General features: G+C 39.6%; 4 protein-coding genes and 1 long non-coding RNA gene across 10 annotated transcripts in view; 4 read left to right on the top strand and 1 right to left on the bottom strand.

The window, feature by feature from the left end:
* LOC117478990 (zinc finger protein 883-like) overlaps positions 1-1,169 on the bottom strand; it is an 8,124-nt gene extending 6,955 nt beyond the window's left edge. The window contains exon 1 of one of the 3 annotated variants that reach the window (XM_034125983.1): positions 1-1,169. This exon is cut by the window's left edge and continues 1,340 nt beyond it. The gene's annotated coding sequence lies outside the window, so the exon portion shown is untranslated. The other 2 variants (XM_034125982.1, XM_034125984.1) reach the window with 2 other exon arrangements.
* A 6,854-nt stretch (positions 1,170-8,023) lies between these two features.
* On the top strand, positions 8,024-10,948 carry LOC117478995. Its single transcript, XM_034125993.1, has 4 exons — positions 8,024-8,474; positions 9,103-9,303; positions 9,906-10,016; positions 10,664-10,948. Exons 1-4 carry the CDS (start codon positions 8,193-8,195, stop codon positions 10,718-10,720), a joined length of 651 nt encoding a protein of 216 aa, XP_033981884.1. The 5' UTR covers positions 8,024-8,192; the 3' UTR covers positions 10,721-10,948.
* Positions 10,949-14,514: 3,566 nt separating this feature from the next.
* On the top strand, positions 14,515-30,309 carry pip5k1ba (phosphatidylinositol-4-phosphate 5-kinase, type I, beta a). 4 transcript variants are annotated; one of them, XM_034125987.1, is made up of 15 exons: positions 14,515-14,653; positions 18,395-18,603; positions 19,507-19,637; positions 20,848-20,965; positions 21,067-21,219; positions 21,810-22,106; positions 23,891-24,075; positions 24,635-24,715; positions 25,152-25,200; positions 25,515-25,599; positions 25,814-25,954; positions 26,056-26,134; positions 26,601-26,697; positions 27,428-27,458; positions 29,407-30,309. In XM_034125987.1, exons 2-14 carry the CDS (start codon positions 18,547-18,549, stop codon positions 27,455-27,457), a joined length of 1,503 nt encoding a protein of 500 aa, XP_033981878.1. In that variant the 5' UTR covers positions 14,515-14,653; positions 18,395-18,546; the 3' UTR covers position 27,458; positions 29,407-30,309. The 4 variants fall into 4 exon arrangements, with proteins under 4 accessions (XP_033981878.1, XP_033981876.1, XP_033981880.1 ...); XM_034125985.1 differs by having other exon boundaries at positions 26,598-26,697; XM_034125989.1 differs by lacking the exon at positions 27,428-27,458.
* A 1,095-nt stretch (positions 30,310-31,404) lies between these two features.
* Positions 31,405-34,542, top strand: LOC117478762 (WD repeat-containing protein on Y chromosome-like). The gene has a single exon (XM_034125666.1). It carries the CDS (start codon positions 31,405-31,407, stop codon positions 34,540-34,542), a length of 3,138 nt encoding a protein of 1,045 aa, XP_033981557.1.
* Positions 34,543-61,477: 26,935 nt separating this feature from the next.
* LOC117479000 lies at positions 61,478-68,912 on the top strand. The gene is made up of 3 exons (XR_004555518.1): positions 61,478-61,505; positions 62,502-62,567; positions 68,871-68,912. It is a non-coding gene; the product is annotated as an uncharacterized LOC117479000 (long non-coding RNA).
* The last annotated feature ends 3,177 nt before the right edge of the window (positions 68,913-72,089 follow it).

Here is a 72,089-nt window from a genome sequence, read left to right as displayed (position 1 = left end):
AAGTAAAACCATTTAAAATATAATTGCAAGTTCAATTGGCAACATTGCAAATTGTCAGTCAATCCGCACAACACAGGGAAGGAAATACAAAACTTCTGATTACATCTGTTACTGTAATGCATGCCGGTGCAAATGTTATTCTTCTCCAAGACAATCTATGTCACATGCGACAGAGGGAGACAAATACAATAGAGCCTTTGATGGCTGAGATGACAATCTGAAAGTTTATCCTGAATGTTTCTTTGTGAGAACTTCATGTATTTCAAAGATACTTTTCTTTTTGTCTTCTTTTTGTCTTCGAGAGCTTCATTGACACAAATCAATTACGTTCAATTAATGTTTCATTAATAATAAAGTAGATGTTATTCAACATGAATTATAAAAAATAATAATATTGTAGCTTGATTTTTAAATGTTCAATAATTATGGCTGTGTTAATGCATGTTGGTTATGGTGTTAATAATTACACAACTAATTGTGAATAACAATTTTGTATGTTAACAAATCCCCCGAAAAAGACCAAATCCAACTATTTATGAATCTGTACCTCCATTTTGTGTGACTATCCTTCCCTGTCAATAGCACTCAATGCCTTTCCCATTTAACCCTTCACTAATATACATGTATATAAACAGCCAGGATGTGTAGTTTTTAGAAACTACACAAACAGGTCAACTCAAACTCAAACAATCATGCATTTCTTATGGAGTATTTTCAGGCTTGCACAAATGTAAAAGTAGCAAACTGTGTATCAACACCCTACATATCTTCTTCCTCTGTGCCATGCTCATGTTACCTATCACAAAACATATAAGGGAGCTACACTGATGCTCCTTCATTACCATGAACACACACTCACTGTAGTTTATTTTGACTTACTTCTACTAACACTGTTTTGCTACAAATTCATTGTTGGTTTTGGTCTTTTTGATCAGACTTTAAATATCTACCTAATAACCTACTTTTTTTTACAGTTTGAGCACAAAATCTTCAGATTCCCTTAGTTTTTTGTGGGAGACTATTCAAAATCATTCACATTTTTGGAAAACATTATGTACATTAAAGTGAGTAATAAGCTTTTCTGTCATACATCACCTCTGCACAAGTGAAGAACTTAGCCACTGTGAACAAATTGCTGAGACTCCCTGTCCAGCAGTCGACTAAGCTCTGCACCTGATCAGAAACAGCAGATACACAGCACACAAACACACTGATCCGCTGATCTTGCCTCAAAAGATTATTGTACTCTCAGAGTTATCCACACCGTGAAGAACTCCTCTTGCAGAAATGTGATTAAAAAAGAAGAAAGTGTGACTCTCCTTGTATGAAATCCCAGGTATCCTCCTCCAGAAGCAGCTGTAGAGGACACTGCAGCAGTGTAGTAATCCCTGGCAATGTGATTTTCATTTTCTGTCCCAAATCATCATGCCAGAGACCCTCACAGCCACAGCTCTCCGTCCTCCCGGCATCCCTCTCTCTTTCTCCTGATACTTTTCCTCTCACGTTCCAGCCTCTCCCTCCCCCCTCTCGCCCCTCTCAGGCTTCCATGCTCGGTTTAACTTTGGGTATTTCCCTCATTAACTGCTACGCCTATATCAGGAACTCCGGAGAGGCCCGAGGAAGTCTGGCTCTGAGATAAAATGACAGCGTGCTCCTCTGATAGAAACTAATGATAATCACCCCCTCGCTCTGATGGGTGGGCCCGTCTCATGGCAGGTGTTAGGGAAGAACAATACACAGCCATTGATTGGACGAAAAGAGAAACAAAATGTCTGAGTCCATCTGTTGTGTTTTTGTTGAATTTACTCATACCTTTTTAACTGTTTTAATACAGAAAGGTGGGCGATTTAGAACTTTAAATTATGTTCATACGGAGTAATAATAGCTTGTGCTCAAAACTAGCTTCCCATGTGTCTCATTGAAGTTCAGTCGAGATGGTCCCTTCATAAACCCTGACTTAATGGAGGCGAGGATACAAAGCAGATTTCGTACATCGACTAAGTTGTAGCACTAAGAGGAGGAGAAGAATAATGTCATCAGGTTCATCAGGCGCAACCTCCCCACCTCCGATAAAGTGCAGCACACAGCAGTCTTCCCAAGCTTTCATTGGTAGAACTTGTCTTACATAATGACAAACAGAACAAGGTGCATTGTTATGCCAAATGATAAAGCTGCCACATACCAGAGTTTCATCATCGAGCCAAATCCATCTGTGGTTTCTCCTGCAGTGAGAACAGAGGCAGTGTGACCTGTCAGAGGCCCTGGCTCCCATCACAGCCTGTTATTGGTTCAGAAAAGGGGACTCTGTGCATTGGAGCTCAGCTCAGCTTTACGTTTTACTCGATACTTACATTTAAGATTTTCTAAACCTAACAGACCTAGCGTTGGACGTAGTTACAATAAAAGCCTGCTCAATGTGTCGATATTTTGCAGTCTAAGCTAGAAAAGGTAATGACATTGATGCTACCTACATCTTCTGAATATGTATTTCAAGTTTGCAGATGGGACTTGTCTTTCTAAAGGACAAGTTAAACAAGAAAGAGGAAAGAAAGGGAGGTGATAGAAAACTATTTCTGCTAAAAAGTTAGCAATGATTGAGAGTCAGACCTAAACATTTCAGATGTGTGTATCTCACACTGCCCTGTAACTTTTATTCATGTATCTTTGCTTTTAAATGAGTGTTTTTAAATGTCATTTTATGTTTCTTAATGCTATTAATGTCTTTCATTTTTGTAAAGCACTTTGAATTGCCTTGTGTTGAAATGTGCTATATAAATAAACTTGCCTTGCCTTGCTTTGTCTTGTCTTAATACAACAAAATCAATAATCATGTTGTCTGGTCCACAGTGATGCGTGCTAGCTAGCTCTGTGGGACTTAGTTACAGCAGTTATTTGAGCTAAATGCTAACATTACCCTCCTAACAAGCTCATAACAGCAATGCTAACATTGTCCAGTTTGGCGACAACCTCAGCCTTCTCCCTGAGATTCCACATGTTTATGAAGCATCGTTAATGATTTGGAGTCATATTTCTGACAACCTTATAAAGTCCAATATTTGGGCTGCTTTACTTTTAGCTCAGGGTTAGTATCCTCCTTCTGAGCCCATGTATCCATCATCTAAGAGAGTCAGGGAGAACAATGTAGTTGTTTTCAGGAGTTTGTTTAAATTGTGCAAGTTTTCATTGTTCTTTCGTGTCAGCTATATGGCCATGTTAATGCTTACGAATATATTTGAAGACGCAACTGATTCGAAGTAAGGGCAAGACAGAAACTGGTGATCAGTATTTAAAGTTATATGTTCACTACGTCAGAACGCATTGGGCCTTTCACATACAGCTTTTCCAATGCAATGCTTCAAACTAATGAGCTCGAAGACCGTCAAATGCAGACTCTTAATCATTTGATCAATTTTTGTATGTAAAAATTGTGATTAAACTACAGCTGCTATACTGTACCAATGCACAACACTCCTCTGATACCATAAGCTACAGACACACTGTAAATAATGTTCTCCTATAGCTTGCCCCTGGTCTTATATTGCATATGTCATGCATTCATGTCACTTTTGTAAAGGCTCATATCAAATGCATACAGAGACTAATGTACATGTCCACATGCATGGTGTTGTGCATGTTGCATGTGAGAACACGATCCTGCAGCGCTGATCGTGATCTCTTTGATCTTATCATCTTTTCAGTTTGAGCCTGGAGCTAAATATCAGAAACGTTTACATAACAACCTCCTCGGGGTAACGTTCAGATATATGTTTGGCACATTTATGTCAAGATTGCGTCTGAATGCATGCATATTAAGGGTTATTGAAATACAGTGCCAGGAGAATAAATGATCCCCTCAACCAATCAGTAATGAGTTATGGTTTGTGGCTGATCTCCACAGCACTTAAAGCTGTCAATCATCCCAGTTTCACATATCACATCAATTATTTCCATAATAAATCTCGAGTTCTTACTCAATACCTGCGACACATTGGAATCGGAGGTTAAGCGTACTCAAGCTAAAAATGAACCCGATATGTATATTTATACTTTTCCCAGTTTGGGATCAATAAAGTATATCTAATCTAATAAACTAATCTAAAATAGCAAACAAAAACGTTCTTCTTTTTATATTACCTGTATATAAATGTCTTTCCTCATTATGACCTTGCTGTATGTGGAGTGTTCTGCAGTGCGCGTGACTGCTGGAGCACACCTAATGTGAATCACACTACAATAACACGCTCCTGCTTGCTGGGGTTTCAGTTTGTACATGTTAGATCCACAGAGGCAGAAGCGTGATCTTGGCATGTGACCCCCGCCAGCTGTTCAGTCAGCGTACCTCTGCCCCACAAACCCCTGGGAGTCAGCCCCATCATGCTTGACTTGGCGGGGCCTTTGTGAAAGGTGGAGGCCCGGTGACTGGGGGGGTGGGGGGGCATTAGAGAAGCATTAGAGCAAGAACAGGTTTACATTCCTGGGATCACCACAGCACATGCCAACATTAAGAAGTAGTGTGTCAATTGATTAAACATTTTTATTACGTAGCTCACATTAATAATCTCTGACTAATCATGCTCAATCACAATTTGTTTAGATAGTACAGTAACTAGTATGTACTTGTATTTTTTAAGGGGAGAAACAAAATTACACATGAGGTGCTGTAATAAAGAACAGCATGTAAACTGGTAAGAGAAATGAGAGGGTGTTTTACTTGATTACAACTGATGGTTTATGAGTTATTGGCATGAAGTACGACAATTTTCCAACCGTTAGCTGAAGCATCGAACACACTGCTGTCAAAGAGAGCCGCTGTGATCACCCTCTGTATAATGTTCGGCTAAGAGGGATGATATGTTTTCACTAGGCCCGTCACCAACAAAAAAGCCCTCCAACATAAATCAAAGTCCATGTGAGTTAATTTATTAATACCAAGTTTGTTGCCTTGATTGTTGAAATGAAGTCTGTGGTCGTTAAGTACGTCCTGAGAAGATTGAGACTCTATACAAAGGATCTTGTCTGTTCAAAATAGATGCTTGTGGTATTGTTTTATTAATGCTTAAATATGCCTTAAATATAAGGTTCAAAGTTAGAAACCACTCCACCAACAACCTGTCCAACTCACTGGATGTAGAGTGGGTATAAGCCTAAGATTTGCCGTCTTTTCCAGCTTGCATTCTCCTGTATTTCCATTATCTTAGCTATCCTTTTTTCCAAGGGCACCATCACTGCGTCTTGTTCAAGAAGATCATGATTGGTTTTACGAAATACAAACAAGTGCAGACAGCACTGAAGACAAAGGTCTGGCAATGTGAGACTTACCATCACCTGAACTCTACAGCTACCTGCACACCTGCTTGCCAATTTAGCAACAGTTGCGTCTTTTGACTGTTGCCAAACTAATTTACGACTGACTTATCTGTGCAATCTTCCCCAGCCCTATTTCCCACAATACAGTCGCCGGAGCCATATGTAATGGTATGTGCTGAAAGGCAGTTTGATAAGTAGTAAAAGCGCTTATGAAACAATTGAGCTGTGTTTGTGGTATTCCCAGGACACCTACAACTTTCTCTCAGAGTACAGGTGTGTCACAATTAAAAATTAGGATCATAAAAAGTGCTGAAAGTATTTCGTAGGGTTTCCAAGAGGTTGGTGCCATCGACTGCAAACAACTGCAGCCAAGCTTAGCTACGAATATGAAACATAATTCTCTATTTATAGCACTAGTGTGTTTATATGCTCAATAATCCAGACATTTCAAAGAGTATAAACTACTACAACCTTATGTTGATGAGAAAGTTGCTCATTTCAGGGCCCCTAACAAATGGTAGAAGATGTTAAAGAGGCCCTATTATGCTTTTGGGGATTTTCCCTTTTGTGCATGTAAATGGTCTGCTAAAAATCCCAAAGTTTCTCTCACACACATTAAAACATGGAGACATGTCACAGTAGAGGCACAAAATGTAAATATTAACCTGAACATTTGAATAATAGGTTTCCTTTAAACATAAGCTCTTCTAAAATCCTACGAGGACAAACTTTTTGTGACTAAATGTCAGGGGATTTTTTCCCTCAGCCTGGTTAATGATTTACAACAACATTGATTGTAATCATTTGTGCAGGAAACCAGAAAAATAGTCTCAGTCGGGTGGGAAAAATATACAAGTAAGTACAATTGTAACCAGGCCTGTAGATGTAAAGCCTGATATCAAATAATGCAACGGTTTATGCTTTAATGGCCGTGGGATCAAAATAGTTTTTAATGAGTTTCAATGGGGACATTGAGCCAACCCTTAAGGCTTTGACTGTCTGTGTTTTGGCTACATAGTTTATTATATACTTATTATAGCAGGCTACACTTCCATATTTGTGAGGAAAAAAGAAAACAGGGCAAAATGACAGCAGACTGAAATTCTTTCCCCACTTATTTCTATGTGGAGCGGCGCGACACACATTCCCTTCTTGTCATGAATTGACCCGTGAATTCATCTGATTGAACTTTGACTCACAAAGTCACGGGGCTCTCCTTTATTCTCACCAGTGACAGAGGTCTTTATCTGCTCAGGTTACATTACATGTTACTTGTTAGACACTTTTATCCAAAGCGACTCACATACTCAATAATGTGGGCAAGTGAAGTGTCTTGCACAGGGACACAACGACATGCTGACTGCAGTGGGGTTTGAACCTGTGACCCCCTGAACCGAACACCAACGGACAACCCACTGCACCACACGCCTCCCTCAGTACACATAGTGTCGTTTGTGCATTAGGGCTGCTAGACTCCAAAACAATTCAAAGAACAGTTTGTTGGTCTGGCTCTCCTTGGTACAAAGCACTACATTCAGAGGCTGAGTGTAGGAAGTGAACTTCTGCCCCAAATTCTCTCTAGCTTGTATCAACCTTTTTTTCAAAGCCAAAAAAGCTCTGATACACTCAGATCAGAATGCATAAGCAAAAAACAATCGAAGCCCACTGTAATATTATATCTACGTGTCACCTCTCTTTTTTAGTGTCAAAATAAAAAATAAATAAACGTCTGTAGGCGGCATATGAGGCAGGGCCAAAAAGAGAGTGGTGGGTTAGTGACACGACAGCACATTTTCTAGCATGCAGGGCAGCCTAAATATGCGTTTTTGGATTTCAAGGTCTGCCTAGATAGAAATGTTTAACACTTTCTTTACTGTTAGGTTACCATAGAAAACACTTTATCGTGTTTTCTCCACTGCTAGGGCACCTTGATGCGCATTGAATCAACATTTTCAGGCCAATGCTTCATGTTTTCTCCCCTGGAAGGGCACTCTATAGGTCACTTTATTACAGTTTATCCAATACAAGGAACCTGTGACCCCCTGACACCCCCTACACAGGGCATATCATGAATTCTCCACTATTTTTTTGCACATTATACATAGTATTATAAGAACCTCTAAGCAAATGGTTACTGCAGCAAATTATAGGTTGACAACATAGGCCATGTGGAGTTGAAAAAGATGGATGTGTTTATTTATACTCGTAAAACAGTCCCCTCTAGGCTTCCTTAGTTACAAATACCCAAATGTCACATAGCAAATTCAAACAGCAAAAACACAAAAAAACGAATTATGTTCTCGGATTACAGTATACTTGAGACCCTTCTCAGAGCAAGAAGCTAACTCAAGTTCCTCAGACAGCCAGCAGAGGTCTCTCTTGGTGTACTAAAATGCTATAATCACACAGGCTCATTTGCCTGAGGAGCAAGGTGTCCAAAGTTCAGCAGCGTTGACTACAGTAAACCTGCAGCTTAATATTATACACTTAATTAGCATGTTTTGTTTTTTGTAAACCCTTCATAAAGGCATCCATTTGTGCTAATTCTGGATATGATTTTTTATAGAATACTCCCAGTGCAGTCCAGTTACATGTTTTTACTTTATAGTCCATGCGTGAGTCTGGGAACTCCCCCCTTGTCTGGCTGTCCTCCCTCTGCTCATCTGTACATCCCTCATCACTCTCAAAGCTCCAAACCTCCTGGGGGAAGATTTGAGGCTCATTAGGACACTTGGGCCCAGCAGCTTCTTCTCCTGAGCTTGAAGGAGCCCCTGTCTGAAGCCACATATCTGGGAAGTTAATCAGATCTGTTTTCGGACACTCAATATTAAGGACCTAGATTTTAGAAGGGGGCATAGAGGCTTCAACGGATGAAATCCTGAAATATGAGGGTCACCCGAGTGCTACAGCTGTCTGTTTTGTTGGTGGGGCTCTGCCAGGCCCAGCGAGCCCCTCCACCCTCCACCTCAGAGGAGGCAGGGGGGGTCCCCGTGTCCCAGATGAAGATGCTGGCGCTGGGCCTGGCTCACCTGCTGCAGGGCGTGGAGGAGAACGCCCGGCAGCTGGAGCAGAGGGGCGAGCAGGCGGAGGCCGAACTGGACGGGGCCACGAGGAACCTGGAGAGCCTCAGGAAGCAGAGTCTAAAGGCCGGACGGAATCACAGGCAGGTGAGGAAGGGTACCATCCTACAGAGCAAAAGAAACGCATTTTCCCTGTTCTCTGACCCACAACATTTTGTGGGACTTTTATGTTTTTTGGAAGTTGTAGGGCTCAAACTGACAACATTTTTCATGATCAAATCTGCCATTTATTCTCTTGATTGAATCATTATTCATTACGTCTCAAATGTCACATACAGGGAATGTGAGAAAGCCCAAGGTTATGTCATTATATTCCTTATGTTGTCTGACTGCAACTAAAAAAAGATAAAACAAAAATCTGTTTGTCAACCACAATATTTAAAAAAAAATCATCACAACTGAGAACCTGGAAATGAGAAATGTAAGGGTTCATTTTTCCGTTTTTTATCTTGTCTTTTTTATTTATGTATTTATTATTTTGTATTATTATAATTACACTTTATTAAGACAATTTGTTTGTCTTTTTTTAAAGAATAAAGACTTAAAAGCAATTTTGAACTTTAGTTGGACTTCAAAAGTTACGAATTCACTGTTATTTTGAGTTTGGTGTAGCTTTTAGACATGCTTCACACAGAAATTGTTGATATATTAATTTGAAACCTGCATTTTCATACAGTCACTGTCTATAAATATTGTACAATGATGTGGTTTTGAGGTGAGGAAGGACCTGCAGATCCTGAGCGCCCGGGGGGACCGGCTTTGGATGGCTGCCAGAGATCTGCAGAAGGTTCTGGAGGACGTGGAGACTGAGCAGGGAGCCATGCAGCAGCGGATCAACCGGGTCCTCCAGAGAATAAGGAGTCTGACGGAGCCCAAGTCCAGGGGGAAAACACAGCTGGACATGGGCTCTGTGAAGGTGAGCCGAAACCAAGAACTTAAAGATCACCTATTATGCAAAATCCACTTGTTCCTGTCTTTTCTACATCAACATGTGTCCCCTCTGTGTAAAGAGATTCTGAAAGTTTCAGGAAAAAAAGATTCTCTCTCTTTTTGTCCTGATCCATTTATATAAAAACCTGTCTGAAAATTAGCTGATCAGATTTTGGCCACTTTATGATGTCATAACGTTTTTTTGGCTTGTGTAACCATTAGCCAATCAGCAACCAAGGTAACCCCCCCTCCCCTCCACCTGATCACCTGAATCTCCTCCTAGAGCACCATTGTGTTCTTTTTAACCAAATATCTCTCAGAGGGGCGTGGGGAGGGGCTCCTTATTTTCATCTACAGTAACAGACAGAGAATCAGCACTTTTGAAACAGGGCTGAAACAGAGGGGATTATGGGATGCTGCAATGATCTGTTTGGTGTTTCAGACAAACTCTTCAGAGACATGTTTTGTATATATCTGACCTATAATATATTGATGAAAAACAGTATAATAGGGGACCTTTAATAAATAAACAAACACATGTGACAGATTCGATTTTTCTTGCCATTTATTATCGTTGATGTGTTGTAGGTTGTGATGGATAAACAGGCCCGAAAGCTAGCCAGTCTAAACTCAGAGTTTTCAGCCCGGGACAGAATGATTGACAGACGCCGGCGGCACATTGACCACCTGGAGATACAGGTACATCAGAGGGTTATAGTAATGTTATTCTAAATACGATGTTTGATTTGTTTTACATTTTTCTTTCAGGCTGAAAATTAGGTGTGTAACCTGTAAAAAAGTGGGAAATAATGAGGAATATGATATATGATTATGATGTAATGTCATATCACTGTTTTGGTTAATGCCAAGGATGCTCTCTAGATTCAAGATTCAAGATTCAAGGCTTTATTGTCATATGCACATGGCAATTAAAAACTTAAGTCACAGGCTCCTCCAATAGTGCAACATGTATATATAAAGGACATAAAATAGTGCAAGAGAATGTTATGAGATGTGCAAGTAAATACAAATAAAATAGAAATAGTGCAAGAGAGCAGGATGCTGACTCTAGTTTACTTCACGGCCTCTGGTGTCTTAACAACAAGGATTTTCTGAAAATTCCCTTATTGTATCATTAAGATATAAGTAAAGCACATAGCAGCGAGTGGACATATTCCATTGATTCCGTGATGGTGATATCTGTGCTACACTGTGTAAGGGTCCTCGCCGCAGTGTTTTGAGTGATGAGCCCTAATGGCCTTGTAGTACATTAGTCTTGTAGTTTACTATGGTTGAACATTAATGCATTTCATTATTTCCGACCTGTCTCTGTGTGTTTGCTCTAGATATCTGAGAGCCTCCCAGCAGCACTGAGGGCAGATTCTCTCTCCGACTGTGTGTGATGAGCCCAGCTGCATCAACACAGCCTCTCTGAGCCAATACACCTGCACACTGCCATTATGAAGCTAAGAAAATGAACTGCTCTGAAACTTACAAAAGCATGTGTCACATTTAACAAATATGTAGATAAGTACACATTTGGGTTAGTCGTCTGTGTTGTCCTCAACAAAACACGCCTACAGTATGTTCAAAAATAGTTACGAAATAAAGCTTTCCTTTTCCTGCAACCTCATTTTGTGGTTCTGACTTCAGCTAAATTGTGGTCGAAACGCCTTGTGAAGGAATACTTGTCTCACACACCCAAAAAAACATGCATAATTAAGTCACAGCTGACAGTTATGTCCTTTATTTAAGTTGTTGATTACTTTTGAAGGGTTATACACAAAAAATACAGTAGACGTATGAGAGTTTTACAATGTGTTACATAACTTTACAACCTAATGTCCTTATATATATAGTTTTTCACCTTAAAATCAAAGGTGGTCTTAGTGGTCTTAGTGGTCTTAGTGTTATAAGACAAGGATCCGGAGCAGTGCAGAAAAAAGGCAATCTTTGCAAGTCATTTCCTCTTATATTCAACTTTAAAAGGATATATTTTGTAAAAACAAGGCTGTTGTATACTGTTTTTTATCCTGTTTTCACAACAGTGGAATGAGGATTGACATCAGACAGCAGAATATTGCATTGATGCACTTGCATTATTCTTGAATTGTTTAGGTTGTATACACATGCCACTGTTCATGGCAAATACCTATTTGAACAGTAAAACTTGTAAAAGTGTTGCATTAGAGGCACCAAATACAAAAAGGAACCTCAAAATTAGCATAATATGTCCTCTTTAAAATAACTTGATTAGGATCAAGAGAAAAACGATCACACTTCCTAACTTTAAAAATCACTATTGATTCATAACAAGTGGTATACATAATGACACATTCTCTATTCACTCGGGGGGTTTTCCCTGATAATTTAGCCAAATCCAGACAGTCTTAGTCCAGTGCCCGGTGTAGTATTTGTAGAGAGGAACAGGAAATATTACCAGCAGCTCCGCAACCCTCGCAGCTGTCTCGCTGCCAAATGTGCCAAAGGTCATGTGTTGGATCTTCATATATTTGGCCTGAAGTCACGGTCTTGAGGGCCGACATGCAGGCAGAGCGTCTCCTCTGGTGTTCCCAAACAAACCTCCAACAACTCGAACTATGTCCCACTTAGAGGGGGGGAGGGGGGGGGGGGGGGGGGGGAAGAAGAAAAAGACAGAGGTTAAAGAAGATCCTTTTCTTGAATAGAAGTTAAAATTCTACAGTCAAAATAGCCAAATAAATTCCTGAATTCAAGTTGTTAAAAGTATATATATCAGTATATAATCAGGTAAATGAACTTGAAATATAAAAAGTAACAGTATTCATTATTCCGAATGGCACTGTTCACAGTATTATATAAAAATAGATAATATAATATCAAGTTTTTATCACTAACTAATGAATGTAAGACCATTTTAGTACTTTAGTTTGTCTATGTGGAGCCACTTCAAGAGACTGGTAAGATTAGCAGTACAGTACTGCATCATGTCATGTGTTTTTTAAATATAAAAAGTAACTAGTAACGGTGGTAAATAAATGTAGTTGAGTGAAAACGACATTATTTGCCCCTGAAATGTAGAAGATTATAAGTATAAAGTAGAATAAAATGGAAATAATCAAGTAAATTACAAGGATGTCATAATAGTACTTGAGTACAGTAGGCCTACTACTTTCAACAATAAGAGGGTCAGAAATAGAGAGCTGTTTACAGGGTTAAATAACAAAGGAACAAATTGAGGAAGGGACTAGCACAAAAAACTAAGTGTGGGAAGAAGAATTAAGATATGTGAATACAGGAGGATAGTAAAGATTATATAATGTTACTGTATATGTGAGAAGATGACGTTGTACATTAGGAATCGGAGGGTTTGAGCTGCGGCACCCCCTAGAGGTCAGAGGGAAACACTGACATGTTTGTTCTCAAAGTAGGCCTACTAAAACTCCTGAAGTCCTCACATATCCTACAAAAAAACACATTTGTTCTTGTCATATTCTACAAAACAAATGTTACATTCTTTTGTTCTATTGTGTAATCATTCCTGCACTTCTTAAGTTGTACCAAATACGCAGGGTCTCTCAATACGCAAAATGTCAGTGAGTATTTGAGTGTGTTCTTACATTTCTAGATGCTTTTGTATGAGACTTATGTAGGCATATTGTAAATAATAATAAGACGACATACTCTGTGGAAAAAGCACCTCCCACTCCAACCTTCCTCTACCTGCGATTTACCATCCTGAAGGGGCGGGGCTAAGTAATCGATAAGGAAGAACAGCTCACCTGTAGCCAAGCCTTTTCCTCAACAAAAGAGCTGGCTTCCCTCATGTTGTCTGCATAAATGATGCGTGAGTTTCCTTTGCTTTAAGTTGTAAATGTATAACAGCATAAGAGGTTTATATCTAGAGGCCTACTCTTCGTCTTATGTTATTAAGCTTGATTATGTTTGAATATAACTGCCTTTGCTCAAATGTTATTTGAATCATACGTATTTTGTGCAATCTAACTGTGATTTTTTATTCACTTTTCTGCCAGATCAACCAGCAAACAATCTGAATCAGATAATGAGACAATAAATAAATTATCTGAAACTCCCGCTTGTTATCTTTAAATCGATTACCTCTTGTCCTTGAACCAATCTAACCTTACCCAAAATGAATACACACAATCACTCCTTGAAATCAGTTTTTTTTCTGTTTATGACTTCAGACGGCTTGTAAACAAACCAAATGTTTGCCAGGATAATCTCGCAAAGTGTTGTCAGGTAAAGTTTGTATTTATTTGTTTTAGCTTGAACACTTATTAATGTTACATCACTTACTAGTTTAGTTTGAAGAGAGAAATTCAAATTAAACCAGAAGAAAATAAATACTTTAGTCTGTCAAATGGAGTAGTGGTGCACTTCAGCCTCTTGTGGACAACATTAGTATTACAACAGCAACAATGATTGTATTAATTGACTTTTAAATATTGGAACAAGAAAAAAAAAACATAACAAGGTTTATAAAAAACATATGAAAGAAAAGCTATAAATAGTATTGTATTATTAATGTTGTCTTTATAAAGGCTACATCTCCCTAAAAAAACTAAGTAATTGGGGTAAAAAAGTTAATAAAGTCAAGCCCTACTTAGATGTGACAAAATAAAAAATAACTAATATCTATTTAAGGAATATACTTCTATATATGTAATGGGTCTAACACAACATGTAGTTAGCATTTCACTAATAGATGTATTAGGTTACATTAATTCAAAATGTATGGTTTATTTGTTGGACAACTCCGTGTGTATTTAACAAAATTGATGTACTTACTGTAGTTTTAGTTGGAGCTACATATATTCTTTGAATTGATTTCATCCAATGAGTCTGACTCATCTTCTAGGAAATAAAACAACAGGTAGGTAGAGAGAGAGAGAGAGAGAGAGAGAGAGAGAGAGAGAGAGAGAGAGAGAGAGAGAGAGAGAGAGAGAGAGAGAGATAGAGAGAGAGAGAGAGAGAGAGAGATAGAGAGAGAGAGAGAGAGAAGAGAGAGGATAGAGAGAGAGAGAGAGAGAGAGAGAGAGAGAGGAGAGAGAGAGAGAGAGAGAGAGAGGAGAGAGAGAGAGAGAGAGAGAGAGAGAGAGCGAGAGAGAGAGAGAGAGAGAGAGAGAGAGAGAGAGAGAGAGGATGAGAGAGAGAGAGAGAGAGAGAGAGAGAGAGAGATGCAGATATACAGGAAGTGGTGAGGATGCTCTCCAGTCGCTGCAGCTCTCTGCTCTTCACCACGGTCTCCCACAGAGTTCAGATCACACAGCGCAGTATTATTTCACTGACCTGCATTCATCTCGTCATCATACAGTACGACTATGCTAATTAAGGTAAGAAGCCAAAGAGTGTTTATTCTTTCTAAATCTACCTTTTCTTCCCATCAACTTTTATTTTTAGTGAGGACTGAGCCACTTCTTTAACTTGTATGTCTGTTTAACACTAAGCTGTAACTTGATATGATTAACTGTGTAACTTGATGTTGATTAACTGAATGATAATCAAGATTAGAATAAGCTTTATTATAGTGTCACGCAGTCTGTATGTGTGTGTTATTCAAGAGGAAGATGAACTAAGTGTGTCAAGAGGAAATGTGCTAGACTTCCCCTCAGTCAGACAGAAAGTAAAATGTCGGCAGTGAGCTGGACGGGGTTGTCATCGTTTACATGTATGCAAAAGAGCTGCAGTGTGCTGGTTGCGTGAGGGTGTGCAGGGTTTAAATATTCACCTGAGTTCCCCTGCCTAATAAGTTACACCATATATACCATACAGCCTAAACTCCTAGCTTTAACTAATGCAGTCTAACACAAGAAACTTCTACATTTTTCTGTAAACTGTTTTCAAAAGTTACTTGTTATTTTGGAGGCATTATGTGGTGCTTTTAAGTGTTTTGTGTTACACTGAGAGATGTCCAACATTTTGTCTATCCACATTGATTGAAAGATCACTTTAAACAGGTGGATATCAACATTTGACTGTGGTCTCCAATGAGGATGGATCATACTCTAGGCCGATGTGATTGCAGGTTGCATAGACCTTTTTTTGCATATAACCCACACGATTATTTGTATTCGTATGGAAATCCCGGTTGATGTATTTTTAAAGTCTAAAGATCATTCAGTCATTATTTAAAAATAGGTAGAATGACACATGCTGTGCCAACCATGAAAACCATTTTGCCAAAGCTTATGGAAAGTCTAATGAATCTAGGAAAGCTATGAAAAGTAATATTAACATTTGTGGCGCCAAGAGGATGAATCCTCATGATTGTGGAAATCCCTAGATCTCTATAAACATATCTGCATAAACGCATCTTTAATTATTTGCAACATGACAAGATTTTGCCATCAGAAAGATTCTGGTGTCCTTTGTACAAGCAGTAGACCTACCAATCATCTTTTGTCAAACTTTGGTTACATGAAAGCAAACGATCTGTGTGGATATCAATAGAAGCATACAGGTACTTCATTCACAATCATCTTGCTTTTCTTGTATTGTATTTTATATGTTGTCATACCTCTGACTAATGCTCTGTTAAAGGTGCCTACTATAACATGTTTTCAGCCGTGTTTGGCTGTACATCACTCTGTGTGATTTTAATATGTAAAGTGCTGCAGAGGAAACCCTACATGAACTGCCAAACACTGTACAGTACATATAATAAAACCCATTCACTACTCCAAGCACTAATCACATCAAGTCTCTTTAAGAAAAGGAATGATCCGTAGCCATTTTGTTGATCTCTTCAGCCTCTGTAATTGACACCTATAGACATTTATGAAACAGTTTCATTCTTCCTGAGTCCGACCACAACACCACATCCTGAGGCAGTGCTTAAAATAAACAGGGGCTTGTGATAGGATCTGTGCAGGTTCGTTTAAGACACAAAAACATGTTGTGATTGGAATTTTGTTTTGTACGCTAATATTTACACTTCAAACAAGAAGAAGAGGGCCTGTCGTCACAGCTTTAAAATCAGCTGTGGTCTAGAGAGAATAATCGGTTAGGTAACACACGTACAGCAACACAATATCCGTATTAAAGGCAATAAAGATATTTTTATACTTGCAAATATGACGTCTCCTCCAAAGAGCACGTACTGTTCTGAGTGAAACAGGCTCTCTTTATAAGAGGACATCAACGCAGATTTACTTTACAACAACATTCTGGGAGGCCAGCTGATACCCCCTCTGTCACTGTATGCAAAACCATCACACCCTACAAGACAATGGGATATACAGATACCCCTCAGACACAGTATGCAAAAACCTCACCCCCTAAATACGTCTGTTGATCACACATACATTAAGGTTCACTCCCAAGAGATGGCACAAGGGAGAAACTAAGGTTAGCAATGTTAACACATTTGATCGCACAATTTCCTTAACAGGCCTAAAGTAAAACAAACAACTCCAGGATTTCAGAATGTCAGGACACTCTCTACTATCCAGGTGAACATCCCTGATTTCGTAGTTAAATGGAAAATAGCTATAAACATATAATATATAATAATACAAAGAAATTGAACGCTAATTGGGGAGTTCCTCAAGGCTCAGTGTTTGGCCCATCATGGTTTTTAACTTAATGTAACTCAAACTTTAAAATGAGAAGAAGTCAATATGATTTGAGAAGAAATACATTTGTTTGTGTTACAAAATGTTTTGAATAATGCTGACTACATGCCAATTTTGCGGCAGTGTTTGTTTTTTAATATAAGTCTTTAACTGGCTGGTCCTTAACCACACATGGTCGTTTTTATTTCATTTACCGACCAATATGACATGATATTCGTAGAAATAGACTTAGACAAATAATACAACAAATAAAAAGGTGATATTTTTAATTATTAAATGTTACAATGAAACTTGCCCAGCTGATTGCATACAGCAAGACAATTCTTTTTGTCGGATACGTTTTTTGAAATGTATTGTTCAAATATGCATATCAGTACCTTAATAAAAATGTGTTAATTTGCATTCATTTCCGGAACAGAAATCTGAACATAGGATGAAGCCAGGTTAAAAATTGTAAATATTTATTTCATTTAGTTGACATATCAGTCAAGGATTTATTTCTAAGATGAAATGGCATATCTGTTTTACTTAATAAATGTAAGCTATTGGAAAAAAAAATATTTAAGCAGTGTCATAAAGACCAGTGGTCTCCACTCTGTTAATGTCTTTATAAAGAAACAATAACAACATAGAAACATGATTTTGTGGTTTGTGTCTCTACTGTTTCTGGAAATACGTACAAGCATTTCTTTCACAACACTTTGTTGATTTGAGTCCCAGCAAACAATGATTACAGGCATCACTGGTAAATGTATAACAGTTGACAGATGCTCTTATTTAGAGTGACTTAACATAATGATCATGATATGAATACAATAAGAATACAATATATAAATAATTATAATTAAAAAAATGTTGCCATGTTTTAGGATAGGTGAACACTAAAAATAAATGTTAAGAAAAACAAACGTTTACATATACATTTCCATAAGAAAACACTACTGGTTAGAGGTAGACAATTGACTAGATGTCACTATGAAACTTCCCGAGTTATTACCTACATTAAGACAATTTTTGTATTAGAATTTTTCAGAAATATAATGTTAAAATACCCAAATGAATCATTATCTATGCTAATTTCGGGTGAAAATAGTAAATGCACTGATGAAAATAAAATATTTGTTGTTGCCGTTTCCATAATAAGCCTTTATAGGGTAAAATATACTTAAGCGACAAAGCACTGAGCCCTGTTTGCGTACAGTTATAAAACAGGGGCGTTTTCCAATCCTTCCTAATAAGGATCATGGGTTGTTGTGAGGGATTCTGGACTTTAAAGACTTTAATAAACACTGGTGGTTCCTCAGATCTCAGAAGTGCCCTGGACAGAGAGGTCTAGACGTTTCTTTGTAAGTCATATGGAAAGACTCACGTAAATCTATACCGTCAAACTTTAGAAGTTGTTATAGTCGGTGAAATTCTTATGCTACTTGTGCAACCAGCTTTGCATTGACTTTCATGCAAATGTGGCACAGTGTGTAACTCTTTTTCTTTCTACCTCAGGAGTGGTGCACCTGGAAAATGCATTTTCGGTAAAGCCCATGTGAGGTTTAATCCCTGCATTCATCATTGAGCGTAAAGAAGGAACTCAGGCAGCAACAGTTGGAGGAAGGACGGCCGAGCTTCCCTCTCATCAACTTCCATCTGCCCAAAAGATGTCAACCGCCACGGTAGACAGCGCAGGAAGTGGAACTAAACTCTACAAACACAAGGTAGGCAGGCTTCATTGTTCTTCATGTTATGCTTTCAAAAGAAGATCGCTAACATCCTCATTTTGGAAGACAGTGACACCAGGGATGTGCGTAGACATTTTGAGGGCTGTTGCTCTATCCTGAAGATAGGGCAACTCCCTACCCCAAGTGTCACCTAGCAGGATGTAGAATTAATGGTGTATACATGGGCATTTAAATAACCAAAAATAAATGTTGTATATAGTTTTAAATTTGAATGATTAACAACATTTAAAATAATAGAAATTCCAAATGTTTTGTACCATTAAACATTGATTTTTACTAGTGTTTATTATGTTTCCGTCAGTCAGCTATATGTTATGTAATAACTGTTTAGTGATGGCGGGAACAGAGCAAAGGGCAAGAAGATTAGTTTGATCAGCTTCACACAGAGCTCTCACTGCAGCTCAGTTTGTTGGAGGAAAATAAGTCGAGCTCAATGACATTTTTTAATTTGTCAAGTTATATTTTCTATATATTTAGGCTAATTAGGTGCTGGTGTGGGACTTTGTCGGTAGCCTCATCAAAGTAAAATATAATGTCTTGTTGTTTGTTGCTGTCCATCAATGTTTATGGTTTTGTATAAATCCTGGCTGCAAATCAGTTTCCTTATTAGGAACATTTAAGATTAAAGACTTAGATTTTGATTAGTTTGGTTATGGGGAAGTCAAGTTCATCGGTATAGATCCAATACTGTGGTCAAGACTAAGCAAGCAATATTCTTCATCAAATGTGATATGTGCTAATGGACATGTTGGCATGCTAACACGCAGAATTAAAAGGGTTAAATATATGGAGATTGAGAATTGTAATTTGAAAAACTGGTTGATTTATTTCTGTTTTTGAAACAAGTGTCTTTTTTTCTTCCCTGTTCTGGTGAGTTAGCCCACGGCAGCAGCTCTGAAGGGAGCCATCCAGCTGGGCATCGGTTACGCTGTGGGAAACCTCAGCTCCAAACCAGACAGAGATGTTCTCATGCAGGACTTCTCCGTGGTGGAGAGCGCTTTTCTGCCCAGGTACTCTACACTTCCTTATTTTAGTTGACATTTAGCTGATGCATATAATAAATGTGCAGATGAATTACCATAAAGGATCTTTTCTCTCAAATCACAAAGGTGATTATTTTCTTTTTGAATTAGTTAAAACCTGGTTGCTGTGTTAACCAATTTCTCTATCTTTACACTTGGATTTCCAAATCCTTTCAGGCCCCCCAAAAAAGCAAATTATAATTGTGTTGTGTACAAAGGGAATGGATAACCTTAAACTACTTCAATCTACTCAGTATTGGTATGAGTCTGATACTGGCTTGAATCACTGGATATCTGAAAAAAGTTAAATCCAGTAAAATCCATCAGTTTAAACTGTCAACAACTGTCATTCAGGTATACTGTAGGCTTCAGAGTTATACCCGGTATTATACACTGGAATTATATGTATTGATTTATTTTTGGTATTCCTAAATCTCAATTTTAAACTTTCGTACAAATCTGCACTATGGATTTATTTTTCAATGTTTGAATCGGTTCTGACCAATCAGATATGCTGCTTAAAGTTGTGTGCGTGTGGAAAAGTTTAAACAACAAGATATATTAGTTTTGAGTAACTGAGTATTGTGAGCTATGTATTTCTTCTTTAGGGAAGTAGAATATTAATTTCACAGTTTGAGCACGAGGTTTTTTAGATGGCTTCAGTAGATAAAGCAACACGCACCCATAGTTGTTTAGGATAGGGGAAAAAGACAGATATAGAGCATAAGTGTAACAGCAGATACACAAAATTGTAGTGTCAGTATCAGAGATGAAAATAACTAGACATTTCAACTGTCAAATAAATAACGGATACTGTAGCATATATTAATATTTATATATAAAGATTAAGGAAGTCACTTTTGGATGTTTACAACCTCAAACTCATTGTGGTTTGGTCGAAAACCACAGCAATATTGCTTTTTCCCAGCAGACATTTTAACATTTATCAAAGCACAAATGGTGTTACAAATGACACTAACATGGCTTTGTATTTAAGTGTCCCTTTAACCCACAATAGCGTGACACTGAACTGGCATAATCAAAACCAGGACCCTGAAATACTTCTTGTTTTTTGCACCTGTGCTTTACTTACGGTGACACAACATTTTTTTACAGCATGTTGGAATAGCTACTGTTTTATCGTTGTACATTTACTTTTTTCTTATCCTAACCTAAATGCATTTTATTTGTTCTGCAGTGAGGGCAGCAACATGACTCCAGCACATCACTACCCAGATTTCCGTCTGAAAACGTACGCACCACTGGCCTTTCGTTACTTCAGAGAGCTGTTCGGCATCAAACCAGACGACTATCTGGTCAGTGTGGAAATCCACCTCGTCATTGTGATGCAGCACGATGGTTGATTCGATTGCAACACTTTCTCACTCTAACACTGTTGCATCATTGTGAATTTCAGTACTCCATCTGCAACGAGCCTCTGATCGAGCTGAGCAACCCCGGAGCCAGCAGCTCCTGGTTCTACCTCACCAGCGACGATGAGTTCATCATTAAGACAGTGCAGCACAAAGAGGCAGAGTTCCTGCAGAAGCTGCTTCCTGGGTACTACATGGTGAGCTCCTTCATCGAAAACCAACTCTTGTTGTGCTTACATGCACACCAGATCACATATTTAGCAAAAGATTGTTCAACGTGAAATATTGGACCTAAAGGTTCCCTGCAGATTCAAATAATTCATTGCTACTCATCAAAAGAATAATTGTATATCCTTAAAGTAAAGGTCCAGTTTGGTGCAGTTCTTTCTTTATTAACTGATTTCTGAATGTTTGAAATGTTGCATCTGTCATACTGTTTTGCTCCCACACTAGAAAAACAAAAGGCTATCTCTGTAATGTTAAAAGTTTATTGTTATACCAAGATATTTTCATTTTATTTCATGAAAATTTGATGTCATTACAACAATAAATGTGTCAAGTTAAAAAAAAAAAAAACGTGTAAAATATATGCTACCTTTTTAATATAATGCTAAGTAACAGTTTCAGTTTTTGCCTGCTTCTTATCAGACCTCGGATTACTCTTCTTTTTTTTTCATGGACTCTGGTACATCTCAAAACTACGAAAACGATAACGATCAATAACAAGCCAAACATTTCTCTATATACAAATATCTTCCTGAACAAAAACTCTGCTTGTGTTTTGTAGAATCTGAATCAGAACCCGAGGACGTTGCTGCCCAAGTTCTACGGTCTTTACTGCATCCAGTGCGGCGGTGTCACCGTCCGAGTGGTGGTGATGAACAACGTGCTGCCGCGCGCCATTAAGATGCACTACAAGTACGACCTGAAGGGGTCCTCGCACAAACGCAGAGCATCACGCAAGGAGCGCGTCAAGTCCTCGCCCACGTTCAAAGACCTGGACTTCCAGGAGATGCATGAGGGCCTGCACTTTGACGCAGACACCTACAGCGCCCTGATGAAGACCCTGCAGAGGGACTGTCGGGTGGGTTCACATAAAGATATACATCTCTTAACATAAGGATGGTTGTAATCAGGGTCTATCAAAACTCAAGCAGAGTCACAGAAGATTGCAGAATATTTCCAAACAATAATCTGGGTTAATTTGTTTTTACACTTCGACTGAAGACACTTTACTCTTCTTCACTTCACTTCACTTCGTCACAATGCTAAAATAATAATTAAAGTGCAAAGTATATGGTTTAACAGAACAAACATAATGTCCAAAAGCTGTTTGATTTCTTAGAAATGTAAAGATTGACCCTCGATTACTCGTAGTGGTAGGGTCATTACAATCAGATTGGTTCATCTTCATGCGAGCAGGAATGTGATAAGAGAAATTCATGAAAATATGACCATCAAAAATTGTGAAATATCTTGCGTCAGAGTAAACATTGTGGCATGAAAGTGGCTCTAGTGAAAAGGTAATTGAGATGAAAAACAAAATGGAGATAGTTTATCCTCTGGGGACCATATATATGTTTACAGAATTATTTGGTTTTCTAGCTAAACAGATGTTTGGCTTACCCTCTCCCAATGCTAGCTAGGGGAGAAAATGTACACCTAAGTACGTTTTCGTTTGCATGCTCAAGGTACAAATCTGTGTCCAAGTACAAGATTATCACAAATAATGATGTGTAGGGCCACTGGGTGTAGGGCCTAATGGGCAGCCAATGGGCTTGGAGGTATGATGGCCTCATTAGCACCTGCTTGTTATTTTATTAGCGTGAAACAACAGTGGTCCCTTGATGGAGGATTAAACTAGCATAGCGAAGCACCTGACTCGCATAATCCGAGCACGAACTGGCCTATTTGGGTGTAACGTGCTCGTGTGGGGCCTCTTTTCATGACCTCAGTTAGTGTTGGGTAACACCATGGAAAAGTAAGGGCCTCTTTGTGTACAGGAGACTTAGTTCATGACATCAGTGTTTGGTCGGAGGGATTGAGGCTCATTTTGTACTGTACTATTGGTTTGCAGATTAAGGCTTTAGCTGGGACCCACTTGGGAGTGGAAGAGGTCACCTTAAAGCTTTACAGCAAGAACACTTTATACAGTATATTTGTGGTTCATATAAGTATAATTTTGTGTTATTTTACCATTTAAAGTCTTGTTTTATTACATGAATCAGCTATTATTTATGAAATTGATCAAATAATTGCACAAATACCCAGAATGTGGAAAATAACAACTTAATTTTGACAGTGTATGACCACATACTGCAACATAGGAAGGTTCTGTTTTGATTTACCCTGAATTTCAAATCTGATAATATATTATTTTCTCACTAAAATAGATTTCTTTATACATACTAAACACACAAGTAATGTAATATGGATGTAGATGTGGGTTGTGCAATACGTCGCAATTGTTAATAAGTTTGTAAATGTTTTAGGAACAAATTTTCCTACGGGACCAATAAAGTAAATCGTATTGTAAACAAGCTTGATGCTACTTTATTGACTCAGCTGGAGGATCTGCCCACAAGACAAAGCTTCTGTCCGAAATGTTTGTTACTGAAAGTTATCATTTCAAAAAGCTCATATCTTTCTCTTTGGTGGTTCCAATGTCGATGAGCAGTAATTGCCAATGAGTTTTGGGATCTGATATGAGTTACATACAGTGTGGACTTTCCTGGGACTGTCACCACAGATACTCATAAGTCTTCATACTACAAATACAAATCTAAGAAATCATTACTTTCCGATTTGTTTTAATTGAACTTTTAGTTTAATAGTTGGAGTTGCTCACCAGTTGTCATCTCTCTGCAGGTCCTGGAGAGCTTTAAGATCATGGACTACAGTCTCCTGCTGGGGGTTCATGTTTTGGACCGGAAGCTTCTGAGCAGAGGAAGTCGATGTGACAGCAGGAAGGGACAGAAAGTCCTCTACTCCACCGCCCTGGAGTCCATCCAGGGGAACACCAAGGCCTCCGAACCTGTGGCGGATGACGACACGTGAGTAACGTTTTTATTCTGTTCTCTTTGTGGACAACTTTCTTTGTTTTTTGAGGGGTTTCATGGCAGGTAATATAGAGAAAATACAGTTTTAAACATCACATTTCAAAGCTTGGTTTCATATTAGAGTTATTTTTGCAGCTATCTCAGAGTAGGTGATATCTTTATTGCATTGTGAAAAAGCATCAAACCTTGTAACATGACGATGTAAATACATGAAATAAAATGTAAGTTAATCATGGCATAATATACTGAAACGGCTCTCTAAACACTTTTATGCTTTAGTTTGTATGTTCTCTGTTTCTTCTACTCTGTTTCTTCTTCCGCTTTTTCAAACACAAACAACTTTCCGATGAACAGTGACCCAACAACAATACATTGTGAAATGTAGGAAGAACAGTCTAAAAAAAAGTTGATTATAATGATGATGATATCCATGCTGATGCCACCAAGAATTAGCTTTACTTTATGTAACAGCTTCAACTATTTTTCAAATAATATATAGGAACAATTTTTAAGTAAATAACTGTGTATTAATCGTTAAAAATCTTGTTTTCAGATTTGGTGGAATTCCTGCCAAAAATAAAGACGAGAACTGTCTCATCTTTTTAGGAATCATCGACATCCTTCAGTCCTACAGGTGAGATCATACAATCACATGATATCTATATCTATTATTCTCTGATGTTTACTGACATCCACATCTCACTTCTAGTTCAGACTTTTTCAGTAAATACAAATGTATTAAAAAAACAAAACAATGTAAATACATAAAAAATGATCACATGCTTTTTAATATTCTGTGTTGATTTATTAGTTAGGAATGTCATTTAAAAAAGGACTGAATTGAATATATAATCATCCTGTGTTTGTCCATCATTATCCTTTTAAAAAATGTGATTTTAATTACATTTTTTGTATTATCGATAGTTTTTTAATTTATACATTTATTAATGGATTTTTTATTCTTTATTTTTAAGTCTTTAATTATTCTGCCTCTTTGTACAGCTTACTCCGGACGAAATAGTATTTGTATGATTACTATAATCAAACAGACTTTTATTGTGTATTTTCAGGTTCATCAAGAAGGTGGAGCACTCCTGGAAAGCTCTTGTACATGATGGGGTAACTGCACATCCTCCTTCTTACTCCATGTTTTTACTATGTCCAACTACATAAATACGTATCTGCAAACGTGTGTGTGTGTGTGTGTGTGTGTGTGTGTGTGTGTGTGTGTGTGTGTGTGTGTGTGTGTGTGTGTGTGTGTGTGTGTGTGTGTGTGTGTGTGTGTGTGTGTGTGTGTGTGTGTGTGTGTGTGTGTGTGTGTGTGCGTGCGTGCGTGCGTGCGTGCGTGCGTGCGTGCGTGCGTGCGTGCGTGCGTGCGTGCGTGCGTGCGTGCGTGCGTGCGTGCGTGCTCTGACATTATTCTTTATTTTCAGGACACGGTGTCGGTTCACAGGCCCGGTTTCTACGCGGACAGATTTCTGAAGTTCATGGGCTCGACTGTATTTAAAAAAATTCACCGTAAGTAAAGATTCAAGGCTTTATTGTCATGTGCACATTAGCTACAGTGTAGATATGGCAAAGAAAAGTCACAGACTCTTCCAACAGTGCAACATGAATATATATATAGAACAAATAAAACAGATGACTCACACATCCTGCTTCCTACTTCCTGCCTCCTGCGATAACAGAAAGATTCTCGCTTTTTGAATCACTCTTTTTTTATGTCCCTCAGCTTTGAGAGGAACATCTTCAAAGAGGAAGAGGACTTCCATGAATGCAGCAAAGTCTGCCTCTCAGGAGTTTCTGTCCCCACACAGGGAGGAGAAGAAGGAGGAGAAGAAGGCCCAAAGTTTGGACAACCTGGATGGAAACTGTAAGCTTGAGAAATGCATCAAATATTATTTTAAAGCAAATGTTTATTGTACTATTGTTGGGAGATGCTTTGCTTGAATCACTGACTGTTTGCTTCAACAGTTTACAGTTCCTCCAAGCAGCCGGATCTCCTTCCGAGAGTTTCTTTCAAGGCAAATGATGAAGAGGAAATTGTTAACAGGTACTTTACTTAAGCAGCACTCATAACTGAACTCTGTGGTTTTAAAAAGTCTGCCTTCCCCAATTGATCACTTAAAACACTATGCAAATACACTTAACTGAGCAAAACCAATAGAAAAAGATGTGAAATACAAAAGAAAATCAGTTCTGTATTTATTTTACAGTATGGAGGTTTTTTTGCGACACTGTTATCAAAATGAAACATGGAGAATCTGAACATGTGTGAGCTTTAAATATTAGAAAAACTTAAGTATTCTGAAATGTACGTTTATTTAATTCCTTGTTTTAGTTTTTTAGTTGTTGAAAATCACATTGGCATCAAAACTTTTTAATTAACAAAATTACCTCTATTTACACTTTTCTGATGTCAAATGTCATCAAAAGAGGAGCTATGAGCAACATTTAGTGTGCTCACTTACATCATTACATTACACAACAACACATTATCCTGTGTTTTTCCTTAGCAGTGAAGAGCGCCGAGCCTCCAGTTCGACCATCGCTCTGGACGATCCTCTGCCGTCTCTCAGCAGGAGTCAGTCGGACTCTGAACTGGACGTCTACTTGGTATGACATTTTTATTTAGTACCTACATTTTGCGTGAAAAACATTTCAGTTATAGGGGCTTGAAAGAAATACCAAAACAAAAATACTGCTGACTTTCTGACCCTAATCTAAAAGCCTGTATTTCTGCCTAAGCAGAAGACAATGAATAATCTAAATAGAAACATAGACCAAGAGATGTTACTATTCATCACCTGCTTACATATTCTGGTCTATCGTTTGCTGCTTTTCCAACATGCAATTTCTTACATTTTCCTCAAGCTTTCTTCTCCCGTGGTGGTCGAGCCCCAGAAGCCCCTGTGACGTCTGTACAGCATGACTCAGCCAAACACTTCTCTTACATAACCACAAATCCTCGTTCAGGCTTATGAAGCTGTTCTTCAGCCCACATTAAGCAGTCTGTTAGGCTCTGTTGGAAGCCTGGAGACATTGACTTAATCGGATCTTAAATCCTCTGACAGAAGACAGAGGGATTCAACACTATAGCGAGGGACAAAAGGAAATATATAGGCTTTGGATTTCTCTGACAGCCATTTTGCCCTATTTTCTTTAACTGGTTGCTCAGAGGCATGATGTGCACTTTCCAAGATGTTCTACCTAAAAAGATCCATAATATTGTTTTTGCAGGCTTTACACATGAATTACTTCTGTACACACTTCACATTACTGCTGACCATTATCCAAAGCTGATTTAGTGTTTTAAATATTGGAATATGTGCTTCCTTCTTTGCAGGGGGCCAATGGTTTTCAGTCATTTCAGTAAGGTATGAAAATCATTATGTAGATACATCAAATTGCCTGAGCATTATAATACATACTATATTACCTTTTAAAGACAGCCTATAGGAAACATTATTTGTGAACCATGCATCACCCGAAGGGTACAAAATAAATGCATTCAAATAAATGTATGTCTTGCGCTTGTTCTGAATAATTTAGCAACAAGTCAATTTACAATTAACATGAATTTCCTACCAAAATGTCACTTTAACATTTGATCCTATCAGACATTTTTGCAAAATTGTCGTAATTAGCCCAAAAGGTGTTTTCTGAGGCCACAGTGAAACTGGCCTAACGTCCATATGTGCGAGATGTTGGTGAAAAACTTAATTTCATGAGCAGAGACAGGCCTGTGGAATATAAAGAGGAAACACTGCAGGATGTTTTGGAAAGTGGTCAGCAGTAATGTCGCACAAATTGGGAAAAGGGAGGTTTTCAACACACTGAATATAACAACCTTACAAAAGTTAAAAAAGGCAACAATTGGAAAAGGGCAATTTTGAGAAGATATCCATGTCAAGAAGAAACAGGCTCCACCGTAAATCAAAACATAATGATTCTATATACAGTATAACAAGGAATTAATTGGAAAACACCTCATTATCCCACAAGAAGGCCATATAAAAACACAAAGAAATCAATAAACTAATACAAAATAAGGGTATCCCTAATATATTGAGGTGTAAGCATACAGACATGCATACCCAGGTTTTAAGAACAGGCCAGACTAAATCTAGCTACTAAATTTAAGACCAGAACATGATCCGAGGCCCAAAGCTATATTTCTGCTTTAATTAATCTACTATATAACTGACCATTAGCATACCAGGCTAACACTATGTTTTCAGTTACACACAGACGTCTGTGGCAGTCAAGACAGAGGGGGGGGATTTCTTTTTTAATAACTAAACTTCTCATCAATAAACACAGGTGACAACATTTTTTGACAAGTGAAGGTGATTTGGGGTAGTGGGGAAGCCTCTTGTGGCCAAAGGGAGTGTTACAATGAACTAGTATGATAGTCAAACTTAGTACAACTATAATAATAATACTAATAATAATGACAATAAACAGGACACAAAAATAATTCGAACATTTTTCACCAACCCTTTTGTCTTATTTGCCTCTCAGGGCTTCCGTAGGTTTGTATGATTTCGCAGCCAAGTTAATTAATAGAATAGAATAGAATATATCTTTATTGTCTTCCAACAACATTTCTTTGGCAACTCTCACTGCAGTAAAAAATAAACACAATAAATAAATAAGAGTGGTGAAAGCAGAGGTAGTAGAGATGACAATGCAACGAGATAAAATTCAATGTCAATGTGCATATTTACACTTACAGTCTAAATATATATTAGTAAAATAGCCATAAGTATGTCTAAATAGTAGTGATGCAGTAAAGCACTGGGTTTAGGTGTGCAACCACAGTGACATGCAAATGATAAAAACGAATTGCATATAGCAAGATTACAAAAGTTAAACAGCAACATTTGGACAAGACCAAATTGGGAAAACATAAATTGAAAGAAGAAAAACCCCATTATCTCACAAGTAGGTCACTGGCATAACAACGCACAATAATCACAGCAGTGGAAGCAGATAGTGAGCAACTCAAATCCCAGTTGGGTGCAAGTGTGGAACTAGAAAAGGGATATTGATAAGTTCTCACCTGCCTCTATGGGCTTCTGTACAAAAAACAAGCAAACGGGAAGTTATAATCGTATTATTGTACATTTGGTTATGCGTACCATGAGCGGGACAAATAAAAATGAAAATGAAATGAAATAAAATAATGTAACTTTTGAACCCTAACCTTTTGCCCGGTAAGCGTGTTCAGTCGTCCTTCTATGACTAGTTTGTAAATGTTCAACTCTTACTTAGTTTCGAAAGTGACAGGGGAAAATAATCTTGTTTTTATTTTTCTTGTAGTGAGGATCAACCTGGACTTCTGAATTTTGACCTCCCAGTCCTACGATGTCACATCAGGACCTCACAACAGTGTAAATGTGTCACCAACTCTGTGCCTTTCCTTTTTCAGTCAAAGTTGATGTGCCTAATCGCTGGCTCTTTTGTAGGCATCCCCTACTTTACAGATACAGTCACTGATCCACTGTGTCACTGCTAAACACTATGAAGCTGTTTCTTCTCCTGTTATTTGCACTCTGCTGCTAATTTTACAACAGTGCTAACAAGAAAATTGACTTTGACTTCTTCTTTTGGACGTCTGAATTTCTGTGCAAATCTTTGAATATTCTCAGCGGCTGGATCCCTGAGGAAATAGATTGTCTTAAAAATCAAATGCAGGGAAAATAATGATGTTATTTTCAAATTATATTATTATAAAGAGCCGTGTTGTCTGGAATCTGAAAGAAAAATTAATCTATTGATACATTCAAATGTGTGTTATAGTGTTTATACCCTTATAAACATCATGTATATGTGATTTTAAAATCCCAATTTGCTTAGGCCAATATTAGCCTATATACTTATTAATATATTCTATATGTTGTGTGTATTTTTTTCTTCAAATATGCAGAATCTGCTGCCACGTTGACAAACAAGTATTTGCTTATTTTGTGGTTAGAACAAGATGTTTTAATTTAATATTTTATTACTACCTTTACCTTTCCCTGTGTCTTTTATTCTCTGGAGAATGTTTTCATCTCCACTGGGATTTATTCCATCCTGGAAGTGAATAAGTACTATGTTATTTGTTTTGTCATCTTTTTGCTTTTAAAAGAGTGCTTTTATGTGATTTATAGGACTACAACTGTATTATAGCAATACTTCCAAATTGTGTTTGTGAAATAAATCCAATGTCCTAAAAAAGTCACTGTCTGTTCCAAATTATAATTTAGTATTTGATTTCTTTAAAGGGGACCTATCATGCAAAATGCACTTTTGTACGTCTTTTATACATGAATAGGTGTCCCTGGTGTTCCAGGGAACTCACCAAGTGTTAGAAAACACAACCCTCTCTATTTTCCTCCATACCCAAATCTCTAAAAAAGGGGCTGCAACGGATCTGATAAAAACTGATCCAGATTTGAACACTGTCCTGACGTCAGGACGGTGGCGCTACGGCTATTGGGCCAACTCCACCAATCAGGAGGAGACAGCCACGGACATTGCCGTTCGAAAGCGCTGGAGACGCTGTAGTACATATGCCAGGCCTGTAGATGGTGCTGTTCTGCCCTTATCTGCCCTTACAAACACAGAGCTAAAAAATGTCAAATTGAGCAAAATGAGGCATGGCTAAAATGCATGATCTGTTTGGTATTTTGCAAAACAAAAAGTACAAATATGCCTTATATAGGTATGGTCCTACACTATATTATTCAAATATAGCATGATAGGTCCACTTTAAATGAACTTCCCCTCCATATTTTCCGCACTCTTGTGTTTACGGAAGTAAAGAAATATCTCGGCTGTGATTGGTTGTTCCTCGTTACATGACAAGCGGTGCAGCGCGCACGACGAGGAACAACCAATATACTCCGTTCCAAAAGTGTAATGTGGTTCAACCAGGGCCTGGCGTCCCTCTCCCGTCTCAATTGAAATGAATGGGAGGGAGCTTGCATAAAACGCTCATGAGTACGGCCCCTGTTATGCTTTCATAACCCATGCTGTTACCTAGCAACGCAATTCTGTTGAGATATTTATCAACAGAATTGCGTTGCTAGGTAACAGCATGGGTCTTTTTTTTACTTCCTGTTAGCTAATGTCATTCACTCCTTATTTGGAAGAGAACGTCCTGATGTCAAAATGATGACATCATCTTTGGCCTTGAAGTTGAATTCTGAAAATTCACCAGGTGGAAATTAACATTATAGGCTTAAAACAGATCCACATTTTACTCATTTTAACAAAACTCACCTATACACTTATCACACATTAACTGTTTCATTGGTTTGAATAGAAGTAGTAATGGCAAGTTACGCAGATTCAGCAGAGGAGGACCTAGAGGTGAATGCTACAATTTGTGAAGGAAATTCCTGCAGCAGAATGTTTTCAGCGGAACAAATACCTGAAATTGTTGCATTGTTTGAGGAGGCAGATGAAGATGGTGGTGGAGGTTTGGATATGGAAGAATTTTGTGTTTTGTTTGAAAGGAGTTACCCTTCTGTTAAGAAGGAGGAACTTAAAGTCCTACATATGCAGATAGATACCAACTGTGACGGTACAGTGGACCTGGGAGAGCTTTTAGACTTCTTAATAGCTAAGGGCAACGCATCAGCAGGGTTGGACTTTAAAAGACCATTCCCTAAACCTGTTGAATTTATACCTGTGGGTCACTATAAAGAAATTGTTCGTGTGATCTTCCGACCCTTCGAGGACATCGAACCTGATCATGGTTTCCGAGGTTTAAACGAAACCAGAACTTACCAGAGAGGCCAATATATCTCTGTCAGCTCGGATGGTGCACTCACCTTCTGGACGGACAGCTGTACAAATCCATTCACCATACCTCTATATGTGAAAGAAAATGCACTTCCTTTTTCACACCACAAGAAAATGTGTGTTAAAGACATGCTGTACATTCAAGAATTGAAACAGCTGGCTATCTCCACCTCTGACAGAGAGCTGTTATTCTATAACTGCACTGAAATACCCTCGCTTTGTTCAGTTAACCACTCTCTGATTCTAGAGGAAATCATTGTCAACACCATGAACTACTGGTCAAATGGCACTAAAGCAATGTTTTCATTTGGTGATGTAAAAGGGTTTTTGACTGTTTTCATCTCCTACAACGTAAAGAAAAATGGCCTCTTCAACCGTGACGCATTTCAAAAAATCTCTCTGCAGGATTATCCTACAGTGTACGTTTCCAACCTTCTAAACAACCATTCCCAAGACTTTCTTTGTCTTAAAGTCTCAATTTTTAGTGACATATGCAGCCAGATCCAATACTTTCCGGTTCTTAACTCATTTGCCATTTGCGGAAGTTTATCCAAGACAATGGTCCTTGCTGCCCTACCAAACCCACCCAAAACCACTTTTTCGAAAGCAATCTTTAAGAGCAGGGGAGATGAGGAGTTTTTCACCTGTGTTGAATACTCTCCTTCCGCTGAGGTATTGTTGACTGGTGGTACAGATGGCTTACTACGGTTGTGGTTACCCCACAAAAAAGATTCCTGCCAAAAGTCTTTGGTCGGACACGTCAGGCCCATTACAAACATTGTCGTAAACAGAATGGACCGAACTGTCATCACTTTATCTGATGACAAAATTGTTTGTGTTTGGTCTCTGAAGAGATTGGAGTGTAGACAAAGCATCCAGATTCAAGGCATGAGACCAGCTCGCATCTCCAGTATGTTTTACAACATACTTAACAATGATTTAGTCCTGGCTAACACAGATTTATTAAAATATTTTGGTAGGGGAACAGATGTTTTTAAAGAGACATTAACATCCCATGACAAGCCCCTGTGCAATGCTCTCTATCACAGCATTTACAAAAAGGTAGTCTCTGTTTGTCAAAAAGGTGAGGCTACAGTTTGGGATGTCTTAACAGGAATGGCTGTCATGCAGTTTGAGGTCACTCCATATGGGGGGCACACTGCCATTGCATTTGATATACCACAGCGTAGACTAATCACAGTTTCCAAGGACGGGAAATTAAAACTGTGGAACTTTATCAATGGACTTTTGCTTGAAGATTTTCCTGTTACCTTGCCAAGTGAGGTGACAGGTATTGTCTGCATGGACGATAGTGTGTTTGTGTCGGGAAGGAACTCTAACAGAATCTTTGTCTTGGATATGGAGGGTTATGACAACAGATTTTTGGAACATGATTATTTAGATGACATTTGCTCAATGGATGTGCACGAAACAACACTTCTTGCTGCCTCTTGCAATGGAAATATTGTAATGTGGGATGTCGGATCTAGGGAGGTTCTCTACTGGCTGAATGGCAGCCAGAGCCCTCGAACTTGCATGACACCAATAAGGGGCAGGACAGGGTGTTTACCTGTTGGGAAGAAACACAAAGAAGAAACTGGGAGGAAACACACTGATGTGAACACTGGTCCTATTGTTTTATGTTTAAAGACAAGGGAGGTCAATGTGCACACAGCCACACTGCTGACTTCTGCTGATGGCTTTATAAATGCCTGGTCGGTAAAAAGCAAGGGAGGTTTGTTAGGGAAGTTCAGGGCAGTGAATGATGAAGATGCAATCATTACCACGATGTCCACTGATGTCAATGAAAAAATATTGCTGACTGGGGATAGTACCGGCATGATTTGTCAATGGGACATTCAGAGATTTGGATTTAAAGAACAGGCAAAGACAGGGCCATTTGAACACATAAACGGGTGGCGCGTGTCATTGTGTCCACCTCCTCTGTTGGGCACCTGGCAATCTCACCTCTCAGGGGTGGTGAATGTACAGTTTGATTCTGACTGTCAAATAATTATTACTGCAGGGTCGGACTGCAATATCCAGCTGTGGAAAAACACAGGTGACCACATTGGATTATTTGGGAAAGACGAATGGGATGCTGATGCAAATAAAACTGCACAGAAGGAAAGAAGACCAGTGTCAGCAGGAAAGGGAAACTGTCAGTTACCATTTAAGTATTTCAGGCCAGAAAATAAATTGAAGAAAAAACAGGAAGATAACCTCTACGACAAAATTGATGAACTTCTTTTCCTACCCCGGGATGATCTAACTGATGATGAGATGGACCGTATGTATAGACGGTTAATGAAAATACAACCAAGTATTGACTCAGTAAATGAGAAGTTCAAACAACAGTCCATACGCTCTGCACAGCAATGTGCTAGTGTGGTCCAGAAAGAGGCCGAACACACGTCTAAAGTGCAGCTCCCGAATAGTAAGAGTTCATTCAAGCCACACCCGCCCCAGAGCCCGCTCATCAGAGGCGAGACAGCACACCCATGTTTGAAAAAGCCTGGGTCTAAAAATGGTCGTGTGATCAAGTATCAGAATAAACACACATTACAAGGCATGGTCCTAACACCTCGTCCACCTGACATCGTGCCAAGCAAGCAGCGGTTTGAGCTAACAAAAAAGCTACGGTTTCCTCCCGCATTCTTGTAAATAGAAAAAAAAAAACTTTTAATTACCTTCTGCAGATCACAATACATCCTCAATCATGTCATCTTATCTCAGCTTGTCGTTTTTGGTTTTCTCCGGGTGCTCCGGTTTTGTCCCACATTCTTCTAAATAGAAAAAAAAACACTTTTAATTAGTCCTACCTTCTGCAGATCACAATACATCCTCAAACATGTAGTTTTACTCTCTAAAAAACAACATTATACACATATTTATTATCAGCCAACATAAATCAATCAATCAATCAATGTTTATTTATATAGCCCAATATCACAAATGTTACATTTGTCTCAGTGGACTTCACAGTTTGTACAGAATATCAGTATGACAATATGATATAGACCCTCACATCGTACAAGGAAAAACTTCCGGAGAAAACCCACAGTTTAAAGGGAAAAATGGGAGAAACCTCAGGGAGAGCAACAGAGGAGGGATCCCTCTCCCAGGACGGACAGACGTGCAATAGATGCCGTGTGTAAATTGAAAAGATAATACATTTGCAACATAGGTAGTCCAAATGTTTGGAAATGCATGTGTCTTAAACTGTTTTCACATAGCAAAAACATGAACTGCGTTCGCTAAAGTTTGTCAAGCGTATCGTATCTTATCTCAACTTTGATTGTCATTTTGGGTTTACTCCGGGTTCTCAAGATTCAAGATTCAAAGGTTTGTTGTCATATCATTTACCCAACTACTGTGCTTCTCCAGATGGCTGAATCCAGCATTTATGTAGCAATGCACACAGTGAAGGTGAACACACTTTACCTTTTTTTCGGAATATGCTCCACTAACAAGGCTCTTCATGTTCTCCTACACTTAATACCAAGAGCTCTGGATCTTTAAAATAGGAGCCGTCATTTATAAACTTGTCAAAATGTATTACATGAATAAATAAATAAAAGCTGTTCATCAAATAGACAATTATGTTGATCTACATTTATTATTTTATGTTTCTGTATGTAACTGTAAATGAGTCTTAAGCGTTTCCTATTCATTTTTCTCTGGAGGGTTTTTATAGCATAGTGAAACAAAATACATCAATGTTTGACACTTTATTGGAGTACTAAGGTCAGTTTAAAGCTTAAAGGGGACCTATCATGCAAAATGCACTTTTGTACGTCTTTTATACATGAATGTGTGTCCCCGGTGTTCCAAGGAACTCACCAAATGTCAGAAAACACAACCCTCTCTATTTTCCTCCATACCCAAATCTCTAAAAAAGGGGCTGCAACGGATCTGATAAAAACTGATCCAGATTTGAACACTTCACTGTCACAGAAGTGGCACTACGGCTATTGGGCCAACTCACCACCTATCAGGGGAATGTGGGGTTGGGCCACGGCCGGCCATTGCCGCTCGAAAGCGCTGGAGATACTGTAGTACATATGCCAGGCCTGTAAGTGGCGCTGTAGTCTGCCACAAAAGCAGCGAAGAAGACTTCCCGCCCATAGTTACCATGGTTATCCTTCTGTTTATTCTCCGCTGTGGCTTTCTTTCTCCCTCCCTGAGGCAAGCGTTTGCTCCCGCTGCTTTAATTCAGTGCAATCCCTCCCCGTCGAGGCAAGCACTGTAATTCTCTCCGGTTAGTCCACCAGCAGATGACAAACACCCACCTCTCCGCCTCTTCCAAGGAACGAGGGGACCGTGCGGCAGAGTTTCAGTTTCAGTTTCTTTCGCCGGTCAAGATGTCCGTTAAAGTTTAAATCTTCCGGACAAAATTTTAAAAGTGCCGGTCAAAGGTCTTCTTTGTTATTTATTGAGCTTTAAAACAAATGAATAACGACTCTATAGGCCTATAATAATATAATAAAACACGGAGGACGGAGATCTTTTTTTCTCCCCCTCTTGACTTGATCAGAGCATGGCTCCCCTCTCCTGCAGGGGGGCGTGGTCAGCTGCAGCTCACAGAATCAGCCCTGTAGACAGCAAACAGCACATAGAGCGAAATGAGGCATGGCTAAAATGCATGATCTGTTTGGTATTTTGAAAACAGAAACGTATAAATATACCTTATATAGGTATGGCCCTACAATATATCATTTAAATATAGCATGATAGGTCCACTTTAATGTAGGCCGTTTTCATTGTTTTCACTGTTTAGCCATAATGGCCGTTATTTTTCTCTTATTTTCATAACTCTCATAAGCAATCGTAAGGCTTTACAGAGGGTGGTGAAAACTGCACAGCACATCACCAGGACAGAGCTGCCATCCATGGAGGACCTTTACTCCCAGCGGCTCAGGAAGAAAACACTACGGATTATCAAAGACCCCCATCACCCCAGCCACAAACTGTTCTTTCTGTTGCCGTCTGGCAGACGTTACCGCAGCATCCTGGCAAGGACAAGAAGATTCGGAGACAGTTGCTTCCCGCGGGCAGTGAGACTGTTAAACAATTGAACTGCTGAAACAACTTCAAAACATTCATCTGCTACTCAGTAATATGTATCTAATATCTAATATATATCATTCCAATAACTTGTATATAGACTCGTACTGCACTATTCCACATGCTCACTTTATTTTATAACTATTTTTCTTTTTGTATTGCTCTTGCTATCTTTATTATGTTGCATTGTTGGAGAAGCCTGTGACATAAGATTTTCAACAACATAATTACTCTGTAACTATGTCAGTTTGACAATAAAGAACCTTGAACCTTGAACCTTGAGCAGCTACATTACCGACGTAAATAGTCACTGAGTGCCTGAGTACACTTTTTTGCAATATTATTTAATGAATCGTTTAGCTTGAACTACTTTCCCTCCATCAAACTCTCAATCTGACTAGTGTTGCCAACGTGTTTCCAGCTAGCATGCTAAGCTAGCTCCTATGGTCCGAGGTAAACACTCCAGAAAAAAGAGCACACAGTCCATTCTGAGGTTTATCCAAACACACAGATGGTGGATCAGTAGTGCTGGAGCTCACACACACTTTCCCAGGAACACTCAGGGTACGTCTCACTTCGGTTATTTTTCATTTCCTCACTCCTCGGGCTCGGTATCACCGGAAGTTGATTTGTCTGCGCCATCTTGGGTACCGTCCCAGTGGCCTTATTTTTCCCGGAGGACTGAGGATCGAGGATCGAGGAGTGATAACGGAGGAGCGATAATCGAGGAACTACCAGACCATCCTCCGGTGACATCCTCAGAAACTCGCCCCGCCCCCTTACTGTGTATCGCTCACTGATTGGACGATGCAGCGCATGCACTGATCTGGCTGCTGTCAGACGATCAGCTGTGTGGCGTCATCACAAACTGACGTCGCTTCACGTGACACTCCGGAGGAAACGACGTCCCATTGCTCTTAAAACTCATTTCCCTGCTTCTCATGGTTTCCTTGCGTCTCTCCATGCTTCCCTGGTGGGAGGGACTAGTCGCACGGAAACAACGCAAGTGAGGGACGCAAGGATTTCATTTAACCGAAGTGAGATGCACCCAGAGAGTGAGAACCGTAGCGACGAGACGCCACCTGGATCCAAGCCCCCAGGAAGTGCGCCGGACTCCAAAAATTCGTAGTGTCCAAACGGCGGTACTACAATTTCAGTATCAGTCCGTGACGTTACTGGGCCCAGAAAGACTTTTTCCCATTGACTAACATGGGGAAAGAGATGTCTGCAAATCAGCGGATAATATTTTTTAAACTAAATAAACTACCCAGTATGAACTATTTTATGGCCCTTATTAGAAACATTAGGTCCTTAAAGTTGTAGAAAAGCACTAAAAGCCGAATAAAGATTTATTTTATCTCTCGATTCATTCTAGTGACCCGAGAGTGGGAGCTCGGGGGGCGGGGCTTAAGGGGAAACTCAACTGCGCATGCTCTATGAGCGCACATACGGGTACTTCTGCTCTGACGGCATGACGGGTAATCTGTGATGTTTCGCTCTCTCAAAAGTTGGGCCATTCTGCCTTCATGCGCCAATGAGCAGCTCTCATAGGAAAGAATGAGACCCCGCCTACGCTGTATAGCCGAAGTCCCTCCCTTTCCGGTGGAACTCCATGGGACCATATTTCAGAAAAATTATGTATTGAAGTCAATGGCGAGAGAAAAGTTATTTTTCGATCCCGTTTGAATTGTGCCATGAATTACACATATGTTTGTCAATCTTAAAAAATCATTTCCAAGTAAAAAAAGTCACAGTTTGTCATAAAACTGTGAAGTAACACTTATTTGTGTGTGAAACCGCTCAATAACCTACATCTCTGGTCTCGCACAATACACGTCACCAACACCAGAATGAGGTGAAAAGTATTAAATTAGGTGGAAATCATTACACATCTGGGCATGTTGATAGCTGCTATTACACAAAAGGGGAGTGTAGGAGCCATTGTATGGGTGTTGTTGGTGTGTCAGTTTACTTTATTAATATTTATACTGCAATATTATTTTTGGACACTTGGTGACGGGGGTTAGCTGCACTGGGTGTATAAAAGGGGTCATAGGTGACCGGAAAGGAGAGGACACAGGAGGAAAGAGCATACCGATTCCACCAGCCCGGCAGATGCTCACCACAACCATTGACTGTATAATTAAACCTTGGTATGTAAAACGCTAAATAAACATCATTCTAAACTGCAGCAAAGGACCGGAAAATCATTTGTTTGTGTCTGCGTCTGGATCACTCTCCAGCCCTCCTGTGAAGTAATGGCAAAAGGATATAGGACATTGGAATAATAAAATTGCCATTACAGGGAGTTAGTCGGTTCCGTAAGAGCCAGAGATGGAGTACACGAGTCCTGGATCCGGACTCGAGTGCCGATTTTCGGGACTCGTGACTCGACTCGGACTCGCGCACTGATTGACGCGACTCGGACTTGGACTCGTGAATTCTCGCGTACGCTGACTTGGACTCGGACTCGGACTCGGACTCGTGAATTTTTCCCCCCGCGATGACTCGGACTCGACTTGTACATTGACGCTCCGACTTGGACTCGGACTCGGACTCGAGCAAGTTTTCTATGGAGTCTGATGTCCTCTATCCTGGCGTGTGCACCGGCTGCGAGGCGAGTTCACGTACTGGGCCCCGCTATTCCAGTCTAAAGATGTCTAGAGACACACCCTGCATCGTGCTGTATGCTTTCACACATTCTGCTTCCACATTGGAAAAGAGCAGCGCAAAATGCTCTATGTGGAAACAATATTGAAGAGAAGGCTCTGTAACACATTACTCTAAACATCGAGTTCAGACACATAGGCTGTCTTGAACACTATCATCAGAGTAACGTGATCTAATCAATAAATAAAGATTCAGCCGATAACACGAAAGCACATGGCTACTTAACATGCAGAATTTTAGCCAGGCCGGCTAAAATGATTGGTCGTGCTTTTTACAGTATTACGGCTTCCACAGATGAAATATTTGTATGGATTTTTTGTCAAAGCACTTAAGATATTCATTGCTATCGGGATGTTAAGAGCATTCCATGGAATACAACAAGTGTATCTCGAGCCGGTTTCTCAAACTTACCTACCCCACCTTTAACATGAGACACATAAATCTAAATATTTTTAAGATAAAAGCTGTGAAACAATCTCAATAATTGGCAGCAAAAATGTAAGGTTTTTAATTTGGAATAAAAGGATACATGTTGAGATAGGAAGTTTTAATATTTTAAGAGAAGAGCTTGAATATTAAAAGATGAAAAATACAAAATACAAACTCTTTTGGCTCCTTCCTGCCTTTCTACTGCGTCTTTCTTGGCTTTATACTGGCTATCTTCTTGCTCTATTCAGGTTTTTGGGGTTTCTTTCTAGCTCTATCGCTGATCATTTTCAGAACCTGAAGGCTCTATACGGACTATCTTCTGGTTCTTTTCTGGATCCATCCACTATCTCTTGTCTCTGTCCAGTGAATTACACTTTTGTTACTGCAGGTAAAGCATACAACAGATACTTTCAGCATTATCGGAGCACGAAGTGGAAGCTTGGATGAAACACAACGGACACCCGCAACTTAGAAGAAATAAAGTTGGGTTTTATGCGTTCTAATATTGCAATCCGAACCCATGATGTAATGACAGTAATTAAGAATAATTTAGTCATTGAATAATAATTTCAGTAGATTTAATCAAACAAAACATAAACATATTGGAAATGGCCTAAACACTGTAACCTCTTAACATTCTGTTGAAATAGTCAATTACTAGCCATATCTTACACATTGCTGTTTTAAATCATTAATATGTGGATGACAGTTGAACTGGATGATGTAACATTTATGCCACCTGCTGGAAAGAAGACTTATCGCTCTGTTGGCGTCATTTGGACAACAAAAACAGAGTGAAGCTCTAATTTCATAAACAATCTTTGAGTACAGCCACCGTCCTGCAGAGAGCACACAATCCAACAGCACGTTTTTGGTCTAGCATCACTTTACAAAAAGTTGTCGAGTCAAGGGGTCAAAAAAAGGAACATTTGTGATTATTAGCGAATCGGTTGCAAGTGGGTGAAATCAGGCTTAGGGAGTAACGTATTACATGTAACGGCATTAGGTCATCAGGATACAAAAAAGGCAAATGTGTTCCCTTACAGTTACAGAAGCAAAAACAATCAGATAACAGGTACATTTATGTAAAACAGGGCTCATTAGCAGGATAGCAATGATACAAAACATTTAGAAATAAAGAACAATACATCAAATCATCCTATACATCTATATGGAGACTTGGAGCCCTCAATCCACAATAAAATGGTTCATCAACGGTCAGTGGTTAACGTATAAATCAGAAAATCAGTATGACAAAAACATTAAACATATTGTCCACTTATGTTGATAAAGATGGAGTTCATTTAAGTCTTATATGAATGTTGTGCAACAATGTTGATCCAGTCAGACAGATTTTTCTCATGTGTGAACTGTCATAAGACTTATTCATTGTCCTCTCCATCAGCTTCTGTTTCCATATGTTCAGCTGAGCTGCTTATTGGAGGCTCTGCCTCTCAGTTATCCTCAGTTTGAATTTCATTAGGCTGTGAGGACTGACGACCAACACATTTGTGTTTATTGAAAATATTACGCCATTTAAATATTTGGTCACAAACATTGCAGCTGAATATTTCCTCTCCTGTGTGGACTCTCATGTGTTCCTTTAAACTTGAACTCCTTGAAAAAGCTTTCTTACAGACTGAGCAGCTGTGTGCTTTCTCTCCTGTGTGGACTCTCATGTGTTCCTTTAAACTTGAACTCCTTGAAAAAGCTTTCTTACAGACTGAGCAGCTGTGTGCTTTCTCTCCTGTGTGGATTCTCATGTGTTCCTTTAAACTTCCACTCTGTGAAAAGGCTTTCTTACAGACTGAGCAGCTGTGTGGTTTCTCTCCTGTGTGGACTATCATGTGTCTCTTTAAATCTCTATTCTGTGAAAAAGCTTTCTTACAGACTGAGCAGCTGTGTAGTTTCTCTCCTGTGTGGACTCTCATGTGTTCCTTTAAATTTCCATTCTGTGAAAAAGCTTTCTTACAGACTGAGCAGCTGTGTGCTTTCTCTCCTGTGTGGACTCTCATGTGTCTCTTTAAACTTCCACTCTGTGAAAAGGCTTTCTTACAGACTGAGCAGCTGTGTGCTTTCTCTCCTGTGTGGACTAGCATGTGTCTCTTTAAATCTGTATTCAGTGAAAAAGCTTTCTTACAGACTGAGCAGCTGTGTAGTTTCTCTACTGTGTGGACTCTCATGTGTTCCTTTAAATGTCCACTCTGTGAAAAGGCTTTCTTACAGACTGAGCAGCTGTGTGCTTTCTCTCCTGTGTGGACTATCATGTGTTTCTTTAAATCTGTATTCTGTAAAAAAGCTTTCTCACAAACTGAGCAGCTAAAGGGTTTCTCTCCTGTGTGTACACTCATGTGTGTTATTACATTTCCACTCTGTGAAAAAGCTTTCTTACAGACTGAGCCGCTGTTTACTTTCTCTCCTGTGTGGACTCTCATGTGTTCCTTTAAATGTCCACTCTGTGAAAAGGCTTTCTTACAGACTGAGCAGCTGTGTGCTTTCTCTCCTGTGTGGACTCTCATGTGTCTCTTTATATCTGTATTCTGTGAAAAAGCTTTCTTACAGACTGAGCAGCTGTGTAGTTTCTCTCCTGTGTGGACTCTCATGTGTTCCTTTAAATGTCCATTCTGTGAAAAAGCTTTCTTACAGACTGAGCAGCTGTATGCTTTCTCTCCTGTGTGGACTATCATGTGTCTCTTTAAATCTGTATTCTTTGAAAAAGCTTTCTTACAGACTGAGCAGCTGTGTAGTTTCTCTCCTGTGTGGACTCTCATGTGTTCCTTTAAATGTCCATTCTGTGAAAAAGCTTTCTTACAGACTGAGCAGCTGTGTAGTTTCTCTCCTGTGTGGACTCTCATGTGTCTCTTTAAACTTCCACTCAGTGAAAAGGCTTTCTTACAGACTGAGCAGCTGTGTGCTTTCTCTCCTGTGTGGACTATCATGGGTCTCTTTAAATCTGTATTCTGTAAAAAAGCTTTCTCACAAACTGAGCAGCTAAAGGGTTTCTCTCCTGTGTGGACTCTCATGTGTAGCTTTAAATGTCCACTCAGTGAAAAAGCTTTCTCACAGACTGAGATGCTGAATGGTTTCTTTTCAGCACTACGTAGTGGAGCACTGACAGATTCATGTCTATTTTTCAGTGAGTTTGAGCCTGATGCAGGTTCTCTGGTCTCCTTCCAATCGGCACTGTCTTCAGTGTCAGGTTCAGAAGAGTCTTCAGTGTCCGGTTCAGAAGAGTCTCCAGTGTTGTCCTCAGTCTTTGGTTGTAAACTGCTCTCTGGATCTGAGTTCCTGGCTGGTTCTGGTCCTCGACAGTCATCTCCATCAGCTTCTGTTTCCATGTGTTCAGTTTGTCTTTGATGAGGCTGTGAGGACTGAGGTTTCTCTTCATCATCTTCACTCTTCACAGGGTCAGGAGTGAAAGTGGACTTGGTGATATCAGCCTCCTCCAGCTCCTGAAGCTGCTCTCCCTCCTGACTGATCCTGAGTTCCTCCTGTTCCTGCTTAATGTGTGGGGGGGGCTCTGGGTCCTCCTGGTCCAGACTGGTGCTCCACTCCTGCTGGTCAGGGAGAACCTCTTCTTTAACCATCACAGACTGCTGGACGTCTGCAGGAAACAGGAAACACACAGTCAGAAAAAACTGTTAAGTGTTAGCATTTATTCTATCTATTCTGGTTTAGCACTAGCTGCAATGTAAACAATGAATTGTATTTGGGATCGTTCACAGCTATACTACTATAGAATGGCAATACTACAAATATATTGTAGGTAGGGATGCTCCGATCGATCGGTCACCGATCGTGATCTGCCGATACTCACTCTCTACCGATCGATCGGTGCTCTCTAAACATGCAGATCGTGAGAGCCGATCGCATGACGTAAAATACATGACACTTTTCTCTGTGCGCGGCAAAACAAGCTCGCCAAAATGGCTTCACCGGTCTGGCATTATTTTAAGGTGTCCGAAAAAGACAGTAAAATAGCGGTATGCAACGTGTGTGTGAAGCAGAAATCCTGCAGCTCCACCCGCTGTGACGGACCGGTGAGCGGAGCGAAACACACAAGAGTTAGACCTAAAGGCCCTGACACACCAGGCAGTCACCAGAGAACTAGCCGACACCCAACACCGACAGTTCCATCGACGAGTTCTCCTGCGTCTTGGCCGTGTGTCGCACTGGAAATCACCGCAAAGACTTCAGCCGAGCACGTACGAACTGCGCATGCGTGAGTGGCAATAACTCTCCTTACCAGCAGGCGGCGGTAGTGTGCATTCGTCATTCAAAATAGGCAACAACCGGAAGACAGAGAAGAAGAACAGACTGATATAAACAAACAAATAGCGTGTGCGTTCCATTTTCACTCTCGTCCATCGAAAACATGTTTTAGAATATAAAAATACATGAATGATGAAATGAGCACATAAAGTGCAGACATACTATAAAATCACAGTTAATAGACCTGCATCTGATGATCGCAGTGTTCTGGCGGGTGTGTAGTTTATTGAGTCAGCAATGTAATAATGGCCACTTCTTGCTAAATTTACGATGAGATGAAAAACCGGACTTGACCAAACAAATCACGGAGCTCTCAGCAGAGGACAGCCGGGGACGCTCCCGCCGATATCAGAGATGTCCCTGCTATGTGTGGGAGGTAAGAGAGGACATTTAAGGGCTATGTTTGATGTCTTTAAGTATCACCTGCTGGTGTTTAGCTGCTGTCCTGTGCCTTAAATCGTTTGTTTACGTCCCTCACTTCCGTTTCGCTTCTCATTTGCTAGCTGAACAGCTGATCAGAGTGGTTTCTTGGCCCGATAGCTTGTGTCCGACACCCGGCCGATTCAACATGTTGAATCGGCCGGGTGTCGACCGTGAAAGGCCAAATAAGGCGTGTCACGGCCGAGGGTTCGGGACACACCAAATTGACTTTGGGCGACAAGGAACCCGTTGTCGCCAAACAACGCAAGACGGCCGATATCGGCCTGTTGTGTAGGGGCCTTTACACACTTAGCAATTTTATCTACCTCTGGAACAAGCTAAACTAGTTATAAATATATTTATTCTTCACTGACAGGTCACTCATTACTGGATCAGTGAGCTGCATGAGATACTGACAGGCTGTCAGGAGAGGGAGAGAGGGGGAGAGAGAGAGGGAGAGAGAGAGGGAGAGAGAGCTTCCGCTCATTTCTCCCGTGTTATTATCCAAAGTGAATGTAAACTTGAATAATGTACATCATTTGAATGTAATAATTAAGTTGATTGTTGTTTGTGGAAGCTCCAGTGAATGAGCCCCATTAACTGAGTTTTAAACATCACTTTAAATGGAAGATTTAAAGTGATGTTTAAATCTTCCATTTAGGCCCCGCCCACTCGATCGGATCGGCGATCGGTATCGGCCGATACTGATTCCGGCGATCAGCCCCAAAATTGGCAATCGGAGCATCCCTAATTGTAGGGCCATACCTATACAAAACATGTCTGAAGTTTTTTGCTTAAAATACCAAACAGATCACCCATTGTAGCCATGCCTCATACCCCTCTATTCCAGCCCTGTTCCAAAAAGACTGATTCTGTGACCATAGCTTTAAATGGAACAGCTGCTGCTAGCCACGCCCCTTTGTAGCATCACTAAGCTTTCCCCTGCTAAGAGAGTTTTCTACCGGAGAAACTCAGCTGAACGCTGCCGTGATTAAATGCCATATTATGTTCCAAACTACTTCAAGCATTATTTCTGAAACAGTATGGAGCTCAAACCTTTCTCTCTCGCAGGGTTTACCGCAAGGACATTACGTTACACATATTCTCTCCAGTACAGCGTTAGCTCTGAGTGTTAGCATGCTTGCTAATGTAAACACAGACCATATTACTCCCAAAACACGCAGCGCATTGTTTCTGATACAGCACATAGCTTGACATGTTCTTTCTTAACCTGTTAAGCCCTGAGCCGGTTTTTCAGGTCTCAGGCTCGAAAATGACATTCCCAGAACAAATGACCATATCTTCCCTTCTAAAAGGGTTAAATTAATAATCTTTTATCTCAAAGTAATGATAAACCTGTGAGTTGGATGTAGAAAAGTCAGAATCAATATAGATGTTTTTTATTTTAAAGAAAATTCAGATTTTACATAGTAAAAAACTGTAAATTATAGTGTCCGTCCAAAAATTATTTTTTACTTATAGTGAAAAATACCCTTGGATGATGGGTTAGTAGACTAAAAGCTTTAGGAATCCAAAGTACAACATATAATAAGTACCCTGTATCAAGATTGATGCAAAACAAGTGACATTTGACCTTTTTAGAGAGATTTAGCAAAATAAACTCCACCTCTGAGGTGGTACATTCTCTGTTAGCTTACGAGCTCCTCGTTTGAGCGATCAACTATTCCTTCGCAATTTAACATCACATTGGAAATGGGCTGAACTTGTCCTGGATTTCATTTTTTTGATCTTTTCCCAAGGAGGAGTTCGCAAAAATGTGCTTAAAATGCATGAAAGGCACATTTTTCCAAATGGCCAACTTTCTCGGGGGCGGGGCTAATGGAAGCCAATTACAAATATGTCCGCAATCCCATGAGGAATGTCTGTGCCAAAATTGGTGAAGTTCGGAGAAACTATATGTGACTACCACACAATAGGGGGCTCTACTGAGCTATTTTAACAAAAAATTAAGATTTAATTTTTTTACATTCTTGAAAAGGCTGTGACGCGTGTCCCAAGTTTTGCGTCCGAAGCTCATTTTATGCTATCGCAATTTAAAAAAATGTATAGGCCACGCCCATGTTCGGCATTTGTTGCAACACTTTAAATCTCAGTTCATAGTCACCCCCAGAGTATGTCAAAATGAAAATGTTTGTGTGCTTATTCGCCAAGACAGACTGAACCTGTCCACCAAAATCTGTGATATTTGGATACATTGTTTTTGCAAATGCGTTTTGATTAATGGCGGCCATATTTATCGACTGAACATGCTCATTTCCTAGGGTAATGTGTGTGACCCTCCACCGATGCTGTACATTGTAATTTAACTGTTTTGAACATTATGCTAATTTTAAAAAAAAAATCAAAGTAGGCGGAGCTTAGAGGTTCAAGAGGACCAAATGTAGAGCAGGTCCACCCAGATAAGTGTGCACAATTTCAGGTCAAACGGACAAACGGTGCGACTATTTACATTTTTCCAAGATTATTTACACATAGGTGGCGCTAGCGAGCATGTTGGACAATTTGAACCCATTGACTCCAGAATGTCAAATTTCACCGGTCCTGGCATCCGTGCAAAATTATACAACTTTTGAAGCGTCCAAAAGCCCTCAAAAACAGGAAACGCCAGCAGAATAAGAATAATTCCATCAATAACAATAGGTTCCTCGCACTTCGTGCTAGGACGCCGTTGGGTCTAGGTGCCGTGTTGGCGGGACGTTGAGGGGCTTGCTGCTCCGCCCTTTGAGGCTCGAGGAGCGGACAGTGTGAGCTGGGTTACTGGTGTCGTTTCCTGGTTGCTGCGTGGGGACTGCGAGACAGCGAGACACCGCGGAACTCAGCCTGAGCACACACATAAACTCACAGCCAGGCTGTTCACCACACACTCACAGCCTGAGAAAAGATAAGGCTGAGTGAGTGTTTCTCCGCGATCCCAACTAGTCTATTACCAACGTTCAGGGAGCTCTATGCAAGTCAATGGGACTCCCTGATAGTTGAAAATCGACACTAAAGGTCCCCCCACTGTGTTTGATAGTAGCGCCCAGTGTTGGGCAAGTTACTTCCAAAATGTAATACAATATTACTTATTACTGTCTTTTTTAAGTAATAAGTTACATTACAATATTACTGTCTCTGAAATGTAATGAGTTACACTACTTTTATATTACTTTCGAGTTACTTTACCAAAATAACCGCAAAAAAATGACTAGGTATTTTAAATGCTAAAATGTAGTTTAGTGCAGCTCATTATACATCCAGTGAAAGGCAATGTGGTATAGCATAACAACTGTGTAGGCCCTTAAGGCTACTAACAACTGTTATTACACGGCTTAGTTGAATACTCGATTCTGATTGTAAATTCTTAACATGTGACACGTTGTTAATCCAGTAGTACAGACCACTGTCAAGGACTATAAAGAAGGTTGCTAAGGAGGATCAAGAAAGAGAAAGGAAAAGAGGTTAAAAGACGGAGCGCTGGACGTCAGATAAATCTCCAGAAAAAGGCAGAGAGGAAGTAAACAATAACAGGAACACGGAATGGGCTCGGTTGTTTGTTTAGTATATGGCCGTGTAATAAACGGGATAATGTGCAGCGAGGCGGTCATTATGGGGAAAAGAACACCCGACAGGCTGATCAGGGAACCCGACACAAAGCGGAGGGATCTTGATGAGCCTGAAGGGCAGGCCCGGTTCCAGAACAAAATGACTCAGGGTGCATCTGAGATTACAGGGGGTGCAGCAGTAGTAGGTTTACGTGAGCAATAGTGGCCGGCAACAGCAATGAAAAATAGCATTGATGTGATGGTCCCCAATGAGCAGATTATGGCATGAGTTATGTTTTGAAACCAAGCAAGTGAGAACATTTGAACAAGTTAAAAGTGCAATCCTGAAATATTTCATCCATTCCAAACCGGACTATGGCAAAGAAAAGCACAAAAGCTTCAAAACTGTACTGATAAAACAAATGAGAACATATTGTAAATCAAGGCAAATATTATTTGAACCAGCTCATGGTTTGAAATGGCAAACATTGAAAGGCAAAAGTATTATTAAAACCATGTACATCATCACCTTGGTCCCATCATATACTCTGGGAAGAGAATATTTACTGTGCTTGAAAACTGGTATCACATCATCATGTGAGGTTGACTGGAGAACATTTCAGCTGCAACATCAGCTTGTTGATAAGCTTGGGATATATGAAATATTTGTGTAGCCATTCGTGGTGAAGGCATCTGTGCTATTGTATGCATTATTTTTGACCCAACATTTCTACAGACATGGCAGAATATGGCACTATTTTAACATGAATATTCTAGCTATTGTCTATTTTTAATACCACGAGCTGCAAAATGACCGCCTTTTGGGCAACGAAAACTGCAGCTCCGGGGCGAGGGCAGCGAGTCAGGCGGGAGTAAGCTAGTGTCCACGACGGCGGGTAACGTAACGTCCCCCATCTGACCATTCTCTTTTTTTAATAGGGTGCATAACATTCAGGTGCAATGCATGCATATGCACCCCCGTATAACCGGGCCGGCTGAAGGGTAAACACTAGGCTTACTAATCTACCCGCACATTTTTTCTCTGGTGTCGGAATGTCTCGCGATGTTGGTAAATTTAATTTCGGGTTAAAATGTGTTGTAACTTGTAACTGCGTTACTGAGAATTGTAACGGGTAGTATATTACCCACATTTTATTAGTAATGCGTAATATTACTTCGTTACAGCAAAAAGTAATACATTACTGTAACTTTATAAAGCTTTGTTGGGTAAACTCCCGTATTATATCTGCTCTCTGATAACACAGAGAGTTGCAAGCAGCTATTGTCTGAGATCGCATGATGTAGTATTGTTAGATGTGCCAAGAGCAAGGACTGTCTTAGGTAAGACAGCTTTTATGTGCGCAGCTCCACTTGCTTGGAACAATCTTCAGCAAGAATTGAAACTGAGCAATCTCATTCCTCTGCATGTTTTTAAAGCTAGGCTAAATGAAATGCTCGTTGATACTATGGGTACTTGTAAATGTCTATAACTATGTAAATGTATCCTGTAAATATAATGTATGATGTCCTTTATTGTTTTATGTTTCATGTGGAACCTATATGCTGCAGGTCTCCATTGAAAAAGAGATCCATGATCTCAATGGCACCATCTGGTTAAATAAAGGTTTGAAATGAAATTAACTGCGTTACTTTTGTAACGCGTTAGACCCAACACTGGTAGCGCCAAGGGAATCTGGTGTGTGAGGAGCTCCACTGATTGGTCCATTTGGGCATGGTAACGTCACCATACTCAGGAAGAAAAAAATGGAAAAAGAGAAATCTCCAACGACGCGTTCTGGGAAAGCATAGACAGGTATTTTCTGTGTTAGAGTTGTACTCGCTACAGGGTGTACTTTGAGGGTTTGTGACTTTGCAGACCGTTTACATGCATAAAAACCTACATAACACACAAGGGGATGGTTAATAACCAGAAAAGCATGTCATGGGACCTTTAAGAAGAAAAAAACAGCCTACATCACAGCTCTATATAGGGTTTCATTTATCTTGTTGGCAGCTCATCCCTTAAAAACAGAAGTCTCAGAGTGATTATAATAACATGAAATATGAAGGGTCTATTTCAAGCTTGTTATGTAAATAAGTTATTAGGCTTTTGTTATCCACTAAGATTTGTTAGAAAATGTTATCAACATGAATTGACACATGAATACTACTGTGTAATATAGTTGCACATATATATTTAAGAAGTACAATATGAGAAAAGCACAAGTTTCCTTTGTGGGTCATATTTCATTATACTTTTTTTAATTAGCGGGCCGATTCAAAATGGCCAGGGGCATTTGGCCCCCGGGCCATAGTTTGGACACCCCTGGTTTAAAGTGTTAATTAAGAGTAAAGGGAACAGACCTGCTCTGTGTATCCGAAGCTGAGGCTGTAAAACAGCGTCCAGTAGTTTCTGGAGTTTCTCGTTCTCCTCTTTTGAACGATACAGCTCCTCCTCGTACTCTGCTATTGTTTTTTCAATAGCAAATATCTCTTCAGCAGTGAGTCGCTGCTTCTTCGACGACAGCAGCATTTGGACTTTACTCTTGTTTACTAGATCACCTTATCCTGACAACTCCGTTAAACACACTGTTTCTTTCTCTCCATCAAACTCTCAATCTGAGTAGTGTTGCCAATGTGTTTCCAGCTAGCATGCTAAGCTAGCCCCTATAGACCGAGGTAAACGCTCCAGAAAAAAGAGCACACAGTCCATTCGGAGGTTTATCCAAACACACAGATGATGGATCAGTAGTGCTGGAGCTCACACACACTTTCTCAGGAACACAGAGAGATAGAACCGTAGCGACGAGACGACACTTGGACCCAGTGTGACTACCCGATCTGAATCCCTGCCCGATTTAAATTGCGCAATGCGCATGTGCGAGATGGTCCGCCATATTGGACAACTCCTGGGTTAAGTACATTCTCAGAATAAGTGAGAAATAGATTTAACTTCTGTTAGACAGCTATCATACTGAAGAAATATTTACTGTGAATGTATACAAAAAGGTATGGCATTAATAATGTATATCTAATTACATTAACTGTGAATGTCTTTCATTTTATTAATTAAATACAATTACATAAAAGATGTTCCATAAAAAAGTTGATTCAAGAACAAATCTCTGTTATTAGATCAGTACTTTTCTTATATGACTATTATAGCTACATTTGAAAGATCTTTACCAGCTTTGGAATTATATATATATATTGCAGGTCTCCCTTGAAAAAGAGATCTACTGTATGATCTCAATGGGACCACCTGGTTAAACAAAGGTTTGAAATGAAATGAAATGAATATATATACAGCAATGCAAATCGGGCAACCGTTTAAGTTTAAAACTCGTGCAAGCGCAATGCATATTGGGCAGCCGTCTAGACGTCAAGTGTCCTATTTGGGTTGCCCTACACTGAAAAAAACGGGGAGTAAGATTTTTTTTTAATTATTATTAAGTATCAATCATCAAATGCCATTCTTATTCAATAAAACTGTTTTACACTAAGGCGGCTACTACAAAACATGAAACAGTAGACACTTTTAAACAACATATTTTGTTTTCTTCTGTTACATACATACATGCCATGATTAATCTACACTCAGTTTACAATGATTTAAAAAAATACTGCACATACATCAGTTAAACTTAACAAAGCAGGTCGAAGAAGTATCAGGCCGTATTAACCCTTATGTTGTGTTCGGGTCTCCAGTGACCCGTTTCAAGTTAAAATTATATAATAACTACTCTCTAGTTTTTTTTATCGCTTCATGATATCCTCCACAACAGCTATATAAACACTACAAAACTGATTTTGACAATTTTAGCCAAGTCTGAAGGTCTCTAAAAAAAAAAAAGTATAATTTGGTGTTCGGGTCTGTGAAGACCCAGCAGAATTGTTGTGGGTGACTCGGGGTCAAATTTGTCCCAATCAAGATTCATCTTTGACTTTAGACACCCCACCCCCACCCCCTTCATCAACTGCAACAATACTTTTTTCGCAACATGCACCTGGTCTCCCATCCCCCCACAGGAACTCCACCTTTCACAAAGAATATGTAAACTAACACTTGAACCTGAACACACACATGCACGTGGGCAATATGTGGTTTAATGTGTTGTGGAACCATACAATTAAATTACAACAGGATTGTACGGTTATGAATGCATAATAAGTTAGTTATGATGTAAAACAATATTGGATGATAGTCATTATTTTTGAGTGTTTTGAACTGAGATAAATCATGGGTCAAAATTGACCCGCGATCACCATGAACGGTAACAGCTTTCGAACAAGTAAAAAATATTCATACCACACTGTAAGAATACTCTATTACAAGTGAAAGTCTGGTAATGAAAATGTTAATTAATTAAAACTATTAAGTAAAACTATAATTAGCTAAATGGTGTTTGATTATTACATTTACCCTGTAGTAAAAAATTCAATATTAACAAACAAAAACGTAATAGCTCAAGGATTTCTAACAATATTTACATTTTTTGGTAAATTAAAAAACAGAACCTTATACTTTATAAACTCTATATAAGATAGTGAAGCACAAAGTACAATATTTCCCTTTGATTTGTTGTGGAGTATAAAGTGCAACGGAAATGAAATTCTCAAGTACCTCAAAATTCCACCACTGCTTATGCAAAAATGTGGACTTTCAAGAGAAATCTTGAGGAAATTAAGTTCAAGATGGATTTTTGAAAACGACAGAAGCGTATTTCAACTTTGATGTGTTACTTAAGTTCATTGCATGGATGATGCCCGTGAGCAGAAGGCAGGCATTCACCAAACATTTACACTCATCAAGCACCTCCGATCCCTGGATGAATATGGACACGTTGGGAGGTGTGGCGTCTTCTTTTGCTGAACTTCATGGGGGACATGGATCTTCAGACACTCAGCATAGTCCTTTTTCGACGATATCTTTGCCTCCATTCTGTCAAAACATGTAAATCAGTGTTAACATACAATACTGTAAACTTTTCTGTGAATTTACTAAGACTGATTGGGTTGAGCTAGCTATTTAATTCAGTGTTTAAGTAGCCATTGATTTTACATGTTCTTTTTAAGCAGAGAGGATGGGGTAAGCTTCAAACGGTTCAAAGGGCTTTATTATCATATGCACATTAGCTACTGTGTGGATATGGGAATTTATATTAACTCTTATTTGTTATGGTCAAAGTATGACTACAAGTAAGGAAGCTCAGTTTATTAAATGTTTGCTTTGTTCCAAACAGGAAGTAAACCTGATAAAATAATTGGGTTCTAGGCTCAAACTATCAATTCTCCTGAAAAACCCATTTTGAATCAGAATATTAAACATTGAAATTGAGTAAGTTTGAAAATATAAATAAATATTACACAGTAAAATGTATGTAAAAAAATGTACTTTATCTAAATGTTAACTTAAAAACTGGAGACTGAAGAGGTTTTTCACATAATGGCAAGATGAACTTACCTTTAGAGAATAGAGATATCCATGTACAAACAGAACAGCAGACACACAAATCAAGCAGAACATTTACCTGGTACTCTTTAATCAGCTCCTCTGCAGACTCTTCCAGAAGCTCCATCAGGCGGGAGGACAGCTTCCGTCTAACTTCAACGTGGTGCTGTTGAACAGACATGTCAATGATTGTAGCGAACACACATAACTGTAAAAGATATTGGAGACAAAGATTATGCCTTAACTTCAATTTAACGTGCTACACCATATCCTAAATTTCCCCCAATCAGCTTTAGTAAAGCACCACCTGGTTAGTACACCTCCTTCCTGTATATATACATTAGTATTAATTGTAGTAGGCACTGGATAATGGTCACTTCCTACAGTGGAGTTATTCAAAACAAGCCATTCACATGTATGGACCAAACAGTTTGACACTAATGTCAGATCCAGGCATGATACTTTCCCCCTGTGCACATCTACTCTTGTGCCATGTCCATCATTAAGGCATAGCCTACTAGTGTTCTTTCCTCCTGCCTTTTTTTCCACTATATTTCCGTTACTGTCTGTATGGTCGCTGCCCCATAAACTGTTGTGTGCATTGAAATCGCCACACCATATTTCCTTCCTATGTTTATTGCCTGCTATTTCTTTAAATATGTCAGTGGTTAGATTTTGACATGGGTTGTATAAATTGATTATCCTAATGTTATCTTGTTTTCTAGGGTTGCAGATTTCCACTATAATACTCTCTATATCATCAGGAGATTGCACCTCCCTATATGCCACACCATATTTGAGAAACGTGGCAGACCCTCCACCATTTTGATTATTACAGTAGCTCTATCATGCCTTATACAGCTAAATCCCGGAATGACAAAGTCTAAGTGAGGTCGTAACCAGGTTTCTTGCACATGTATTACCTCAGGGACCACCTCTAGATCATATATTTCTTGAATTCCTGACCATTAGCTATGAGGCTTCTTGCGTTCCACTGTAGTATGTGCAGCACCATGATTAAGGATCTGACCCTCATCCTGAATTTCATTTTCCCCAACTCCATTTATAGCTAGCATTGCATGTATCTGGTCTGCTTTAATATATTTAATGTCAAGGAATTGTCCAGCTGCCTCCACAATGGCTTTGATTCTATCACTTTTCTTTTTTAGCTGTAATGCAACATTTATTCATCATCCTCTTTACTCTTGGTGGCGCTGTGGGGTTGGATTTGAAGATTACTTTTTGGTGTGTTCCTGCCATTTTGTATTGTAATTCTCTGCTCCATTCCACTAGGGGTCTTATTGATTGTTACTGTTCCCCTTACTTTCTTTATTGCTTCTGCGTATGAAACTTTGTTTGTAATCTTGACTCTCTGCACCTCTCTGGCCTCTCTCTGTACTTCACATCCTCCAAACGCAGCACTGTGATCTCCTCCGCAGTTACAACATTTAACCTTTGCATCAATTTCACATTTTCCATACTCATGTTGTCCTCCGCATCTCGCACACCTTAGCTGTCCTTTACACTGCTGCGCTGTGTGCCCCATTCGTTGACATGCGTAGCACCTGAGAGGTTTGGGGATGTACTCCCTAACAATGAAGTTCAAATATCCCATTTGTACTACATTAAGGTTCTCTCAAACTGAATTAAAACTGATAATGTTTCTTTGAGTGTGCCATCCCGTTTGCTTTTAAGCCTTGTGGCTTCCACTACTTTGCCTCCTTTTATTTAATTTTTAACATCTTCCATTGACATGTTCAATGGTACTCCTGAGATTAGTCCTCAGTTTTGCCATTGCTCCTGGGACATGCACCTTCATTTTCACCCCATTCAGTGAGTTCATTCCGAGAATCTTATCCTGCTGCTGTTTGTTACTAGCCTATGTATCAATACCCGCTTGTTGTTCATGAACTTAGCAAATTAAATTTTTCCAATATCTTTTTCAATTGCTTTGGTAAGCTTAATCGGGTGGTAATGCCCACCATCCTGATTGAATTATATTACAACTTTCCACTCGTGTTCTAGTTCTTTATTCAGTTGCTTGGCTGCCATTTTGACTGACTTTTGATTTTTTTGTATTGGCTAGCCTTGTCTGCTTCACCAGACCAATCCGACCAACTTCACGCTCTTACTGAGCTATCTCTTTCTCTCAAAGATAAAAGCTGTGAAACAATCTCAATAATTGGCAGCATGTTGAGATAGGAAGTTTTAATATCTTAAAGGTGGGGTAGGTAAGTTTGAGAAACCGGCTCGAGATACACCTTTTGTTATATTCCATGGAATGCTCTTAACATCCCGATAGCAATGAATATCTTAAGTGCTTTGACAAAAAATCCATACAAATATTTCATCTGTGGAAGCCGTGGCGCTGTAAAAAGCACGACCAATCATTTTAGCCGGCCCGGCTAAAATAACTGGATGGCCTACCTGCCTGTCAGCCTTCCATCTGGGCACAAACTTATCTCGTGCCCTCATTGGTCATGTGCGCGTTCGTGTGTGTTGGAGGGGCTCTGTAAGGAAGTGGCAGATTTTTTCCGGCTGTGTATTTTCAAATTCTAGCGCACTCAAGCTGGTTTCTCCAAAATGACCTACCCCACCTTTAAGAGAAGAGCTTGAATATTAAAAGACAACAAATAAAAAATACAAACTCTTTTGGCTCCTTCCTGTCTTTCTACTGGGTCTTTCTTGGCTTTATACTGGAGTTTTTTTTCTAGCTCTATCGCTGATAATTTTCAGAACTTGAAGGCTCTATACAGAATATCTTCTGGTTCTTTTCTGGATCCATCCACTATCTCTTGTCTCTGTCTTGTGAATTACACTTTTGTTACTGGAGCAGGTAAAGCATACAACAGATACTTTCAGCATTATCGGAGCACCAAGTGGAAGCTTGGATGAAACACAGCAGACTTCTAAACAATGAACACCTGCAACTTAGAAGAAATAAAGTTGGGTTTTAAGCGTTCTAATATTGCAATCCAAACCCATGATGTAATGACAGTAATTAAGAATAATTTAGTCATTGAATAATAATTTCAGTAGATTTAATCAAACAAAACATGAACATATTGGACATGGCCTCAAGACTGTAACCTCTTCACATTCTGTTGAAATAGTCAATTACTAGCCATATCTTACACATTGCTGTTTTGAATCATTAATATGTGGATGACAGTTGAACTGGATAATTTAATGTATGCCACCTGCTGGAAAGAAGACGTATTGCTCTGTTGGCGTCGTTTGGACAACAAAAACAGAGTTAAACTCTCATTTCATAAACAATCTTTGAGCACACAATCCAACAGCACGTTTTTGGTCTAGCATCACTTTACAAAACGTTTGCATTAAGACACTAAGACTAGCTGGTCCATTGTAAAGGTCAGTCCACCTTAAATGATCAGCAGGTGAAAGGCAGGACACGGGAACTTGGTCCTGAGGAGATGTAACGATTATTAAACAAGAAAGTTGTCGAGTCAAGGGGTCAAAGAAATGAACATTTGTGATTATTAGCGAATCGGTTGCAAGTGGGTGAAATCAGGTTTAGCTTAGCTTAACGTATTACATGTAACGGCATTAGGTCATCAGGATATAAAATAGGCAAATGTGTTCCCTTACAGTTACAGAAGCAAAAACAATCAGATAACAGGTATATTTATGTAAAACAGGGCTCATTAGCAGGATAGCAATGATACAAAACATTTAGAAATAAAGAACAATACATCAAATCATCCTATATCTCTATATGGAGACTTGGAGCCCTCAATCCACAATAAAATGGTTCATCAACAGTCAGTGGTTAAGGTATAGATCAGAAAATCAGTATAACAAAAACATTAAACATATTGTCCACTTACGTTGATAAAGATAGAGTTCATTTAAGTCTTATATGAATGTTGTGCAACAATGTTAATCGAGTCAGGCAGATTTTTCTCATGTGTGAACTGTCATAAGACTTATTCATTGTCCTCTCCATCAGCTTCTGTTTCCATGTGTTCAGCTGAGCTGCTGATTGGAAGTTCTGCCTCTTAGTTATCCTCAGTTTGAATTTCATTAGTTAGGCCCCAAGCCTGTTTTTCAGGTCTCAGGCTCGAAAATGACATTTCCAGAACAAATGACCATAACTGCACTTCTAAAAGGGGGAAATTAATAATCTTTTTTCTCAAAGCAATGATAAACCTGTGAGTTGGATGTAGAAAAGTCAGAATCAATATAGATGTTTTTTATTTTAAAGAAAATTCAGATTGAATATAGTAAAAAACTGTAAATTATAGTGTCCGTCCAAAGATTATTTTTTACTTATAGTGAAAATTACCCTTGGATGATGGTAAGGTAGACTAAAAGCTTTAGGAATCCAAAGTACAACATATAATAAGTACCCTGTATCGAAATTGATGCAAAACAAGTGACATTTGACCTTTTTAGAGAGGTTTAGCAAACAAAAACTCCACCTCTGGGGTGATTTGGGTGGAAATGTTTTTTTTTGCCGTTTCTCTGGAACCCATTGGTCGATTTTGATGATTGACATCTCTTTTTAACCGTTAGAGCCAATAGAATCGAAGTGGAATTTCCAAATACACACCCACGTTACCAAAAAAAAGGTGGGGGCTTCACGCATGGAGTTTTGCACAGAGTGAACCTATCTCACGCTCTGACATCTGAAAACGGGAAACTAGGTTTATTGCTTATGAATTATCAAAAATCATTTCAAAGTGACACAGACACATTGGATTAACCTATGGATTAACCTTCAGCAGCGTTTTTATCATTTTAATGACATTGAAGACAACTTTTGATCAGACAAGAACGAAGGTAAGAGATATTGCCGTGTTTGCTAACTAGCGCCACATGTTGTGATGTCTGTTTTTGTTGATAAGTTCGCAAGTTCTTATCATGGAGTGATGATGTAGGTACCTATCGATTCTGTGTCTCCTCGCGATGCTAATCGATGGGTTGGATGTGCAGCTACGATAAGTAATAAGGGTGTTATGAGTGAGTTTCTGTGCAACTGCCGTTAGCATTTGTTCGCTCGTTGCTAATTTAGGGGCTCAGTGTTAGCTTTGTGGTTTAAAAAAAAAAAGAAAAAGAAAAGATCAGTTAGCTGAGTTTCTTCCCGTTACATCGATATGAACAATTCATAGTTTATTACATCTTAAGAAGCCCTCAGACGCTGTTGCTTGCAGATGTTGTGGTTTCGGCCCCTTCGGCGGGTCCGTGGGGCTTAAGAGGCTTTGAGGACTGACGACCAACACACTTGTGTCTATTGAAACAATTACGCCATTTAAATCTTTTGTCACAAATATTGCAGCTGTATATTTCCTCTCCTGTGTGGACTCTCATGTGTGCCTTTAAACTTCCACTCCGTGAATAAGCTTTCTTACAGACTGAGCAGCTGTGTGATTTCTCTCCTGTGTGGACTCTCATGTGTTCCTTTAAATGTCCACTCTGTGAAAAAGCTTTCTTACAGACTGAGCAGCTGTGTGGTTTCTCTCCTGTGTGGACTCTGATGTGTTTTTTTAAACTTCCACTCCCTGAAAAAGCTTTCTTACAGACTGAGCAGCTGTGTGATTTCTCTCCTGTGTGGACTCTCATGTGTCTCTTTAAATCTATATTCTGTGAAAAAGCTTTCTTACAGACTGAGCAGCTGTGTGATTTCTCTCCTGTGTGGACTCTCATGTGTTCCTTTAAATGTCCACTCTGTGAAAAAGCTTTCTTACAGACTGAGCAGCTGTGTGGTTTCTCTCCTGTGTGGACTCTGATGTGTTTTTTTAAACTTCCACTCTCTGAAAAAGCTTTCTTACAGACTGAGCAGCTGTGTGATTTCTCTCCTGTGTGGACTCTCATGTGTTTTTTTAAACCTCCACTATCTGAAAAAGCTTTCTTACAGACTGAGCAGCTGTGTGGTTTCACTCCTGTGTGGACTCTCATGTGTTTTTTGAAATGTCCACTCTCTGAAAAAGCTTTCTCACAAACTGAGCAGCTAAAGGGTTTCTCTCCTGTGTGAACTCTCATGTGTCTTTTTAAATGTCCACTCTGAGAAAAAGCTTTCTTACAGACTGAGCAGCTGAATGGTTTCTTTTCAGCACTACGTCGTGGATCACTGACAGATTCATGTCTATTTTTCAGTAAGTTTGAGCCTGATGCAGGTTCTCTGGTCTCCTTCCAATCAGCACTGTCTTCAGTGTCAGGTTCAGAAGAGTCTTCAGTGTCGGGTTCAAAAGAGTCTCCAGTGTCGTCCTCAGTCTTTGGTTGTAAACTGCTCTCTGGATCTGAGTTCCTGGCTGGTTCTGGTCCTCGACAGTCATCTCCATCAGCTTCTGTTTCCATGTGTTCAGTTTGTCTTTGATGAGGCTGTGAGGACTGAGGTTTCTCTTCATCATCTTCACTCTTCACAGGGTCAGGAGTGAAAGTGGACTTGGTGATATCAGCCTCCTCCAGCTCCTGAAGTGTCTCTCCCTCCTGATTGATCCTGAGTTCCTCCTGTTCCTGCTTAATGTGTCGGGGGGGCTCTGGGTCCTCCTGGTCCAGACTGGTGCTCCACTCCTGCTGGTCAGGGAGAACCTCTTCTTTAACCACCACCAGCTGCTGGACGTCTGCAGGAAACAGGAAACACACAGTCAGACATTTTTTTTAAGTGTTAGCATTTAAAAATCTAATCACCATTAAAACGGGAGACATTTTTCAGCCCTAATAAATGCCTTTGTTTTTATACTTTAATATTATCTTTCTTAGTCCCACCTATTGTGTATTTTTGTTGGCTCAATTCACCTTATGTAGCCCAGCCCCTTTCCACTTCCAGTTAAAAATGAAAAGGAGTTATTTATTCTGGTTTAGCACTAGCTGCAATGTAAACAATGAATTGTATTTGGGATCGTTCACAGCTACACTACGCCTATAGAATGGTAATACTAAAAATATATTGTAGGGCCATATGGTGTCTTACCAGATTCCATGTTATCTGTGCTACTTGTGCCAGTCATCAAGGATAAAGCTGGGAAGATTAATGGCATTGATAATTACAGACCCATTGCTTTAGCTAGCATTCTCTCCAAAGTGATGGAGAAAATTCGGTTGGATAGGCTGGAAAGGTATATTACCACAGCTGACAACCAGTTTGGTTTTAAAAGAAAACACGGCACAGATATGTGTATTTTTGCTTTAAAAGACATTATAGCAAAATATAGAAGCCATAATTCCACCATGTTTCTGTGTTTTATTGATGCTTCCAGGGCATTTGATAGACTGAATCATTTCAAATTATTTGACAAAATGTGCCAGAGAGGGGTACCCAAGTACATAATAAGGATCTTAGCCTTCTGGTATGCACATCAGACTATGCAGGTGAAGTGGGGCAATACTGTGTCTGAACATTTTTATGTTGGTAATGGGGTCAAGCAAGGTGGGATTTTATCTCCTTTGTTGTTTAATCTGTACATGCACTGATAAAAGTAAAACATAGTGGTTATTCGTTTGATGTGTTTATTCTCACTCAAATAATTTTAAATTATTAGTTTGATTATTTAAACTAATATTCCTGATTTATATTTATGGTTGAACCTATTGTTTTATATTGATAGAATATAAACTGACAGAAGGACATTGAAACTGAAACCATTAATTTGTTCAATGTAGTTTTATTAAATCAAGCTTCATTTGCGCATGCGCATTGATGACACCGCACACAGAATGTTCTGGCAGTACACGCGCTGTCTTTCGCAGTTCGGTGGAGGTAACCAGCAGACTTCATCCAGACACTTGGAAAACGAGCACATGTGATACTGGTAAGGATAAAATAATATTAATATGTATATAATATAATTTCACATACCGAAACATTAACGTTTGTCTGAGTATATCTTCCGTTGACTCTGACCGGCTGTTGATAGCCCTTATAAGCTAACGCTAGCATGCTTTATTCAGACATTAGCTTTAGCCCGCTTGGAGTTATGGGTGGCTAACGTTACTACAGTCCGGTAGCTCAGTTAAGAAAAGGTAACGTTATTTATGGGAAACGTTAGCCTACGTGTGTCTGGCCGTGACTCTGACTGAGTAGGCTGTAAAAGCTTGTGCTAACGTTTAGCATGCGCTAACGTTTAGCATGCTTTATTCAGACCACGCATTATCCAGTGAAGAACACTCAGCAGAGCATATACTTCTCAACACAACATTAACTGTAACGTTAAATGTTCTTAACTGAGCTAGCGGACTGTACCCATGACTCCAATTCGACTAAAGGCTAAAGTCAATGTCTGAATAAAGCATGCTAGCGTTAGCGTTAGCAGCGCTCGGCATGAGTCATGGCCAGATTCAAAGGCAGATCTACTCAGACAAACATTAAGTATCAACTTTAACTTTTCTTAACTGAGGCTTGGTGGCCTGTAAACAGTATGAACAGGCGGGCTGCGTGTTTTCTATTGTAAATAAATAGATAAGACTATGAATTTGTATTTATTACCAGAGTAGAAATTCTGGTGTTAAACTTCAATTTAAGGAATTTAAGTAAGTGGGCTTCTTTCATATTGACGAGCGACTTATATTTGAATTTTCGAGTTCAATTGATAAAGATATTGTAAATGTAACGTTAGTTTACAACATTGTGCTATATATCTTTACATCACCAAAATGTTGACCACTGTCCTAAAATAAAGTATAGGCTTTGAATAACGAATTTAAGTTTAATGTTTGATATATTTTTAATATGTCAATGATCTTCTTGTAGCTTAGACACTTTGATGGCTAATTAAAGACTAATGAAAGGTTTTCTCTTTAAACTTCAGGGAAGCAGCCGTCTATTCCTACTGTTCTACCCATGTGGATGTTCCTGTGAATGGTCATTGCTTGTGGTAAGTTTAAAAAAAAAAAAAAAATGTCATGAGGGTATTCGCTATAATCAGGCCACCCTTCAAATTGGGCTCTGGCAAACATGTAGTATTCAATCGATTTTGACACATCAAACAGAGCAATTTTCTACCAAATCATTTACAAAAAGTTACAGCGTTGTCTACTCGGTACACTAAAGGTATCTCTTCTATCTCCTGTTTCCTCAGTTATCCATGCATGTGGAAATGTAAAGACTGTGACAATTCATTTTCAAGAAGATCGGAACTTTTGAAACACTACAAGTTTGATCATCAGCATTATGGGCGGGGTCGTGCCTACCCCTGTATTCATGAGAATTGCCCATGCACATGCAAGACATGGAAAGCTCTACTCACTCATCTAAGCAAATTCCACTCTGCTCAACAATCTTCACAGAACAATAGATTTTCAACACTCAAGTGCCACGTTTGCGACAACAATCTGCATTCTACTGAGCCAGACTATTTTCAACATATCAGGCAGCATTTGAAAAATCATGAATTTGTAAATTGTATGTTTTCTGGTTGCTCATACAAAACAAATCATTACGGAGCTTTCAATACTCACAAATGGAGGAAGCATACCCCACATACACTTAATGATTTCAAGCCTGGAATTGTTGATGGGTATGATGTTGTAGAATCATTTGAAACGGGTACTACTGATCAGTTGAATGATGATTTGCCATCTGAAGAACTTCCTGATGAAGAATCAACAGTTTCGACAGATATTGAATTAAAACTTTCCTCAGTCCTACTTAAATTAGAAAATTATTTTCTTGTATCAAGTGCAGCTGTGAATGAGCTTCTAGAAGAGCTGCAATATTTAATTGGTACTGCCTCTGTGCCAGTTACCCAAAAGACTATAATCCACTTCTTACAAGATCGCAATTGCCAAGTTGATGAATCAGTTGTGAAAGAGTTGGCCACTGAACTTTGCACTTCGAATCCCATTCAAGCTGCAATAGGAAACCGTGGTCCACTGTCAACCACTTGAAAATGGAAGAAATATTATAGAAAACACTTTAATGTTGTTGAACCAGTGGAGTATGTGTTAGACCAAAAGAATAGAAGGTTTTTTCAGTATGTGCCTATACTAAAATCTTTGCAGCAACTTTTAAACTGTGAAACTATACTTAATAAGGCTGTACATTTGAAGGAAAAATATCAGCAAAGGGAGAGTGATAAGCAGGTATACAGATCTTTTTGGGATGGTCTTCTCTTTAAAAGACATTCTATTCTCTCAAAAGAGTGTTCGATTTCTTTGATTTTGTATGTTGACGATTTTGAAATATGCAATCCACTTGGGACATCCCGTAGAAGACACAAAATCTGTGCCTTATATTGGATTTTAGGCAATCTTCCACCTGGTTGTCATTCTTCCTTGTCCTCTATTCATTTGGCTGCATTGATTAATACCAATGATGTGAAAGTCTATGGTTATGAAAAAGTGTTAGAACCTTTGTTAAGGGATCTCATAACATTAGAACAACAGGGTGTTTTTGTGGAAAAGTTGGGCAAACATTTAAAGGGCACAGTGCAGTGTGTTGTTGCTGACAACCTTGGAGCACACGGTATTGCTGGTTTTGTTGACGGTACGTCTACACAGCAGCGTTAAAAAAATCTTGGAGGTGGGCGTATCTGAAGCTTGAGGATTTTTTGCGAGCAACCAATCACATGAATCTCCCGCCCGCGACATACGAAGCAAAAAAGCCTGAAGTAAACTGGATATAAACTCCCCAAAACAGGCGAAAACCTACCACTGTCTCTGCCACCTCCCTCCATGCCTGGCTCCTCCGGTTTATATCCCGGTAGATCTGGTCATAAAGCACCGGGTGATTGATTCGCTACCGCTAATTTCTCCTCCATTTTTTGGAATATGAGGAAATGACCTGCGGTATGTCTCTCCCAGCATACACGCCGTTTGATTGGCTAGAGCTTGAACTGTCAGATTTGCATACACGGGATTTGATTGGCTGACGCTTTCACCTCAGCCTCAAAAGTTGAACATTGTTCAACTTTGAATCCTCAAAATCCTCAAAATCTCCGCTCGCCTGCCCACAATGCATTTCGGTAGGGATGTCCCGATCACCTTTTTTTGCTCCCGATCCGATTCCGATCATTTGATTTTGACAATCTGCCGATACCGATTTTTCCCGATCCGATCTTTATGCAATGCATTAAGAGGAAAAAAAAGGTAACAGATAACGGCTGGTCATCCAACGCGATGAATTCAGCTATCTTGGCTGTTATTTTTTTGGCCTTTTCACTGTTCTGGGGTAGTTTCTCTTTCCTTTTAAAAGTCTCTGAAAGTGTCGGTTGTTTCAGTGCCGTTACCTGAGTGGCCGCTGTGTACTCGTCGTGTTGTTGTTGGTGGTGTTTGTATTAGATTGGTCATGTTGAACGTAGCTCTGTTCTTTCCACCACGCGGAACCTCCGCCTTGCAAACATTGCATCTGGCTGTTACACTGCCTTTGCTTTCAATTTTATAATACTTCCAAACTCCTGACATTTTCTCTGTCCCGACTCCCGAGTCACCAGCTGAACGTAGCCTCTTGTTAGCTTACTGCTACTATTAGACACTGCGCCCACTCTGTTGCCAGATTTGAGAGAAATAAGCAACCAGGTCTATGAAAACAAGCCCAAAAGAAGCAACACATACATGATGTTGTGTAATTTTAACCCAAAACTAAGGCCTCAGGATGACTTTAAGACGTGAACATGGTCATTTTTGTTTTGTAACATTAAATAAAATGTATAAAAATATTTTATATAAAAAAAAAAAAAAAAAAAAAAAAAAAAAAAATCCGATCCCCGATTTTTTTCTCCCGATCCCCGATCACGTGAAAATCACGTGATCGGCTCCGATCCCCGATCACGTGATCGGATCGGGACATCCCTACATTTCGGCGAAGAAAAGTGAGGGAAAGTGACGTCACCCCATTCAAAGTGAATGGGCAGAAGCGTTTCAAGATTTTTTTAACGCTGCTGTGTAGACGCACCGTGAGAGTTTTTCCAGCAGATTTAGTTGCAGGTTTTGTACAGCAGATAAATTAGATTTCCAGGCCAGGGAAGCTGGATGCTTTTCTCGGAGAACTGAGGAGAATCACAAAAATCATCTGCAAACCATTGAGGAAAATTCTTTGGCCAATTGTTATGGTGTTAAGAGAAGCTGTGTTCTTTCAGAAAAACTTTCCCATTTCAATGTTACCACTGGTTTTCCTCCAGACATTGTCCATGATTTATTCGAGGGAATAATCCCTGTTGAAATAGCTCTCTGTCTGACTGTATTCATTTCCAATAAATATTTTACTTTGGCCACTTTGAACAAGGCGATAGAAGATTTTCCCTATAAATGGACTGATCGAACCAATCGCCCCCACCCTGTTCCACTAGCCTATGCATCCAATAAAAAGATTGGTGGAAATGCACACGAAAACTGGAGTTCACTACGATTTTTTACACTTTTGCTTGGAAAGAAAGTGCCCATCAATGAACCAGCCTGGCAACTTCTTGGTGATTTAAAAGACATTGTGGACCTGGTTGTCTCTCCAGTTCATACTCCTGAGTCAATTGGTTATTTGAGCTTCAAGATCTCTGAGCACAGAGTGAGATTTAAGGAGGTTTTCCCAGACTCAAACTTTGGACCTAAACACCATTTGTTGGAGCATTATCCGCAGTTAATCTGTGAGTTCGGGCCATTGGTTGCGCTATGGACCATGCGTTTTGAAGCAAAGCACAGCTTTTTCAAAAGAGTTGTGCGGCATTCCACCTGCTTCAGAAATGTGCTACTGTCATTAGCTGAACGACATCAGTTTCTCATGGCACATCACCTTTACCTGTCCAGCTTGCCTGAATCCCCCCTGGAGGTAGCAAGTGTTTCAACTCTTCCCATTGACCTTTTGAAAGAGGACATTGCATTTGCTATTAAGCAGAGGCACCCAGACTTAGATGCTGTGTGCTTGGTCAAAAATGCATTTTACAGTCGCATAAATTACAGGATTGGGATGATCCTGGCACATGGCTCTTTGGCAGGGCTGCCGGAATTCACGGAAACAATCCAGATGATTGTTATCAAGAATAAGCTGCTTTTCATCGTCAGAAAGCTGAGTGCATGGTATAGGGAACATTACAGAGCCTATGAACTGAAACCGTGTCCTACAAAGAAGGTGGAACTTCTTGACTCAAATGAACTGACTGATCCATACCCATTGGCTGACTATACAGTTGGGGGAATGCGGCTGATAACTCTTAAAAGATACATTCATGTATAAGGTCAGAATGAGTATATATATATATGAACTTTGTATGTAATACTTTGTAAAGTATAACCCAATGCAATTTGAAAAGAAAAAATGCATTGAGTGTACACCTGCATTTCATTAATTCCCTCTATTTCTCTCTTTCTCTTAGAGCGCCATGGCTGATATTGGACCACCTGTTCGATTGCTGATCATCTTGAACGACGACAACAGCGTAAGACTGGAGCTTCGAAATGGGATTCCCAACTCAATAGAAGAGCTCATTGAGGAGGTCAAGAATTCATGTGGATTAGAAGGTTACATAAGGCTACAGTACAAAGACACTGATTTTGGGAACACATTTGTTAATCTTACGGGCCGTCTCCACAGCAGCGTTAAAAAAATCTTGGAGGTGGGCGTATCTGAAGCTTGAGGATTTTTTGCGAGCAACCAATCACATGATTGCCCGCGACATACGAAGCAAAAAAGCCCGAAGTAAACTGGATATAAACTCCCCAAAACAGGCGAAAACCTACCACTGTCTCTGCCACCTCCCTCCATGCCTGGCTCCTCCGGTTTATATCCCGGTAGGTCTGGTCATAAAGCACCGGGTGATTGATTCGCTACCGCTAATTTCTCCTCCATTTTTTGGAATATGAGGAAATGACCTGCGGTATTTCTCTCCCAGCATACACGCCGTTTGATTGGCTAGAGCTTGAACTGTCAGATTTGCGTACACGGGATTTGATTGGCTGACGCTTCCACCTCAGCCTCAAAAGTTGAACATTGTTCAACTTTGAATCCTCAAAATCCTGAAAATCTCCGCTCGCCTGCCCACAAAGCATTTCGGCGAAAAGTGAGGGAAAGTGACGTCACCCCATTCAAAGTGAATGGGCAGAAGCGTTTCAAGATTTTTTAACGCTGCTGTGGAGACGGCCCGTTACATCTACACATGCGATAAAAGATTTAACAGTGATCAAAGTTGTCGAATTGAGATACCATTAAATAGTACCCCTACAAGTGGACTGTACAGTGAAGACTCCTCATCTGGATCTGTGAATACAGATGACACAGTACTACTTAGCAGCTCTTCCTCGGAATCATTAAGAACACAGCAGTGGCCTAAAGTGTTTCCAATCCCGGTCTTCTCCTATGACACAGAATGTCAATTACAGAGAGGAAATGCAGAGTACACAAAGAACCAATCTAGACTGACACTAAGCTCAAAAATGCTTTCAGACATACTCGAGAAACTGGCTGATAAAGTCTACACATACAAAGCATACCCTACAGATGCTGACTTTAGCGATGTTGCTGAGGCATTGACATGCAAGCATCCCTGCCTAAAGGAACCAGGGTCTTTCAATGAGAGCTATGGATGGAAACAAAGGATGAAGGTAAAAATGGCTAACTACCGGACTCTACTCAGAGCACACGGAACATCTGCAGAGCTCAAGAAGAGTCCTACCCTGCGAAGAATTTAAAGAGAGCCAGGCGAGCTGAGGCCAACCATTTTCCATCCTTGCCGATTGGTGAGACTCCAGAAAGTATGGAGCAAGAGAGAATTTCCCTTTTGGCAGAACAACAGAAAATAAACAACCGGCAATCAATAAAAGAAAAGATGGCGAAGACGTTTGGATACCGAAGACAAGAAAGAGTTCATCAGAGGCCAAGCATTGAAGGCCTCTTGGAGTGGTGGCCTGCACTTTTTCACATGAAAGAGGTAATTCTTTTTGATGAAACCCTTGATTGTAAGCCTGTAGTGGAGAAGAAATGAAGGCCCAACTAACTAACAACTATAGACAGCCTAGGCAAATATGTTGACGTTTTATTTTTAATATATATCACAATATAAGCTTTACATCTATGACTCTTTGTGTCTATTTGGTGGTGGTTTTCAATAAATATGTGGATTAATTAATTTAAATGTTACATTCATACAAGCTGACTTGGAGTACTTTTAATCAAAACGTTGGCTCTTTATAAAAAATATGTGTATTATAAATTCTCAGTGTTTTTTGTTTTCTATGCTGCTTATATTTTCTAGGTAAATGCTGAGTTCATGCGCATAACAACATTTCCATTGGAAAAAAAGTTATTGGCGCAGTTGTACAAACACTCCACCAAACTGCTGCAGGTCATCAGGAGCAGGGGAGGAGTTGTGAAACAGAAGACCACCGGGATCTTGCAGGTTTTAGATGAGGTATCTATGAATGAGTTTTTTCTCTGTGGGATCAGTGGCTGAATAGTCCTTTTTTTTGCATTTGATTTAAAATATATATATAACTGTTCTTACTCAGACTGTGGACATCACCATCAGAAGAGAATGCATCCTGAAATCTCTAATGATCTACCTGGGTGAACCATCTCATCAAAGAATTCCAGGTAAGACCTCCTACTCACTCACAAGATGTTTGTTCATAAAAGAAAAATAACATATTTGTACTGCATGCAAATAACTGCTTGGTTAAAAAGCTAGTAATTGTTGATAACCTCCTGAGCTTTCCTCTTGGGCAACCATCCGACTAAACTGAGAACTTTCCTTTTTTCATCTATCCAGTATAATCTTGTTTTTTTAAAAGGTAGCTGCAAACTTGGAGAAACTTTTGCGCCTCAGGCCTGTTGAACTACACTCTGTGGTCCTCTTCCATTTCCCTTTTTGTTTGCATGATATGCAGGAAGCTGAGGCTGGAGAACTGGAGCAGGCAACAATGGCAATCTTTGTCATTGGGAAAGAGGATCAGTTTCATCGACCCAAAGACGTCAAGGTTCTCATCGAAGGAACAGAGGTCCTCAGCGGCTTGCCCTCGGTTGCGACAGCTTTTGCCATGCTCTTCGGGCTCATATACGCACTGAACTTAAGATATCCTAAAGAACTGCAATCCACTTTTGAAGTTGTGCAAAAAGTCCTGATGGAGCTTGAGGGAAAAAAGATGAGCCCAAAAGTGAATAGACTGAGAACCCAGCTGTTCATCCCAGAGTAGACACTTTGTTGCACTCACTCACTTGCAGTTACCATTGTTCTTGCATGGTAAGGTTTATAAAACCAAGGTTTTATAATAATTATGCATTGTAAAAAATGTGCAAAAAGGTTTTGTGTTCAGAAGTTGCACTTACAGTATGACCGATTTTCACTGTAGAAGTTATGCATGTCTGCTCATTTTCAGAGATTACATGTCTCACAGGCGCAAGTTGTCAGTGTTGCTTTAAAAAAGTGTGCAGTTAATTATAAGGACAAGTCCTTTTTCAAAGAGTTTGATGTTTGGAAGCGGCGCATATTACTGCATTTTAACTGTGGTACTTATTAACATGTCTGCTTAAGATCAGGTAATGGCTGCCTCAGAGGCCAAAGCTGGTTGTGTGTGTCACTACCCGATCTGCATCCCTGCCCGATCTGCATTGCGCATGTGCGAGATGGTCAACTCCGTACGGCAACCCAACTAGGACACTTGACACAGTGGCGTTTGGCAAAGCACAAAAAGAAAACAAAAAAAACCGAGAGAGATGAGTTATTGTTATTACAACGTGACTTCACTATTATTTAACAACTCTTTTTATTGGGTTATTTTATTTGGGGTTAAGTACATTGTGTAACAGAAGTTAAATTCATTTTTCACTTATTCTGACAATGTACTTAACCCCAAATAAAAGAACCCAGTGAAGTCACGTTGTAATAACAATAACTCATCTCTCTCGGTTTTTTGAGTTTTCTTTTTGTGCTTTGCCAAACGCCACTGTGTCAAGTGTCCTATTTGGGTTGCCGCACGGAGTTGTCCAATATGGCGGACCATCTCGCACATGCGCAATGCAGATCGGGCAGGGATGCAGATCGGGTAGTGACAGTGTGAACAACTTGTTTTTCATTCAAATAAATGTGCTCTAAAATAATTTGTTATTTTTCATTAAATGCAATATAATCATAACATCTTTAAATTATAATTGCTATACATTTCAGATACTGACAACTTACATTTTATATTTGAGATGATGTAAAATAATTGGTTTGATTTAGTTAAGAAATGGTTTTGAATTTAGTTTAATTATTTCAGGTTCAACTGGATGTTTTTTTTACATTCAGTCAGTAACAACACACTTTTTTCATTTAGGACAACGTAAAATAATTGGTTTACTTCACCATCAGATAATAGTTTGCCTGGAGTTAAAATATACAGATTGATCTGATGAAATGGACTTTCATTGAGTCAATGTAAAATATTTCGTGTGATCGATTACTCAAAAAAAATGTATTTGATCCAACGTTTTACTTTTATCAGTGTGGATGATCTCTCTAGGAAACTGAACTTGTGTAAAACTGGTTGTGTCATCGGTGCTACTGTTGTCAACCACCTTATGTATGCAGATGATTTAATCATCTTTTCCCCGTGCAATGCTGGCTTACAACAGCTTCTGGGGATTTGTTCCCAGTATGGCATTGATTTTAATATTAAAGTGGAACTATCATGCTATATTTAAATTATATATTGTAGGGCCATACCTATATAAGGTATATTTATACGTTTCTGTTTTCAAAATACCAAACAGATCATGCATTTTAGCCATACCTCATTTCGCTCTATGTGCTGTTTGCTGTCTACGGGGCTGATTCTGTGAGCTGCAGCTGACCACGCCCCCCTGCAGGAGAGGGGAGCCGTGCTCTGACCAAGTCAAGAGTGGGAGAAAAAAATATCTCTGTCCTCCGTGTTTTATTATAGGCCTATAGAGTCGTTATTCATTTGTTTTAAAGCTCAATAAATAACAAAGAAGACCTTTGACCGGCACTTTTCAAATTTTGTCCGGAAGATTTAAACTTTAACGGACATCTTGACCGGCGAAAGAAACTGAAACTGAAACTCTGCCGCACGGTCCCCTCATTCCTTGGAAAAGGCGGAGAGGTGGGTGTTTGTCATCTGCTGGTGGACTAACCGGAGAGAATTACAGTGCTTGCCTCGACGGGGAGGGATTGCATTGAATTAAAGCAGCGGGAGCAAACGCTTGCCTCGGGGAGGGAGAAAAAAAGCCACAGCGGAGAATAAACAGAAGGGTAACCATGGTAACTATGGGCGGGAAGTCTTCTTCGCTGCTTTTGTGGCAGACTACAGCGCCACCTACAGGCCTGGCATATGTACTACATCGTCTCCAGCGCTTTCGAGCGGCAATGGCCGGCCGTGGCCCAACCCCACATTCCCCTGATAGTTGGAGAGTTGGCCCAATAGCCGTAGCGCCACCGTCCTGACGTCAGGACAGTGTTCAAATCTGGATCAGTTTT

This window comes from Trematomus bernacchii, unplaced genomic scaffold, assembly GCF_902827165.1.
Source record: "Trematomus bernacchii unplaced genomic scaffold, fTreBer1.1, whole genome shotgun sequence".
Taxonomy (NCBI): Eukaryota; Metazoa; Chordata; class Actinopteri; order Perciformes; family Nototheniidae; genus Trematomus; species Trematomus bernacchii.
Note: the sequence above shows the minus strand (reverse complement) of the source record. Positions and strands in the feature narration are given on the sequence as shown.

What these genes read in the sequence shown, in the direction of transcription:
- LOC117478762 (XM_034125666.1), top strand. Translation starts at nt 31,405, where the DNA reads ATGGCAAGTTACGCAGATTCAGCAGAGGAGGACCTAGAGGTGAATGCT.
- LOC117478995 (XM_034125993.1), top strand. Translation starts at nt 8,193, where the DNA reads ATGAGGGTCACCCGAGTGCTACAGCTGTCTGTTTTGTTGGTGGGGCTC. An exon ending in CCGGACGGAATCACAGGCAG is followed by an intron (nt 8,475 to 9,102) that starts GTGAGGAAGGGT and finishes TGTGGTTTTGAG; the next exon opens with GTGAGGAAGGACCTGCAGAT. An exon ending in TGGACATGGGCTCTGTGAAG is followed by an intron (nt 9,304 to 9,905) that starts GTGAGCCGAAAC and finishes GATGTGTTGTAG; the next exon opens with GTTGTGATGGATAAACAGGC.
- pip5k1ba (XM_034125985.1), top strand. Translation starts at nt 18,547, where the DNA reads ATGTCAACCGCCACGGTAGACAGCGCAGGAAGTGGAACTAAACTCTAC. An exon ending in GACATCCTTCAGTCCTACAG is followed by an intron (nt 24,716 to 25,151) that starts GTGAGATCATAC and finishes GTGTATTTTCAG; the next exon opens with GTTCATCAAGAAGGTGGAGC. An exon ending in CTGAACTGGACGTCTACTTG is followed by an intron (nt 26,698 to 27,427) that starts GTATGACATTTT and finishes CCTTCTTTGCAG; the next exon opens with GGGGCCAATGGTTTTCAGTC.